A 60000-nucleotide genomic window follows, 5' to 3' on the forward strand; every position below is an offset into this window, starting at 1 on the left:
CACACACACACACACACACATACAAACACACAAAATCACACACACACACTCACACACAAACACACTCACACACACACATACAAACACACAAAATCACACACACACACACACACACACATACAAACACACAAAATCACACACACATACACACACACAAACACACACATACACACACACACACAAACACACATACACACATTAACACACACACACACACACACACACACGTGTTGTGTTCTTCCAGTTGATGTGGCAGCACACTGAGCAGTTTATTTCAGCTGTGCTGCAGAATTCTCTCCACAGGAGACTGACATCTGAACCTGAACACTCACTCACTCACTAGAGGAGGTTTGTTCTATCATAGTGGGGACTTTACATATACTTTTACTGTTTACTTATGTAGACATCTAAATGAAGACATACAACAGACTTTTCACATAATGACTAGACACTAACACAAACACAAACCCTACCTCTAAAAAAAAAACATAATTTACTCTTTATATATCATTTTTACCTTTGAAGATGCCCTTAAACTGAGTTTTGTCAGATTTAGACAAATTGCTCCCCAAGATAAAGCGAACAAAACACACAGCTTCTCAAGGCAAATAACAATGACTTTTACACACAAACTACAGTTCTTCTTGGATTATCACACATCCTTAAGGACACACTAGATCTGTCAGTGTTCTGATTCTGTGTTTGTTTAACCTGTCTGACATTTGCCTACAGTTAACCAGAAGCTTTTTACTATCACACACACCTTCACTCACGAGGACAGCGTTTCCTCCGTGAGACACACTGATCATTTGACTGAGAGAGAGGGTCATTATAAAAGATCAATATCTAATCCCATCTAACACAAGAAAACTCCTATTCAAACAAGATTAAGCCGAACACAAATGTAATTAATCATAAATCATAAAAGGTGCAACATCCCACAAGGAACGGGATTTAAAGTGTGTTTGTGATATTTGAGATTGTTTGAAGGTAAACGGTTGACAGCAGGTCACCAGCGCATGAGTGGACGTGATTCACAGCTGTTAATAGAGCCGAGAGCCATTCACACCCCTGTTCAACTGATGTTTACAACATGAGAGAGTGTGTGAAAGAGACAGACAGATAGAGAGAGAGAGAGAGCTATTAATGTTGCTTCCTTCTTTGACTGAATTGTGTCTGTAGCTTCAGATAAAAAGCCTTTCGATGGGGATTATCTGTGATCAGGAGCGAGTGGTATATGATAACAGTGTGTGTGTGTGTGTGTGTGTACTGTACACTTTGACACTCACACAAAGTGAGAGCAAAGGACTGAAGTCACGACAAAATTATCTCTCCGTTACTGCTACAGCAATACACAGACAATGCACCAGAGTAAGAAATTATAATACTGTCATTATTTACTCACCTTCATGTCGTTCCAAACCTGTATGACTGTCTTTCTTCTGTGAAACACAAAAGAAGATGTTTAGCAGAATTTTCATGCTGCTGTTTTTCCAAAAATGAAAGTGAATACAAGTGAATGGGGACAGATGCTATCACTTCTAAGTGATATTTCAGAAGTTATTAACTGAAAATCTTGCCCTCCACTGTCGCTTTCATATCTCATGCGCACTTGTACAAATTCAAACTTGGTACGTCGAGACGTGTCGCGCCGTTTTTGGCATCCATGACACTTAAGTGCCTTCAATTGTTGCATGTCTCGCATCCACTCGAGAGGCAAATTTGACAGCTGTTACGTCTCAGGATGTATTTTTGTTTTATTTTGTATTACATCTGTGGATGTATTGTCTATGTTTTTTGCTACTGTTTTGGTGTTTGTTGTTTTCTGTTTTCCACCTTTCCTGTTGCTCCTTCTGCTCTCCTCTAACAGGTACTGATGACTGTCACCTGTTTCTCATTAACATCTCAGAACCCTTAACTGTTGTGATTGGCCAGTGGGAGGAGGGTGCCAGGATAAAGGCCCAACAAACCTCATATTCAAGGAGAGAGACCAAGAGAGATTTGCCTCCAGAGGAGTGTTTCCTTTCTCCTGCTCCTGACGGTGTTGGTGTGTGCTGTCAATGTTGTGCTGTGTGCCTCACTGACTTGACCCTTTTAAGTTATAAGTTATGTGGGAACATTCATAGGAAGGTGGGTGCTAGTTTTTTTTGTGTAGAACTTTTTCTTTTTTTTTTTTCTTTTTTTTTTGGACAAAGGGAGGTAGGGAAGTTTTCTTTTTGTTTGTTTGTTTTGTTCTTTTCATTTACAGGTAATTAAAAGAGAAGTCTTCAAGAAGGCTGTTTTTATTTGTTATTTTGGCCTAGCCCTCTCCTGAAGACTCTCTATTACTCTCACTTTGTTATACAATAAAATACATTTTCTTTTAATTGGTGAATTTTGGTCTTTGTAGTGCTGGGGCTGGAGAAGGGAAGCCTTCTGGTCTCTCCACTTTTTTTCTTTTTCTCCACAATTTGGAATGCCCAATTCCCAATGCGCTCCAAGTCCTCATGGTGGTGTAGTGACTTGCCTCAACCCGGGTGGCGGAGGACGAATCTCGGTTACCTCCGCGTCTGAGACCGTCAATCCGCGCATCTTATCACATGGCTTGTTGAGCGCGTTACCGCGGAGACGTAGCACGTGAGTAGGCTTCACGCTATTCTCCGCAGCATCCACGCACAACTCACCACGCGCCCCACCGAGAGTGAAAACCACATTATAGCAACCACGAGGAGGTTACCCCATGTGACTCTACCCTCCCTAGCAACTGGGCCAATTTGGTTGCTTAGGAGACCTGGCTGGAGTCACTCAGCATGCCCTGGATTTGAACTCGCGACTCCAGGTGTAGTAGTCAGTGTCAATACTCGCTGATGTCTCTACTTTTAACCATTTTGATCCACAAATGTAATACAAAATAAAACTAAAATATGTCCTGGGACGTAACACAGCTGTAGTGGAGGGAAAGATTATCAGTGAATAATTGAAAATAGCTTAATTAACAGACCCAAACGGTGTTCTATATGTTTATATACACATTGTATAGTTATATTTAGAATAATATTATAATTGTAGCCAAGTGGAGAAATTTCATGTAATTTCATTAACCCTAGTCATAAATTGGACGTGGCCCTTTAAGACCGGAGATTTGCTCTCTACTGGAACTCTATTGTTACTGTTATATATGTCTTTAAAGCATGGTTAAAAATTTATAAAATGCTTTGAGTGATATTAGCATGTTTTAAGATGTATGCTGAAGCATGTGGGTAGGCTAATGCCCTGTTTGTATTTTCTTTTGACATTAACCTCTACCATATTTCATTTCCTTTTTTTTTTTTTTTAAATACAATACGGCCCCATCGACCACTGTTTTTTTTTTTTTTTTTTTAACAGCCGTCAGATAAAACCCCCTAAAAATAGTTTTGTGTCCTGTGTGGTTGTTTTCAACTCACCGGCTACATAATATTAATAGACTATTATCTATAAATACTGTTTATACAGCACACAAGTCATTGGGACTGTTTTTATGGTGCTAGTTGTTTGTCAGTCCCTGTATCCATCAAGTTTTACTGTAGACAATTTGGACATTTTTCGTTTTATGACATTGACAAATTATAACTAGTAAATTAACTAAGACCCAACTCATTTGATAATCCAAGTCAAAGATTCTCAACCTAAGGTGAGCCATAGCAAACTTCCAAGGGGGCCTCAAGATGACTTAAAATTATTAAAAATGTGTTATATTAAAATAACATGAGAACCTAATAACTAAATCCAGAACACAATGTGAACTGTCGTCATATTAGTCCCTCTGGTTCAAATGCACTGCTGATCGCTCACTCAAAGGATATTTGGAAGGAGGGGGACTGTGAATATTGTTTTGGTGGAAGCGGGGGTGGTTAGGAGTCAAAAAGGCGCAGAATCACTGAACAAAGGGACAATTAACATAATGCAAAAATATTTGAAATAATATTTTGTTACATATATGAAACACTACTTTCAGAAGCTGAACTGGTAAAGCATTTTCCCCCCACAGATGAGATGCAGTTTTTATGTAACCGAGTGTTTGATTGAGAGTCCTGTCCAAAATGTCAGATAAAAGCCCAAAGACAAATGGAGTATTTCAACAAACAAAATGAATTGTCTCTGATTTTATTCTCTCCCTGTGAGGACACGAGCTCATGGAACACATTAAACTCAAAGGCAATTCAACAGAAAATGTAAAAGTCTGTGTTTGCTTTGATGCAGTGATGCACATTTGTCGTTCCACAGTTAAAGGTGCATGCATTGTGTTACGCTGCATGCTTTATGATGGAGAAAGGACGTGTTTCAAAGAGGGGAATGACAGTGTTTGTTCTCTGGGCTGCTTTTTATATTCCTTTCTAAAGAAAGAACGCAGATAGATTTTCAGAAGAGTAAAATAACAAATTACATTATAACATTCAGCACAATAAAGAGCTCATGATATCATAACTCATAACCTGTTACACATGTCAGAACACATAAACCTGTTGTCTCACCCTCCATGCTGTCTTCTGGACGGGTCTGGTTTTAGGAAGATCTGACACACGCGACACACACTTGACCTCAGAGTGAGGCCTGTGAGAGGAAGCGGGTGTTTTAAAGGGCAGAGCGACTGTGGGGTGGAGACCCGATCAGCTACTTCCAAACACACTGAGAGAGCAGAGACGCACCACCTGCAGTGAGACGCCGTGCCTGCGTGCTTTTTCTCAGCTAAAGGGCTCATATCAGGAGTAATATCTTGTGCAATAAAATACTTCATTGTACTATGACAACATACTGTAACTTTCTCAAAACTTTTTCTCGAGTAAAAATAAAAAGCAGTTATTGAAACTAAATCAACATGAGCATCCACATTTGTTGTTGGACCATGCATTGTTCCTCACAGGCTACTCAGCCTTACAGTCTCCATGTGGTTAGGATTAGGTTGGGGACGGGGTTAGGACATCTGCTGCCTTCCAGGAACAATCCCAGGGACCTTTGTACAATGGGCTCCACATTTGCACATCAATTACATCTATTGGGTGGTCAGAAACTCCGCATTGATTTCATCTGGACCGCAAGACTTCATGACAGTAGTAGCACCCTCTCATCGTCTCTAGTGAGCAGCAAGACAAAACAACAGTGCTGTGTAAACCAGCTCTGATCTTTCTGCTCTGTATTCTTTCTTTTTCTCCCCAATCTGGAATGCCCAATTCCCAATGCGCTCTAAGTCCTCATGGTGGCGTAGTGACTCACCTCAATCCGGGTGGTGGAGGACGAATCTCAGTCGCCTCCACGTCTGAGACCGTCAATCCACGCATCTTATCACGTGACTTGTTGAGTGTGTTACCGCGGAGACCTAGTGCGTGTGGAGGCTTCACGCTATTCTCCGCGGCATCCACGCACAACTCACCACGCGCCCCACCGAGAGTGAGAACCACATTATAGTGACCACGAGGAGGTTACCCCATGTGACTCTACCCTCCCTAGCAACCGGGCCAATTTGGTTGCTTAGGAGACCTGGCTGGAGAAAAGACCTACAAAACCATTGTGTGAAAGCTTTGGTGTTTATTTGTGTATTTGCACGTTTATTTTGAACAAGATCCCTGATCATTTCAGTGTGATCTGAATAGTTTCAGCACAGATTGTTTTATGAATCTGTCTCAATGTAATGCAACTGCACAGAGAGGTTGTTATTGAAGGACGGGGCAGTTAAAAAAAAGTCTTAAAGACACAGCAGCAAAAATACATCCTGTTTAATGTAAGGGTTAGAGAGGGTGTAGAATTGTAAACAAAACAAATAAATAAATAATAATACACTTAAATAATTATTTTTACAATTATTACCAATGTTATGTTTTTACCAAGACAAAAAAAAAATCAATTAAAAATAAACAATAACAAAATGTAAATGACCCCTTTAAGTTTAGACATACAATGGGATAGCAAAATCACGCTTGCAGTCATCTAAACACAGGAAGAAATCTCACTTTCCTGTTGTTAATGGAAGTCTAAATAGCACTTAATGTAATGGCCAAGGTGTTCTAGTGGTTCACCACAAGATTCAGACTGTTATTGCTCTGAATTGTCTTGTTCACAGTTGGGTTTCTGCTCATGGGTGAAACGTGTCGCTCAGTCAATATGAAACAAAAGCAATCATGTGCAATCTCACAGTGACTGCTGCCTCGGGGCTCTGATCGAGTACAAGCACACACACACACACCCGTTGAGTCAAACACATGTGTGTGCTGTTTATTGATGGGTTATAAGGGGTACGTTTACAGATGCCCTGGGGTTTGCCCTGTATTGCCCTGTATAGGGCAAACACTGAAGTCACTGAAAGACCCCTGAGAAAACCATGAATAGACTTACTGCATTTCGGCACTGCCCGTGCTCCATGTTTATAAGAGTCATTGTGGAATTTCCTTTCGATTCTGTTAATGCTAAAATAAAAGATTAGGTCACTATGAGTTTCCTCAGTAATTACAATGTTGATCAGTCAAATGCTTTATTAGAATTAGGTCTTTCTACAACAGTAATACATGAGTGTCGAATTGAACATGAAAATATTCAATGTCATTATTATTGAGAATTTGTATAGGAGAAGTGACCCAGTTAAGCCCACATACCACATAAGCCCACTTACTGTTTTATTTTGAAATGTAAAAAAGACAGAAAGCAAGAGAAAAAAAAATTGGATGCAGAGGAAATGCACATATTTGTTGGTATCATTTAACATTTTATTTATTTATTTATTTTTTTTATCCCTTTTTCTCCCCAGTTTTCGAATGCCCGGTTCCCACTACTTAGTAGGTCCTCGTGGTGGCGCGGTTACTCACCTCAATCCGGGTGGCGGAGGACAAGTCTCAGTTGCCTCTGCTTCTGAGACCGTCAATCCGTGCATCTTATCACGTGACTCATTGTGCATGACACCGCAGAGACTCACAGCATGTGGAGGCTCATGCTACTCTCCACGATCCACACACAACTTACCACACGCCCCATTGAGAGCGAGAACCACAAATCACGACCACGAGGAGGTTACCCCATGTGACTCTACCCTCCCTAGCAACCGGGCCAATTTGGTTGCTTGGGAGACCTGACTGGAGTCACTCAGCACACCCTGGATTCAAACTCACGACTCCAGGTGTGATAGTCAGCGTCAGTACTCGCTGAGATACCCAGGCCCCCGGTATCATTTAACTTTTATTTGGAGCCAATCAAATGTTTCGTTCTTGAGTTATTTGGGATCATGTGCTGACACTGTCTGAAGGCCAGTTTGGAAGTTGCTCCAAAACTTCACTGTTTTTGATGATCTAAAAAAAGCCATTTTTCTGGAGTCAGATGAACAAACCGGGTGAGAAATTTTAAGAGATTAAAAATCAAATGATACATGAAATGATTTATTTGTTTTGTATTTAACAGCAATACTTTGTGTTTGAAAAGATGTATTTAATGAGTATCTGGTGCAGGACACTGTCTGAATGAATAAAGACCACTGATAACCACTTTACGGTAAATGGAAATATTTAAGAAGCTTCTTGAGCTCAAACTGATTATTATCCAGAAATATAACTTTCTTTTCATGTGGGCTAATAAGGGACAGTGCCTTTGAAAAGCCTGTTTGCTCAAAGCTTAAAAGCAGAATAATTATTTTATTTGTTTAAACAACATTAACAAACATGCTCTACACTGTAAAACATAGTGTTTTTATTCATGAAAAAAATATTGTGTTTACCTTGACTCTACTTCAAGGTAGAACCAGGTGTGTAAATAAAGAAACCAACTAAAATAAGTGAAATCTGAAAAAGTAAATCACACTGAATATGCATAATATTAATTTATAATGTTCTATTATAACATGTAAAAACACAAGGGCAAAAATGTTTTTAGAAGTGCAAAATAACCTTTTTTTTCCCACACATCAATTGTCATGTTATCTCATTTTTTAAATATTTGTTATCTTGTATTTATCTTTCATTGTGGCTCTCTTAAAATTGTGGCCTGATATGAGTTCAGTAGGTCCAGTGCTCAATTGAAATTATTCCTTATTAGCTTGTGTACTTCATTTTTAAAGCATAACTCAAAACAAAATAAAATAAGGTGACTACGTGGCAAAATATTGGTAATGGTATCAGCCTATAGTTTGTATAGTATTGGCCAGAAATCGGTGCATGATAATACTCCAGTGGACAAACTGTTCAAATACATTTCAACCATTCAGGGTGTGACGTTACATCCAAACCACAATGTGAATGTTGACCTTTGACCTTTATGCATTTCCATATGTTATCGTATTTTTATTTATGAGGACATAAATTCAACATGTCGGATGAAAGTGATGCACCAAGAACCCCTAGAACAGTTTGGCTACAACTATTTTCTAATGCATATGTAACTTTCTCAAAATGCATAATTTTAGGGGGGAAAAAATAACAATGTTAATGATTATATTCTTATTTTTGAATAAAACAAAACATAAAGATTTTTATTATTTTGTCATTTAATAATCCATGCATTAAAGGGTTGAAAAAAATTGTGCCAGGCATAAATTTACTAGCTGAAGAATATTGATGATTAAATACAATAACTGTGCATTATGAGGAATTAAAGACATTTATTTCTACAGAGAAAGACCCGAGCCACCTCTCCTCTCAGATCAATAGTGCTGTGATGTGGACTCATGAGCTGGTTTGATTGTGTAGCGTTAATGATGTCGAGCAGACACTCTATTCAAGAGGTCGGGTGTTTTTTTCTTGGTGTCTGCCCGGTTCTATAAACTGCCTATCACAAGAGATCCAATAAAAATCAAAGAAAGTGCCTCCGATTACGTCACAATGGCACGCCGCACACTTTTGAGCATGAGAGCTCTGAATACTAATGAGCCTCTAAGTGTACAAATGCAAAAGAGACGGGCACATTTATGCAAAATACAGCTTTTGTTGAGATTTTCTTTATCTTAATATTTTGTTCCTCCATACCGATGCGAACAACAGTTATGGCTGAGGGTTTAGCTAATGAAAACTCTCATTTCCATCTCATTTAAATGTGCAGTGGATGTGAACTGTTATTAGAAACAGGTGGTCTACATCTTTGTAATGATTGTATTTATTGCTGTTTGAATTAGCTCAGGGGTAGTGTATGCTTCAATGCATTTATTCCACGAGCAAAATAGAAGAAATCTAAGAACAAATGGACAAAACCAACTGTTCTTATGCACTCAGTCACTTGGTTTTTTTAATTAATAAAATTCCAGAGGCATTTGGTGCATCACCACTTTCATTAGCCATTCTGAACTTATTTTAGCATAAATACAAAAACACAATGACATATAAAGAGGACAGACATATAGAATTATGGGCAGTGGTTAAATGTGATCACCCCATTGTGGTTTGGATGTAACATCTCACACAGAATGATTAAAATAGTTTTTAAAGATGCATCAAAGGGTTAATTTGCTAAAGAATATCACACAGATGAATTCTACCCTCAGATATGTGCAGACAGGTGTAGAACTAGTGTAGCATTGATTTATCGAACTGTGTTATTCTGTTTAACAGGATATAAAACTGTCCCTTGTGAGCGCTGAGCTGGTTTTCTTCATTTATTCATGAGTTCTGAGACTGAACCGATGATTACACTGATGCACGCACACAGCCAGTGTGAACACACAAGAGCGTGAGAGTCGAGATTTACCACTTTATACATTTCACATTTAAACATTTCATTTTTCACATGGTGACCATTTAAAGTTCACATTTATTCTGTTTCAATACAAGTTAAGCTCAATCGACAGCATTTGTGGCAAAAAATTATTTCGACTCGTTCCACCTTTTCTTTTAAGAAAGCAGACATCGAGGTTCCAGTGAGGCACTTACAATGGAAGTCAATGGGGTCAATTTTTGGAGGGTTTCATTGCAGAAATGTGAAGCTTATTGTTTTAAATAAAACTTGTGCATTATTTGAGCTTTAAAGTTGTTTACACTGTCGTTTTACTGTCATTAACAAGTGATTTTATGACAGTAAAATCATGTTAACACACATATTGTTTACATCTTGTGTCTATACTTTTGAAACAGTGAGTATTTTAATGTTTACAGATTGACCCCATTGACTTCCATTGTAAGTGTCTCACTGGAACACACATTTGTGCTTTTTCTTTAAAGAAAAGGTGGAATATTCCTTTACTTTGAACACACCAAACATTTCCTGAGCTAATAATCTATTCACCATTAATAATAATCATAACCTATTACAATACAAAGTATACACTATTAATGAAATATACTGTATGTTCATTAATATATTGTATTTACCAACGCCATGAGAATCCCCCTCCACACACTCACACACAGAGTGTATGTATGAGTCTATAATGTCTGATCGCTGTGGCTGTAAGCAGCATATAATGGAAACAGATTGCTGTGTTGATTGTGTAGGCCTCAGGCTCTCAGTCCCACAGGAGCAACGCCAGTTTACAGTGTGTTCAAAGGAGAGGACTAAAAGGCAATTACAATGTTAATGTGTCCTGGCGGGGGGGAACAGAGACCGAATGAACAAGAGGAAAAAACACAAGGTGATGGAGTGAGTCGGGACTGCTGGAAATAATGCTGTCTGGAAAGCAAAATGGCAGCAATCAACAAGAAAAGGCACAAGTATGAATATATACAGGTCACTTCGGGAAAGAGAGGGGCTCTTTGACACAGAGAGAGAGAGAGAGAGAGAAAGAGAGAGAGAGAGAGAGAGAGAGAGAAGGGTTGGGTGTGTGCGAGTGTGAGCACTAGCAGGGTTAATATAACCCACCGCTCTCCCGGGAACTCATAATAGCCCATTAAACAGGCGCATTAGGATAAATGAAAAGGCTTTTAAGTGGTTACCACAAGACCACCTGGATTTCACTCTCATGAGTCTCTCTGCATGTGTGTTTATTTGAGTGCCAGTGTGTGTGTTTGTGTGTCAAAAGGTTTTATGGCTAAAAGGGAAGAATATATTTTACAGTAAATGGATTTGATTTTTCTATTTTGGTTCCTTGAATTCTCAACACATCTCTGTCTCACTGAATTATTGTGATCATCTCCACAGTTATTTCAAAGTTTTCAACATGCAGTTGGCCAAAAGTAGATAATGCCATTTGTCAGCTTTGCGTGCACGTGTGCTTTTACTTTGGAGACTACATTTTCCACTTTTAGCAAAATCTGACATTTGGGATGTCATGAAAGCTTAAAAGATTCACTAATTAGGTTGCGTTGTTATTTACATTGTATGGAATGGCTTTGTCTGTAGTCTTGCATCAGTTTTAATTAGTTAGGTTTAGGTTTGTATATCAACACAATAAATCTGAATGCTGAAAGTGTTTTTGGGAATGCAGCATCTACTCATGACTTCACTTATAAAAGCAGCAGATATTTGTTCCGATAGAGGTTAATCAGTGCAATAATGTATTTGGAATTGTGATGCTAATCATAATGGATTCGGAGAGGGGCCAATGTGCGCGATTGGCTGATTCCACTGCGCCGGGGTCCCCAGAGACCCCCGTGTCTTTTCAGTTTGGCTCTTTAATGGAAGTGTGTTATGTGTTATTTTCTGCCTCGCTGAGCCACAGAAGAGGCTGCCAGTGGTGACGGCTGTAGGTTTCATATGGGAGGAGAAGATGCCATGACTAATGTAAGGAAAATTTACATGGAAAGATGAAAAATAAATAAATAAATAGAATTTTAGCATGTGAAGTGCAATGCATGGGGACAGTTCACCCAAAAATGAAAATTCTGTCCTCATTTACCCACTCTTATGTTGTTTCAAATCTGTATGACTTTGTTACTCTTGTGGAACACAAAAGGAGATGTTTGGCAGAATGTTAACCTCAGTCACCATTCACTTGTATTGCATCTTTTTTCATACAATAAACATTAACGGTGACTGCTGATCAGTCCATCTATGGAAAGCAACAAAAGATGTAGTTTATATGTAAAGGAAAATGTACAGTCAGCCTGCATCGGGTCAGGCTTCTTGCCCTGTCAGGGGTTTATTTTGCAATGAGGACTTGCTGACTGTACATTATCCTGCTTATTACATAGATAACAAACAAAAAAATGGACATGAAAGTAATCGCGTTGTCGCGAGAAACAGCTGAAATCCACCTCTGGTTTGGGTCGGAGTTCTGTTGCCGTTTAGATTGCTCATTATCTTGCTTATTACAAGACTACTTGCCAAATAAATAAATGGACATAAAACACTGATTTGAGTTGCAACTATTTTATCAGCTTACTTGTAGAAATCACTGAGTGATATGAGAAGACTCCCAATGGATAACCCATCACGGATGTGTGGTTGTTATTCCGAAAAATCAGACAGCAGGATACTCCTTATTCAAAGAAGTGCCATCTTTACATTTTTTTTTACCTCCTTGTAGAAGAAGGATATAGCTGCAGAGCTCCACAAAAGGGCAGGAACTCCAGCCCGCTGGGCCAACCCCCTTATAGAGTAACTCCACCCTCTTTTTGGAGATTCTGCCCCCATTTGGAGATTTCCAGTTGCAGCTATACCTACTTGGGTTGTCAGGAATGAAAACCAGGCTGAGGAATAGATGCACAGTCTCTTCAACTGGTTGTACCATTGTTTAAAATATTTTCCGCTGATGAAAAATTACTAAAATTTCCAAAAATGTTATAGCTTTATACAGCTTCATACTGTGCATGCCACTAAAGAGATTGTAAGTCTATCCCTCACAGTCTTGTTTTCATTAACATCAAAAATTTAAATATGGCGCTATATCAATAAAGTCTATAGGAACAAACTTGCCATTCAAGCATTTTTTTATTTTATTTTTTCCATCTGTCTCATGCAAGCATTTGGGGAAATGATCAGATCAGATGACATTTGTTTTTTTAGCTCATGCTCACAGATGTGAGTTTGTCTGCAGTGTACAATGAGCTTCATTACACGTGTCCCTTCTGCAGCATCATAGTTTTCAGTATAAAGCTAATTAATGATCTGTCTCTGTATAGAATGAAGAAGAAGAGGGAATCGCTCCGCTACACTAGCTCAGCTCAGTGGAGTGTGTAATGGGAAAAAGGACAGAACAGAGAGAGAGAGAGAGAGAGAGAGAGAGAGAGAGAGAGAGAGAGAGAGAGAGAGACTGGCCTAGATTTCCAACTGATAATTTTGTCTGACAAAATCCTTATTTTGTTTCGGGAAGTGCGGGGGTCCACCATGAGAAGACAAAAGGGCACCTCCAACACACACAAAAGCCAGATTCATGGCACTGCTATTTCTTGACCAATGACATGAGATCACCTTGTGCAGCAAGATAACATTGAACCAGAGATGAGCAGAGTGACCTGACTGGAGAAAGACTGATCCTGAGTCAGTGTCCCTGGAGAGAGATTTAGTATTATGTGTTGAGGGGGCTCCTGGGAGGAGCTCTCTGACCTCTTATTGCCCTCTATGATTTTTCTGAAGGGTAATAAACTGAATGAGAGAAATGAAGGCGACATCAGATCTACATCAGTGAACTGACCACATATACACTCACATGTCCTCACTCATAACATTCACTATGGCTAAATATTATGATTTGTGTACTTGAAAATAAAGTATGATAATCAGATGTTGCAACACACTCTCACGGCGAAATCGTCAGGATTCGTACGACTTTTCTAAATGTGGCTAATTCGTATGATATCATGCGATAGAATGCAAGTGATAGGAAAACAGGTTTACAAAATACGGGCTCCTTACGAATGATGTCTATAGATCATAATTAATCAAATTAGTAAATCATTTAGATTGCTTCATAATGCTCAGCAAGCAGAGGTGTGCACGTGCATGAGTGTGGGGTGAACAGGAGTGTAAATATTCAAATATAATACACTGTTTGTATTATCACAAAATTAGATCACAAAAAAAAAAAGGATATCATTGAAAAATATAGTAATTAATATAAGAACAATTAAATAGTTTGTACATTTAAATAACTGGCCAAGGCAAGTTAGTAACACATTATTAATTATAATAATTAATAGCATTAATAAGCATTAACCTTAGTAGGCTACCGCCATCGTCTCTCGTTATAATAATTTATCAACAACATTTAAATAAGCAACATCCCCCCCCCCCCCCCCATTTGTATTTGTATTTGTATTTGTATTATTTTTTTAATGTTGCCTTGCAGTTTCCGTGCACAACGTGATATGAAATGCCTTGTAAGGTGCCAAATAAATCCGGTGTGTGCGCTGTTTTTCTCGTGATTGTAGCGTTGTTAATCGCAGTGACGCGCGCTGATATCAGAGGAGGTCTGGACGCGGCAGATAATGCCACCGCGATTAACCCGTTCCGCTCCCACCGGGGAACAGAGGCCACGAGGCCGCGCACCGCCTGAGGGAGAATAAAAGACAATCTCCCGGGAGAAGACGATCACAGATAGACACGATTAGATATGACGCGTACAGCAGCACAACACAGAACAGAGTTATATATAGCCATATACACCAATATAAGGCGTCATGTATGAATGAATGAATATATTTGTGAGTGAATATGAAATGAGTAAATGCATTTCGGTGAAGTTCAGTGCAAGCCCCTGAACAAAATAACTCTACGTTTTGAAGGACCCGTGAAACACGGCATAACAAAATCCAATCACATTAATAGAATTTATTCATTTGATTTTATCTGCTAAACAGCTAAGCCTAGATTCACTTTTAATATAGAGGCCTCCTGCGATGTAGAACTTCAGCACGCATACGGTCGCTGTCCGGTCTCCGGTGCTGAAATAAAATCAGTTCGTCAAGGTTCTGAAAATAAATGTTCTCTTTACTACTGCTCTCGCCCTTAATCATGAGGACATTTACCTACAGTTCCCTTTTAAAAAATAATCTTGTCATTACACTACCATCACATGTAATATCAGCCTAATAATAATAATTCGCTTAAAATTATTATTATTATTATTTTGCAATTATTTGTTTCAAGGGTTTAAGGAAGAGAATTGTAATTTTTGACGATTCGTTTAGGTTTAAGCTTATTAGAGTTCCACAATACGTCTACAATATTTCTGTAATAATGTCAACATTTATTAAAATGAATAAAACCAAATTAGGCTCCTAAATTCTTTCGAGAAAAGCTGATAATGGATTTAACGGAATATAAGACTAAACGAAAGGTCAATATTGCAAGAGCCTGCAGCACATCTATTTTGAAAAACTGACGATTCTCTGTATAGAATTGTGAGTCAGTTCGATGCAAAAGCTCTTATGGGCCTGAGAAAAAACGCATTCATATACGCCGGGATATTATAGCCACATGGCAACTGAAAATGAATGGAAACTCTTTGAGAAAAAAAAGACTTTGTTGCGACTCCTTTGTAACTTTATACTCCTTTATAATCAAAAACATCTTCATTTACTTGAATGTGTCCGACAACGAAATTCAGATGATAAACCCAAACACAGACAATGCACGATATTTCTGCACCGTGACAAAACGATCCATGAAAAATGTCCTTTGCCAATTTGCCTTTTCTGACTTTGCAAACTCACAAAACACACCACCTGAGAAGATTGTGCACCTGATCTATTAAAACTAATTCATATCTGCGACGTATTTCAATTCTAGTTAATTTCCTTGACGAATAAAAGAAGGTTTTAAATCCGATTAAATGCGTATTCCAAAAACCAATTCAACGCGTCGTCGGGTAGCTTATTTCCTCTTGTTGAAGAAAAAAAAGTCAAAATTGACTCCTGTCTTTTAAACCTTCATCTGAAGCAATAAAAACTGGAGGGTGCAAGATGCGAAAGGAAAAGACAACAATATTTCAAGACAACTTTTAGTGTCCATGTGAGTGCTAGTCAGATGCGTGGAGATGGTTTATATATACGTGAAGTTATGCAACACTAGAGACCCCGGATGCCATTGGGTGTTGTAACAAGTGTATTTGGGCAGAATGAAAGTGGAGAGGAGGATGGGGTACTGCAAGCCCCTCCCTCAGAAATGCAGCAAATCTTTACCCCGTGTTTTTTTTTTTTTCGGTGCGGAGTAGCGGCGCGCACTGGGGACCGGAGACGCGCTTTGCGCGCGCAAGTCTTGGCATTGGCAGGCTGACGGTGACACGTGCCTCTCTCTCGACACCCCCGAGCTCCCGTGTACCGCATTGGCATCAGCGACGGCCACTGAAACACAGTCGAAGCTGTGCCACGGATACTGATAACGGAAAGACCGCTCAAAATTACGCTCATTCTCCTTTTACGCACTGGACATTAAACCTGTCTCCACACTTAGGAAGCGCGCCTCGGTGTTTGGAGCCGAAACAAAAGAGAGGAGCGGACGAACAGGATGCAGGCGCCAGGTATCATCTACGCCTGAAAGTGACATGATCCACGAAATTCGCCAAAACACCAGGCGTGATTTCAGTCAGAACTGGAGATAACGAATACGCGTCACCACGAGAGTCCGTCCTCTTCTCGCTCCGTTGATGCGCAGAAAAAGAACTCTGGTCGCACACTAAATGCGTTCAATCTAAAATATATCTGCAGAGGTATTTGAACATTGATCTAATTGAGGAAATCAATCATGGCCACTTTAATTAGAAGCAAGATCTCAAACAAGCTGTCTGATGCGGCCACCACCGTCACCAATAAGTCGCAGGCGAAGGTGAGTGGGATGTTTGCCAAATTGGGCTTCCAGGCCGCCACGGATGAGGAGGGTTTGGGCTTCGCCGCCTGTGATGATCTGGACTATGACCACCGGCAGGGGCTTCAGTTGGACATCCTTAAAAACGATGAAATGGTGGGAGAGAGCGGTGGGGACATGGGGGGAGAGGGCACTTTCCAAGGGGACAGCCATTACCAGAGGGATGGAACGGGTCCACCGCCCTCAGCGCCCAAAGACGGCAGCTTTTGCTCCGAAATTGGCAATCCGGATAAGCCAAAAATTACTGCTTGGGAGGCAGGATGGAACGTGACCAATGCGATCCAGGTAAGAACGCACCATTAGTCATTGCGCGTAGTGGAGAATGGATAAATGTCAAACTGTGCACATAAACTGCCTTGAGACATTCCGCAGATTTTTGATAAGAATTAATGCTGAATAGTTTTATGGTGTGTAGGTAGAAAAATTGCAAGGAAATACATTTTTTTGGCGTGATTTTTTCTTGAGCTGATGTCGTGTCCATAGATCTGAATGGATCATAAAGCGGGTTTAGCAACGAGTTAAGCGATTAAAGACAGCATTAATTATTATATTTATATATTGGTCTCACCCTTTATGTTCACTGTTGAAGATTTGTGAGGTTTGCGTGAGTTTTTCAGTCTTATTTTCGACATGCGTAATTTGGAGAGCATAATGTCCCCTTATAGGCTATGTCATGAAAATGCCTCTTCCTCTTTTATTCAACACGAAGCGTGGTTTAAAAACGAACACTTAAAAATATATATATTCTTGACAATGGCCAAAACATGTGTTTTAGCAATGAAATCCACACACATTTAATCATGCGCAGCTAAACCTCTTAACATCAAAATGACATCCGTGACGTGACTCCCTGCCTATTTGATACATCCTGATGACGACACAATGAGGTGAGCGTGACTTTGCTCACAGCAAATGGAATGTCCTAACTGAAATAAACTGCATTCCTAATGCTCCATCACAAGCACCTGCAGTGAATTTAGACACTGAATGGCGCAATCCCTAAACAGAAAACTGCACTTTAAGTTCTGCTTTAAACACTGAAGTTAATAAAATAAATGAACAAATAAATGTGCACATTTTAGTGTGGCATGTGACACAAATATAGGCCAATATGGGTATGATTTTTACAGATCAAAAAGCGAATTGTGCTGTAAACAGAATAGAATTAGAATAGAATTGTAAAATAATAAAATCAAAGAGAATTATTATTACATTGTGTATTCAGTATGCAAAAGTAGAATACAAAATAGAGTAGAATAAAATAAAATAGAAGGGGTATTATTACATTTTGTATTTATTAGACATGCAAAATAATAAAAATAGAATAGAATAGAATAGAATAGAAGGGGTGTTAATACATTGTGTATTCATTAGACATGTAATAGAACAGAATGGGGTATTATTACGATGTATGTCCATTTGACATGCAATAGATTAGAATAGAATAGAATAGAATAGAATAGAATAGAATAGAATAGAATAGAATGGGGTATTATTACATAGTGTATTCAGTAGACATGTAATAGTATAGAATGGGGTATTATTATGTTGTATGTTCAATTGACATGCAGTGGAATAGAATAGAATTGGGTATTATTACATAGTGTATTCAGGAGTCATATAACAGAACTGAACAGAATAGAATAAAATAGAATAGAATGGGGTATTATTACAGTGTATTTTGGAGTCAGAATAGAATAGAATAGAAGGGGTGTTATTACGTTGTGTATTCAGTAGACATAGAATAGAATAGAATAGAATGGGGTATTATTACATAGTGTATTCAGGAGTCATATAACAGAACTGAACAGAATAGAATAGAATAAAATAGAATAGAATGGGGTATTGTTACATAGTGTATTCAGGAGTCATATAACAGAACTGAACAGAATAGAATAGAAGGGGTGTTATTACATTGTATGTTCAATTGACATGTAATAGAATAGCATAGAATAGAATAGAATATAAATGGTATTATTATATTGTATGTTCAATTGACATGTAATGGAATAGTATAGAATAGAATAGAATAGAATAGAATAGTAGGGGTGTTATTACATTGTGTATTCAGTAGGCATGTAATAGAATAGAATAGAATAGAATAGAATAGGGTATTATTAGTGTATTCAGGAGTCATATAACAGAACAGAGAATAGAATAGAATAGAATAGAAGGGGTGTTATTACATTGTGTATTCAGTAGGCATGTAATGGAATAGAATAGAATAGAATAGAATAGAATAGAATAGAATAGAAAAGGGTATTATCAGTGTATTCAGGAGTCATATTACAGAACAGAGAATAGAATAGAATAGAATAGAATAGAATAGTAGGGGTGTTATTACATTGTGTATTCAGTAGGTATGTAATGGAATAGAATAGAATAGAATAGAATAGAATAGAATAGGGTATTATTAGTGTATTCAGGAGTCATATAACAAAACAGAGAATAGAATAGAATAGAATAGAATAGAAAAGGGTATTATTAATGTTTTCAGGAGTCATATAACAGAACAGAGAATAGAATAGAATAGAATAGAATAGGGTATTATTAGTGTATTCAGGAGTCATATAACAAAACAGAGAATAGAATAGAATAGAATAGAATAGAATAGAATAGGGTATTATTAGTGTATTCAGGAGTCATATTACAGAACATAGAATAGAATAGAATAGAATAGAAAAGGGTATTATTAATGTTTTCAGGAGTCATATAACAGAACAGAGAATAGAATAGAATAGAATAGAATAGAATAGAAGGGGGTATTATGATATTGTATGTTCAGTGGACATGTGTTCTGTTGTGTAATGTCGTTCCTGTGCTTGTTCTCTTCTCAGGGGATGTTCGTTCTCGGGTTACCGTACGCCATTCTCCACGGCGGATATCTCGGACTGTTCCTCATTATATTTGCTGCGGTCGTGTGCTGCTACACGGGAAAAATCCTCATCGCCTGCCTCTACGAAGAAAACGAAGACGGGCAGCTGGTACGAGTGAGAGACTCGTATGTGGATATTGCCAACGCCTGCTGCGCGCCGCGCTTTCCCGCGCTGGGAGGCCACATCGTCAATGTAGCCCAAATCATTGAGCTCGTGATGACCTGCATTTTGTACGTCGTAGTGAGCGGGAACCTGATGTACAACAGCTTTCCACATTTTCCGGTGTCGCAGAGGTCTTGGGCCATCATCGCCACCGTCGCTCTCCTGCCTTGCGCCTTCCTCAAGAACCTCAAAGCCGTGTCCAAGTTCAGCTTGCTCTGCACCCTCGCGCACTTTGTCATCAACATCCTCGTGATCGCCTACTGTCTGTCCCGGGCACGAGACTGGGCGTGGGACAAGGTGAAGTTTTACATCGACGTCAAGAAGTTCCCCATCTCCATCGGCATCATCGTGTTCAGCTACACCTCGCAGATCTTCCTGCCCTCGCTGGAGGGCAACATGCAGAAACCCAGCGAGTTCCACTGCATGATGAACTGGACTCACATCGCTGCCTGCATCCTCAAAGGCCTCTTCGCCCTGGTGGCCTACCTGACGTGGGCGGACGCGACCAAGGAAGTCATCACGGACAACCTGCCGTCAGGCATCCGGGCCGTCGTCAACCTCTTCTTGGTGGCCAAAGCGCTGCTCTCGTACCCGCTGCCGTTCTTCGCCGCGGTCGAGGTGCTGGAAAAGACTTTCTTCCAGGACGGAGGGCGCGCGTTCTTCCCGGACTGCTACGGGGGCGACGGGCGCCTCAAATCGTGGGGTCTCTCTCTCCGGTGCGCCCTGGTTGTGTTAACGATGCTCATGGCCATTTACGTGCCGCACTTCGCGCTTCTCATGGGTTTAACGGGCAGCTTGACGGGCGCCGGCCTGTGCTTTCTTCTGCCCAGTCTCTTTCATCTCAAGTTGCTCTGGAGAAAGCTCTTATGGCACCAGGTGTTCTTCGATGTCGCGATATTTGTGATCGGGGGTATATGCAGTATTTCTGGCTTTATTCATTCCGTTGAGGGGCTCATCGAGGCATACAAATACAATCTCCCGGATTAGTTGGGGAAATGATCGTTTGCTGATAAGTGTTACAACACATCCCACATATTATTGATAACCAAACCGATAAGTTTAACCACCCCCCCCAAAAAAACACCAGACCTCGGCTTTAACAAAAAGTGTCTGCAAAACAGACTTCAGCATAGAACAATAAACGAATTAAAAATCAATAAGAGGAATGCCTTGGACAACAACACGTGTTATTAGAAATACAACAAAACAACATCTGTTTTTAAGTGAGTTAACTGTTGGTTTACATGAGAATTTATCGAATTAGAAAAGAACTGCAGGAAGAAATCATTCATTTCACATTTACAAAATAAAATAAAATCTGCATGAATGTGAGTGCAAAGTAAGTGGAATTCTCAATACACAGTAAAACAGCTGATTATTTACAGGGGATCAACATCATGGCAATAAAAGATGAGTAGAATAAATTGATGGATATTCCGAAATTCTATTGGAGGACACATACAAGTCTTATTTCTTATATTTTGCATTAACCAAAATGACACGGAGAGGGCAATATAGAAATAGATATTCAAGGCAGCCTGTACTGGATGATGAATAGAAATATTTTAACTATGCATTCTGAACGTATGATGTCCATGCAGTATTAGAAATATTCTGTTTTGAGCTGCATTTCAACCGAATTTACCGGAAAACACACAAAGACACTCATATTTATACACAAGACATCGAATATGATCATGCTAAAACGATGAAGATGAAAAAGAAAAAAAAAGATATATTAATCAGAATTTCCAGCAGAAAGAAATGATGTCTGAAAATGGAAAATATACATTATCCCACGAACTCAAAATCACTAAAGTTGAATTTCGAGCATTGCGTTGTTTATTGGGTATTAATATATATATATATATATATATATATATATATATATATATATATATATATATATATATATATATAAATCAATAATAATTATCTTCATTTTCCCCTCAGTGAAATTTATTTAGAACGTGTTCGGATCGAAATCAAGCTGTCTGATTCAATATTCGAAATAAAGAGACTTGCATAAGACATTTTTCATTTTGTGCAATCCAATGGGTGCTGTGGAAATGTTATAAAACCGTGTGTGTTGTGTTATTGTGGTTTAAAAGATGGAATGTATATCACAAAATCGTTATCATATATTGTGAAAATTAATATACTGAACAATAAAGAAACGCGTGAAATTATATTGTACAACTGTTTTTTTTTTTTTGGGGGGGGGGGGGGGGGGGGGTATGTGACATAAAAGACAAAAACACACGTGTATTTTACCTCCAAAACAATAAAAGCAATCCGAGTCACCCTATCTGAGCTTTATTCCACATGAGACCATATTTAAATTGCGAATAGTCCTTGCTTTAACATGATTATTTTTGGTTGCTTGTTGATGAATTGGCAAGATATGTAACTCAGAGTAAATGTAAATTAATTTTTACGAGTACTGGTGTATTTGTCAAAGCGAGAAATAAAAGGCATATTTAATATATACATCACACATTCATTAGGTGCAGTGATTATGCACATATTTATTAGTTCCATGTGAAATGTATAAAAAGCAGCTTTAATGCAATAAAAGACACCTCCTTGGCTGATAAATGACATATCAAACATATCAAACAATAACCTATAAAATTAATGTCATCTTTTAAAACAGATATAGCGCACATTTTATAGTGCAAATGCTTAATGCAACCTGTCATTGGTGTTTCAGAGGGAGCAACAGCCATCAGGCTCATGAACAGATGATGCTCAACAGATTTTTGCTCTCGGTAAAACATCTACAGACAGTCAAACATCTGGACGATTGTTTCCGAGTACGTGCGGATAATAATGGAAAAATGCAGAGATGAGGACAATCATGGTCAGTGTGCCTGCATGAACAATCAAAAAGGGACAAAAGTTTTAGAGATTAGACTTACATTTCACTAACATAACGAGATATTGACACATATAAGAGTATTGATGTTTTAATGATGTAACTACACAATTAAATTACCTCCAGAAATTGCGCATTAATGAGCAAGGAACAGCGTCATAGTAATCAGCAGAATGTTTAAAGGTTGAAGAATACATTCAAGACCATCTAAAACATACAGCTCACAGCAGCGAGCGCGTGCGGAGAACCTGCCGAATGTTGGATTGTGGGAATTTGAGTTCCACTGGAGGAGTCATTTCCTCATGACCGATAAACGTCTGAGAATGTGACTACAGCGGCATCTAGTGGCGAGATGAGATATAGCAAGACAATGTGACTACAGCGGCATCTAGTGGCGAGATGAGATATAGCAAGACAATGTGACTACAGCGGCATCTAGTGGCGAGATGAGATATAGCAAGAGAATGTGACTACAGCGGCATCTAGTGGCGACCAGGAAATAACGGAATATTCCAGGTACAATAGGACAGCATGTGGCATAATGTTGATTACAAAAATTAATTTTGACTCCTCCCTCTAATAAAAAATAAATAAAGCACGAACATTTATGTTCCAGTGAGACACTTACAATGGAAGTCAATGGTGTCAGTTTTTGGAGAGTTTAAAGGCAGAAATGTTATTATAATTGTATTAATGCACATCAATTCCTCTGTTTGAACTTGTGCATTATTTGAGCTGTAAAGTTGTTAAAATCGTAATTTAACAACTTTACAGCACATTTTTAGACCATTATTATCGATGGGCACTTGCACCATCTTCATCAGAACTTTGCGATTGGCCCAAAGCAGACTTACAAGGGTGCATCCTGACCTCACATGTCCTCAAACCGTTAATCTTACGGAATATTTCATGCAATGTTACAACTTCTCATTTAGCGAAATTAACAATGACCTCTTCACGTAAAACTGTAGTTAATTTTCTGGAAAAGGTTGTAGGCATTAGAGCAACACCATGACAAGAGTTTCCAGAAAACATAATTTATTCCAAGCACAATCAGTTGGCGATATACATCAAAATTTCAAGATTGAAACCCCTTATAACTAACTAAAACATTTATTGTTTCAAGTAATGGTTAAAACTTTACAATGTGTCTTATTAACAATTACATATTTAAACAGCATATAAATGGTAGGACATGTACACAGCACAACACATTACATACAAACTTTAAAGTTATTCCAAAGAGGCAGCAAAGCGATTGCTGCAGCATCAGTCTTTGTTCCAATAGTTCAAGCCAAACAGCTAAACCAGCACAGTCGTTAATCGGCGGCAGAGTGAGTGGTTGGCTTCTTAGTGGAGTTCTCCACGACCCAAGGGTGCACCATGACCCCCTGTATGGGAAGTCTGTGCATGGGGTTGTGCTTCAGTAGTCTATTGATCAAATCTCTGCTGCCTTCACTCACATGTGCTGGATAAGTAAATTCAACCTAGAGAGAAAGGAGAGGTGTTAAACATGAATTTATGAATCAACTGGATGACTGGGAAGTGCCAGATTTCCAGAATCACCTAAAAGAACATTAGTGGTATTTCATGCACCTCTAATAATCATTGTTATTCAAGTGCCACATAAAAACTTAGCCTAGGACCACTGATAAATCCATTACGTTATTTCTTCCCCAGTTTAGATCATTTAAATTCATTTGGGTTATTGCAAAGCCAATTTACAAAACAGAATGTTAGTTCGTTGGTGATTTAACACCATGCCAGCTTTGATGGCCATTTTAATGCAGAAAAAGTTAAATAAAAAAAAGGTATGGCAATTAAAAACCTATATAAAAAAAGGTTTTTAAAATCTATTTTTGATAAATAAATAAAAACCACTGATTTAAGACCAACTGTTAAATCTTAAGTGTCACAAAACATATCAAAACATTTTTAAGGGATAGTTCACCCAAAAATGAAAATTCTCTCATCATTTACTCACCCTCATGCCATCCCAGATGTGTATGACTTTCTTTCTTCTGCAGAACACAAATGAAGATGTTTAGAAGAATATTTCAGCTCTGTAGGTCCATACAATGCAAGTGAATGGTGATCAGAACTTTGAAGCTCCAAAAAGCACATAAAGGCAGCATACAATCCATAAGACTCCAGTGGTTTAATCCATGTCTTCAGAAGTGATATGATAGGTGTGGGTGACAAACAGATCAATATTTGAGTACTTATTTTACTCCAAATCTACTTTCAAACAGCCCTCCTAAACATACTCACGAGAGTTGTTCTGTTTTTTTGTTTTTTGGTAATTCGCCACATTTGTGTATATCGCCACCTACTGGGCTGTGTTGCAAATTTGATTTATTTATTCTTTATTCCTCCCGTTTTTCCTTTCTCCTCCTTGCCCAGCAGGAGGCAACATGCACAAATGCAACTTGCCAAAACAACAGAAGAACTCTTTTGGATTACTTTTATGCTGCCTTTATGTGCTTTTGGAGCTTCAAAGTTCTGGTCACCATTCAGTTGCATTGTATGGACCTACAGAGCTGAAATATTCATTTGTGTTCTGCAGAAGAAAGTAAGTCACATCTAGGATGGCATGAGGGTGAATTAATGAGTTCTTTTTTCATTTGTGGGTGAACTGTCCCTTTAAACATTATTCCATTCAGAGCACGCCATGTAAAAAGTCTGAATTTAAATGACAATAAGTCATTTTTAATAACCGGTGCGATATAACATTTCCACAGTAGTTTGGTTGACAAACTCCTAGAGATACTGGAAAGGTTTGTCCTGCATTCACCGTTGGACCCGATAGCTCCTGTAATGATCCACTTCTACTCGATACCAAGTGATCTACGTGTGCACTATTAGAGAGAGGTAGCATGAGACTTACTCTGGAAATCTTGCGGTAAGTCTCTTCATGGCTCTTGGTTTCAAAAGGTGGACGGCCAACCAGAAACTCGTAGCAGAGCACTCCAAGACTCCACAGATCCACCTTTTCATCATGAGTTTTGCCTTCAATCATCTCTGGAGGGAGATAGTCCAGCGTGCCACACAGTGTTGATCTCCTGTCGGTCAGTTAGCGACATACGCATGATAAATTAAAATAAGAACACTTCAGAGGAATGAGCTGTATAAAACACAACTTCGAACAAACAAAAAAATCCAAGGCAACTCGCTGAGAAAAAACAAAAACATGTCAGATTTGTAATTCAAATTTTTTTTTTTTTTTTTTACAAGCGCAGATATCCCACATTGCCATTTTCACAATTTTGATTAGAGCAGAAATTAAGACATGAATCAGCAGTATGATTCTCTGTTCCCTCACCTGGATGAGGGAGTGTGCACAGACCACCCAAAGTCTGCGATCTTCAGCTCTCCATTGGCACCCAGCAGCAGGTTCTCTGGCTTAATGTCTCTGTGAATCACGTTCTTTGAGTGACAGTAGCTCAAAGCATCTGCAAGCTCCATTATATACTGCACACAGATTAAGCAAAATAATGCACAACTAATTATTCATGCCAATTCTAATAATGTTAAAATAGGGGACATCTAGTTTGGCAATGTGTCTTACTGTGGCACTTCTTTGGTCATCAAACGTTCCGCAGCGCTTCAGTTCTCCATACAGTTCTCCTTTAGGAGCAAACTCCAGGATGAGATAAACACGGGCCGTGTCGTGGAAGTAACCATAGAGACGCAGGATGTTTGGATGTCTGAAATGATGGGAACACCATGGAATCAATTCACTTCAAAATATACAAACCTCAAGACATTTTCCTACCATATTACATTAATGTAAGACTACAGATACTGCAGTTTCAGTGTTTAATCCGGGTTGAAGTTCTGGGAGTGTATTCAGAAAACTTCCCATCTCAAAAGGAATATTCTGGATTCAGTACAAGTTCAGTTCAATCGACAGCATTTATGGCATATTGTTGATTACCACAAAAATAAATTGACTCGTCCCTTTTCTTTAAATGTGTGTTCCAGTGAGACACTTACAATGGAAGTCAATGGGGTCAATAATCTGTAAACATTAAAATACTGACTGTTTCAAAAGTATAGACACAAGACATAAACAATATGTGTGTTAACATGATTTTACTGTCATTAAATCACTTACTAACCACATCTGTGGAGAGTTCGAGACAATTTTACATCTTCGTTGCCATGACGATGTAATATACATGAATTTTAACAGAAGAATTAAAGTGCTTTTATAAAAGGATAAGCTTAATTTCTGCTTTCAAACCCTCAAAAATTGACCCCATTGACTTCCATTGTAAGTAGGGATGCACCGATACCACTTTTTCTCTTCCGATTCCGGAAATCTCAGTATCAGCCGATCCCGATCCCAAGCCGATACCAGTGTTTTTGTTTTTTTTGCATAATCAGTTTAGAATATCTTTATTGTGAGATACTAATTGTGAGTACTCTTTAATATGTAAAGAAACTCAAACCTCTAACTACACATTATTTCAATATAAATGTATAGCTTATTAAGAAACACTTGATTATTAACTAGTATACTGGATAATGTAGCAGCACAATTAACAGTAATTCCAGTATAAGTCTTCAGTAGAAAAGAAACCAGTTTTCTTTGCAAAAATGTTTCAACTTGTATCTGGACTTTAAAGGATTCAGATCTCTCTTTTGTTCAGTTTAGTTGTAAGACATCAGTCCACTTTTCATTCACACACTTATTTTCTGGAACACATTCAACTTAAATATTGTTATAAATTGTAAACAAATACTAATGATGACAATAATAATAATAATAATAGTTATTAATAATATTATTATTGACTTTTAATTTGAATTACAACAGTAATATATTTAAATCGTGCACTTTTTAAACCCTCACGCTTTTATTTTGACACTCTGAACTCTCCAGGAAGTCCTGTATGTGTCTGTTTATAGGCAAGTTCACAGTAGTTTAATTCACTTCTTATTCATATTCTGGTAAAATGCTCCTCCGGTGTCGTTCTAAATGCATATTATAAGTGAACTGAACTATTGAGCATCTACATCTGAGATGCTGTTCTTGAGTAGCGCTCAAATATTGCACACGCGTGAAGGATAAAAATATCCGCGAGTGCATCACCAGCCTGTGTGTGAGTTTGTGTCAACAGAGCAGCAGCATTCACTAACACGCTGGCGCTGCACATACTATATATTTACTTATTAAACACAGTCTTTTGTGATTCACAGAGCTATCACACATCTTCAAGTGGCTTTGAATAAAATGCACAGAGTCATATGAACTGCTTTAATGCTGTTTTTAAGGGTCTTTTATGTTATTTTTGGAGCTTGACAGTAATGAACATGACACACAGTATTGGATTTGGATCGGGCTCATCGGACCAAAACCCCATCCGTCTAAAAGCTTCAGTATCGGAGCCGATACTGATCCAGGTATCAGATCGGTGCATCCCTAATTATAAGTGTCTCACTGGAACACCGATTTGTGCTTTTTTTAATAAAGAAGAGGAGGAACAAGTCGAAATGTATTTTTGTGGAAATCAACATTGACAAAAATACTGTCAGTTGAGCTGAACTTGTACAACCGGAATATTAATTTACATCTTAAGATCTGATCAGTTAAGATATTCACAAATTAATATTACAGAAGTAAATCCTAACTGTAGTTAAAATAAGGCGTTTAGGAAATGTTATTCTGTAAAAGCTTTTGTCCTAAATGAGATCCTAACCGAAATATGCCATGGTTACCAAACAGGTATTGATGACATTCAAGATACATCTCTATAATTATGTATTTGCTCTGAAAGATATTTTGTTTTTTAATTGAGGAACCATCACTCCATCCACACAGACACTGTAGCAAAGTAGATTCAAAATGTTTCATATGCTCTCGTGTACAATGATACATAGTTGCCAAATTATTTATCTACATATATTTACTGAAACATTTTTGTAAATGAACACAAGTTCAATCATTTTTTGGAAACCAGCTGAATATTATATTACTGAATTATTGTGGGACCTAGTCAAGTTTATTGTTATCATATAATACTGAACTATTATTAATTTGCAGATTATATTTGTTATATACACAATAGTAGCATTTCTGTCATTTCATCAGGAGCTTTTATTTTGGCGGCACACTGAAAGTGCAGTATGTATTTGAGAGTTTACAATGTTCCTCAAACATCTGGAGAAACATCATTTCTGTGATCCTGTCTTGCATACTTAGATTTGTATAATAACGTGTATCAGTTATAAGTGTGTAAACATGCGGCACTTGCTTTCACAACGTGCACGAACAGCTCTGAATGCGTTTAGAAAATAAAATAAAGTCTCATGAGCGCTCGAGCGCTCATGAGGGGTGGGAAAAAATACTGTTTTTCCCCAATTAATTGTGATCTTCGTTTGAATGATCTCGATAATTAAATCCCAAGATCGACGTTTCCCTCAATGCTCAACCCTCGACTACAACGAGAGGAAATCACTCGCATTTGCAACCAAATTTCACACTACACAACTAAAGTGAATATTTTTGGCAACTAGCTGGTAAATGTTTCTATTTCTCTCAGCAGTGATTGTGTAGTTTAGTCGTGAAGTGTTCATCAGCGAGATCTTTTCACAGCGTGTTGAGAGTAAAAGTTGTTCCGTGTAATGTGTGTTCAAGATGAGATTCACACAACACATTTGTCATTGAATAATGTGTCTTTTAATATCCTTTCTGTTCTTTACAGTCAGTTGATGATCAAAAACAACTACAAAAAACATTTAATTCTAATCATGTGTCACACAGATGAGATAAAGCCATTTGAGTCCTCTCTTGTTAATATACGCTCATTTAAAGACGCGGTTTACAGAAATGCTGTTTTTTCTTAAAGAGACAGTACCGGTTTTAGCACGTGTTCAACAAATCAATGCAGATACTTACTTGCAATTTAACAAAATATATAACATGAATACATTTGAAATATATAAAATATAATTAGTAAAGTGAATATTTTCCTAATGAACCTAGTTAAAGGTCCCCTGTATAATTCACAGCATTATCTGGTAGAGACTTTCTTTTATATGTAAGCAAAATGGACATTATAACTGAAATAATCCCATAAGAATCAGAATAGAATTGAATCAGGAAATCCGTATCAATACCCAGCCCAAGCGCACAGAATAGCACATCAACCGTTCACTTTTTTTTCCATTATTAAAATCACAGCATTTTGCGGTTTAATCATCACATACGATAATATCGCAATATTGATATTTTTAACTGTGCAGCCCTGAAGGACCGTGAAAATAATGTCAAGCTGTGACGAGGAGGAGGGCGGGGCCAGGCCGTGACTACACACGCCCAGCCCCCAATCGGGCTAATCAGCCAAGGAGAGCGAAAAGTGCAGCGGGATGTGGCAGTTAGAGAGAGAGAGCCACACGCAGCTGCCGTTTTGTGTCTTTGTTTAAATTAAAATATTACTTTGACTGTTCAGCCGGTTTCGCCACCTTTCCCATTTTAACCTTGTTACACAAGCTCTTTAGGAAACAGAGTGGACGAATAAGTGCAAACCACTACGATACCATATTGCTTCATTTTTTATCACCTGCCAAAAATCGTGATTATATCGTGAATGCTCAATTTATCATCCAGCCTTACACCCTAGATTTCATGAGTTACTAGAAGATTCAAGCTAACCTTTGAATAGGTATAAGTGAAACTCTACTCTTCAAGTCCCAAGAACCGCCTTATGAAGATGTGACGAGTACCTGAGATGGGACTGGATCTCCACCTCTCTCCTCAGCTGATGCTCCACACCGGCTTTCTCCAGCTGCTTTTTAAACAGAACCTTGAGCGCCAGAATGAATTTCGTCTGACGTTCTCTGGCCAGATACACGCTACCAAACTTCCCTTTGCCCAGAGCTCGGCCGATGTCAAAGTTCTCTAAACTCCACGCTTTCCTAAAGAACACAAAATGCAAGAGGATCTTATTAACCTTCCTCATTACAGTATGACTGACATTAAGACCGTACAGTAGTGTTGTCACGGTACCAAACTTTTAGTCGATACCGATACCAGTGAAATTTCACAGTTCTCGATACCAATTTCGGTACCACAGAAAAAATATGCTAATATGATAATGTGCTATGGATCACACCCATTTATTCCATTTAAAAAGTTACATTTCAATGTCAATAATAAAGTAAATGAACTGCACGTTTCCTTCATGTGTTTCTTATCAAGGATGCATTGCTTAAGTAGCGTCCTGAAATCTGTTTTATTACTTATCAAATCATGTTTTCCTTTATTATTTTCAAGAACTCCATGTTTTAAAGTTGAATTTAATTTCAGCATCAAAATGGTGTTTAATCAATTAATTCTTAAAACTTTTAACAGTCTTGCTTTATTAATATTACAGTGAATATTACATTTCACTATACAGTTGTAATATATTTCAGTCACAATTTCAGGGCTCTAGCTTATATTTTCAAACATGCTTTTATGACGTGTGTTTTTTTGCAGGAAACTTCACTTTTCCGGATAAACAGTTTGCAGCCAAATCATCCACTAAATTTAGCTAACAGCTATTGATAAAGCTGGCTAGCTATCTAACGCCGACATAGGCTATCGTATAAATGCAGTCAATGTATCATGCAAAGAAAAGTGATTACTTCAAACTACAGTCTCGCATAGTCAGACCTATATCCACACTTTGTTTTAGCCCTGTTCCAGCACTGAAGACTCAAATATAATATACAGTCTCAAAGTTTGTAGTAAAACAATCATAACTGTGTCATTTTAATTATGTTACCTCATCTGTCAGCATGATGTCGGTGAATCACGTTCAGTCTCTTTGTACGTTACGTCATTGTTTTGGTCGATGCTCGCTCACGTCCCTATGGAGTGTGTGCACGAGCAACAGGTAGCTGCTGCAGTTCACATAATGGCCACAGGTGTCACTAATAACAAGGGATTCTGAATCTTACATACTGCACTTTTTAAATGTCATGTTTTAAATTGTATTACTGTGAAGCACTTTGGTGAACTCTGTTGTTTTAAATGCTATATAAATAAAGTTTAGATTAAAGTGCAAATGCTGTGATCTAATTATATAAATATATAGTCTACATGTAATACACGCATTACAGTAGATTAGTGCTCTCCTCTCATCTCAAACAACATGAATGATTCTCAATGTCTGTGGAGTTTGAGCCGTCAGATTTATACATTCATTTAAAGTACGCAGCTCAGATTGCAGCCTTTAGCAGTTTAATAAATCACTAGGACATGGACAATTAATCAAATTAAAATCGTGACGTTTCAGTGTAAAAGGAGTAACAGAGCATGTGCTAAAAATGAGCATTTTAAAGCTGTCGTGTGTCAGTCATACTGCGGGCTGGTACCGGATTGAGTTGGTGTTCGGCATTACCTGTACTGCAGAAACACTGGAACGGTTACATCATTTTTTTTTAGTATTGGCTTGGTACCGAAGTATCGGTAATTGACAACACTACCGTACAGCATTAAACACAAGGACAGAAATTACAGGTTCTTTAAGTAGCACTACAAATAAAACCGGTAATCCATTAGTTTATTTGCAGTGTTTTTTTTTGTTTTTTTTAATTAAGGGAAAGTATGTATCTTAGGTGCTGTGGCAAGCCAACATTTAATTTAGGTCTTTTACAATTAACTTTTTTGCGTCACTAGTTCATTTAAAATGGTACAGCAGTGTTACCAATAAACCAGTGTAAATATTCCATAAAGTCTCTTAATACTAGCTCATATAAACTGCATGCATTACTAGAATTATTGAACAATTTTTATATGCAGTACAGCACATCGCAGGCCATATCAACTCCCTCAAGACAATATGTAAGGATACTGAAGTACAAAATGCTGCATAGTGTGCAATGTTACATCAAACAAAAATTGCTAGATATAGAAATGTCCAATGTGTGATTTCTTACTCAAAGTTTCCTAATGGTTCAAAGTTCTTGATTAAGGCATGTAAATAAACATGACTGCTAGGGGAAGGCAAAATGAAGAAAGAACTTACTTGGCACTATTGGACATTCCATTGACAGGCGTTTCTGGAAAGAAAACAAAGAATTTAGTTCTATGTCATGTCACAAACTCCAAATGATGGCTATGAGAACAGTCAGATCTGTGCGAATCTCACGGTGAGGTTTGTCCTGTTTGCTGGATTCAGCTGCAGTACCAGCGTTCTGGACATTTGGTTTTGGTTGGTTCTGCTGTGGTTTATTTTGCATCTGTGTTTTGGCTTGCTCAGGGTTGATGTTCTGGTCTCCAGGGCAGGAGGTTTTCACAGGAACTGTGTGTGTAACAGGTTTCTGCTGACTCGCTGGTCGCTGAACCCGCTGTGGCCCTTGTGCTGTGCCCAGAACACGAGTGTGAGGTGTCGTTACAGGCTTCTGAACGCCCTGCGCAACTGGAACTCTTTTGGGTCCACTGGCAGATATCTGCAGAACATAAAACTTTGATAAACCCCAAAATTCTTAAAGAATTAGTTCACCCAAAACTAAAAATTCTCATCATTTACTCACCCTCATGCCATCCTAGATGTGTGCGACTTCCTTTCTTCTGCAGAACATAAATGAAGATTTTTAGAAGAATATTTCAGCTCTGTAGGTCCATACAATGCAAGTGAATGGTGACCAGAACTTTGAAATATTCTTCTGAAAATCTTAATTTGTGCTCTGCAGAAGAAAGAAAGTCATACACATCTGGGATGGCATGAGGGTGAATAAATGAGGGAATTTTCATTTTTGGATGAACTAATTCTTTAAATGTCTTAACTCCTAGATTGCATATGTGGGTCAAAAAGGGATACAGTTAAAATGCATCAGACTAATCATTATACAGTCTGCTTAACCCTTGTGCGTCAATTTAAAAAAGTTAGAGGTCCTTAGAGGACAAAAATGTCTGCGTCAAACTGCCATAATAATATATTATTATTTTCCACTTTCAATGAGTTAATTTTTTAACCAGCATCAGTCCTGATCATAACTTCCAAATATTCATTTTCAGGATTTTAACCCTTTAAATGCCAGTTTGTTTACAAAATGTGTTTTTTTTTTTTTTTTTTTTTTTTTTACACACACAAATTTCTCAATACACACAAACACACTCTGACATCCATACCAACATACACACACAATTTTATCTGCATCATTTATTCAATTGTCCTGCAGTGCTCTATAATACAGCAAACAGAGAATAGGGAAAAAGCATGTATTTGCTCCATAGGCTAAACATGAGAAAAATGGCGACATCTGGTGTAAAATATAAAAAATGTAAATTTTGAAGCCAGGGCTCCAGAATGAAAGTATAATATCATAGAACTCATGATTTTATGCTTTAATGGCACTGGGATCAAATAGTGCAGTTTTAATGGGTTTCAATGGGGACATTTTTGTCCTGAAGGTCCTGAGTGTAACTATTTTGTGTACACAGTGTATTATAGATGTATTATAGGAACTGAGGTTCAAAAATCAAAATTAAATAAAAAAATACACACCTTTGGAAAAATGTATGCCGTTGGCAAAAATGTCCCGAATTTCCCAAATAATTTTCCATATACTAAATGCTAAGGGGATTTTTTTTTATTTTTTTATCATCACAGTCTGGGATATGTCAATGATTGCATCAAAATCAATGTTGTTGCTATTCTTTTTTGAGCAGTGTCAGATTAAAAAAAACAACAAAAAAAAAAACACACTCGGGACCTTAGAGGACAAATGTCTGCATAAAAATTATATATTAATATTAGTTTCCACTTTCACTGACTTAGATTTACCAACATCAGTCCTGATCATAACTACCAAATATTCATTCATTTTCAGGATTTTTACCATTTAAATCCCAGTTTACATAATGCCACGTTTTTTTTTTTAACACACACACACTTCTCAATACACACATACAAAACACACTCTGACATCCATTTCAACACACACACAATTTTATCTGCATCATTTATTCTATTGTCCTGCAGTGCTCTATAATACAGCAAACAGAGAATAGGGGAAAAGCATGTATTTGCTCCATAGGCTAAACATGAGAAAAATATTGCTGTTTTAATGGGTTTCAATGGGGACATTTTTGTCCTGAAGGTCCTGAGTGTAACTATTTTGTGTACACAGTGTATTATAGATGTATTATAGGAACTGAGGTTGAAATATCAAAATTACCCAAAAATACACACACACAGAGAAAAAGAAAAAATATCCCAAAGGTCGCACAAGGGTTAATGACATTTTCCACTTAACATCTTAAAACTGAGCATTATATATTTTTTTTTATCAACAATATGCAATTGCATAACAGTAACAGATGGGAAATAATGCTGACACATGTAAATGTAGGGTATTACCAAAATGAAATGAATTAAGTAAAATATGAAGACAATTAGTTAAGATAATTAAAGAAATTCCTTTAAATGTCAGATTCCAGATTTTAAAAATGACGCCTGACTTTATGCATTATTGGTAAAGAACATTTAAATAAAGCTGTGATGATTTTGGCTCAGTTTATCAATACGTGTGTACACATTACATATATACAACATTAAAGACAGAGATATTATAACAATGCATGTTTCTCTTAAATACCTTCTCATTTTCAGGTCGCTGAATCTTCAAGTCTTTGCTCGATTTAGTTCTTGCAGCAGAATCCATATCCTGAAATTAAAACAACACAAACACATAAAAAACAAGTCAAATCACAAGCACATCAAATACTGTACACATGCTGACAGAATAAAACAAATTAAATGTTAACATACAAATATAATGAAAGAGTTAAACTCAACACTATTTCATGCTCTTGATAACCGTGTAATAATGAATCGGTCAGTGCCTCAAGTCAGCCGTTTCCACACGACAAATCCTCCTCAAAACACGATTATAGACACGATGATTTCCCCCACGCCGTGTTAATAAAGCTTAATAATCACCATTCACTAAATCGATCGTGTGTGATGATTAATATAGAAAGGATTCATCGAATAATAGATTGATTTGCTCGAGCGCAAGCGTTTGTCGTCAGCGACGCTCGAGATTCTGGCCTGTTTAATTTCAAATGTCCCCGTATATATACCTTTAAACATGATCTGATCGCTGATTGGTCAGATGGCACTGAGCGAGAGAATCTTATTGGATGTTGGAGAAGCCGGCTCTTGACGTCATAGACCCGTAAGGGACGCTGGGAAAATGTCACATGTACACGCAATTCAAAATAATAAACTAAAAGGAATCGTTACATTGCATTTAATTTAATAATTTTATTGATATAAAAAAATGTAAACTGTTTATGTTTCACTATTTCATATTTCCCGTTTCTTATGCGAGGTGAGCCGAATCCACCGTTGAACTGCTTTTAAATCTCACGACACTTTTCGTCTTATTAGAGACATTTGTGCACTATTAAATAATTTATTTAAAATACGTTAATTCTAAGTATTCTTACCTGAGATACAAATGAAAATCCGTCCCTGCAAAGTCAATAAAAAGAGTTTTTAAAAGTCCTTATCTAGTCATCACAAACGGTCGTGATTGGTCCATACCGAGCAGCGCTGAGAAAAGGAACAAGTATCATATGACAATAATGTATATATGAATAATAACATGAATCATATTTAACAGATATTGAACTGAAAATACAGTTTAATTTTAAATATTAAAGTTAAAATTTTCAAACCCCTTCCCTATCCTATTTCTGTATTTTCAATTTAATCGGCATTCAAATGAACCCTTGTGCGACCTTCGGGACATTTTTGTCTTTTTAATTTTTGTTTTTTCGATCATTTTGGCTGTGTTAATGCCAACGGTATACATCTTTCCAAAGGTGTGTATTTTTGGGTAATTCTGATATTTCAACATCAGTTCCTATAATACATCTATAATACACTGTGTACACAAAATAGTTACACTCAGGACCTTCAGGACAAAAATGTCCCCATTGAAACCCATTAAAACTGCAATATTTGAGCCCAGTGCCATTAAAGCATAAAATCATGAATTCTATGATATTATGCTTTCATTCCGCAGCCCTGGCTTCAAAATGTAATTTTTTTTATATTTTCCAAAAGATGGCGCCATCATGTTTAGCCTATGGAGCAAATACATGCTTTTCCCCTATTTTCTGTTTGCTGTATTATAGAGCACTGCAGGACAATTGAATAAATGATGCAGCTAAAATTGTGTGTGTGTGTTGGTATGGATGTCAGAGTGTTTTGTATGTGTGTACTGAGAAATTTGTGTGTGTGTGTGTGTGTGTGTAAAAAAACAACAGTGGCATTATGTAAACAAACTGGCATTTAAAGGGTTAAAATTCAGAAAATGAATATTTGGTAGTTATGATCAGGACTGATGTTGGTTAAAAAAATTAACTCATTGAAAGTGGAAACTAATATTAATATACAACATTATTATGGCAGTTTTTTGACGTGGACATTTTTGTCCCCCAATGATCTCCGAGTAACTTTTTTGAAGTGACGCACAAGGGATAAGTTATACGCAAGTTATTTCAATCATTCATTTAATTGGCTTCATATGTTTGTATAATTTCTCTGAGGTTTTCAGATATATCCACAGATTTATGATTTGTTCATGCTGTTAATATATTATAATATTGCATAGTTTATCTACACAATTTTCCATTGGTGGTTTATATATTCACACAAAATTTATTAGACACATTTTAAGTTTTAAAGTAATATCATAGTAATTTGATAATAGACCCGCATGAGAATAGTACAACCATGGTCGAAAAATATGGCAGTACCAATGAACTTTTGAACTGTTCACTAGAATATATAAGTTCACTATACAAAAAAAAAAAAAAAGACAAAACAGACATATTACTATGAACGTTAGTTTATTTCAGTATCTTTAAGCAGCTTTGATTGGCTGTGCTTTAGGATACAGCACAGATGATTGACAGGTGTCACTCACCATTTCTGCTGTTTCAGTGGCCTTTTATTAGAACTAGTACCAAACAACTCTAAATGGACAACAGAAGTTTAAATAATTCCTAATATCTCAGCTTTTCCACCAATTTTCTTTTTTCGCATTGCAATTGAAAACAAAAGAAACCTGTAATAAACCATTTAAAATCTGCATAAATGTTGTTTAAATGCATTAGTTTTATTTTACAGTTAGTCAAAATGTTCCAGAGAAGTAAACTCCGCCAAACATTCAGTGGGTCTTCAATGCAATTTCAATTAAGAAAAAAAAAAAATACACAACTATCCGTAAAAGTTTTCGTTGTTTGATAGCATTTATGCAGAAGCAATATATCCACAAACAGAACTTGAACATCTTCATGCGTTTCAAACAGTTTCAATCCATTCCATTCAGTTAATATATCCCATCCAACATGAGGGTCTCACTTGATATTTATTTCCATAATGAAGTTTTCACCATCACTGACCATGAAGATGCTGAAGTTGTGATTTGTGGATGCACGTCACCATGGCATGAAACAACATAAACTTACAAAATATAAATAAATAAATAGAATGTATTTCTCCTTCTCAAATCTAACACTGCAGACTGCTAGTTGCACCTGTGCATTTGACAAAATCACCTCTCATTTTGACCTCTTAAAGTAAACAATGCCTTGGGTTTAGATTCAGCATCACAACTGGCCTGTCATTCATTAAAATCAAGGCAAGTGCCCTAATTAGAGAGTGATCATTAGCAGTATATGGAACAAAGTCAAGACAATAACATCCTGCTTGACATGCAACACATTGTTATTCTTTTAGCAAGCCTCTTGAAAATGTGTGGTGCAACAAGAGCATGTTGTAGTTTAGTACATAGTGCTCAGTGTCGTAGTTCCTCTAAATATGTTTGTTTTCTAAGCAGGCGCTGTTTTATCATGTTGCATGTTTCTGAAGAATCCAATGACAGTGGTCTACTGAGCCGCTCCATATCAGCCCGTTATGCGTCAGTGTTCTCTGAACCAAACACACACACGCACACGCACGCACGCACACACATAGAGATACACACAAATAGAGATACACACACATTTCAAAGAACTGAGATACTTCTGAGATGGTCCTCTACAATCTTTCAGATTAAATCTACTAGTCTGGATTACTGTGTTCCCTTCCTTGATGCTTAAGTATTCTGAATGATACTAAAAATAAATATTATAATAATATTAATAATGTTTCAAGTGTATAAGTGCTGGTGAAGCAACTCTGCCCAGCGTAGCCTGTGTTGAAGAGTTGCGAGCGCACTTTTTGCCCTCTGATGGCAAGAGTGGCATGTAACAGAGCTAAAGTTGGTGGCGTTTGGCAAATGGGTCCAACTAGTCATGCTGCATTGTATATGGCCTGTGCGTACCCAATCAACACTCTTATACACTTATTAACTCTAAGAAGAATCCGACACAGAAAACTGATATTCTTGAAGTTGAACTGTGCAACTGTCCTGTTATACCGATTCATTAAAACTACAAACTGTTTGAAAGTTTATCATATTTTGTTGACCGAATGCTCGACCCTTCCCCTTCGTGTTGTTGTTAGTCCCAGAGTTCTCTTGCCTCTCTCTGTCACGTAACGGCCACATTAGCCTCTAATGTAGACGCTTGAATGTGAGGGGGACACAGAGGATGAACTTCCGTGATCGGAAAAAGACGCAGTTAAGTGCACCGACAGAGAGGAAGGCCGAGTGATGTCACAGAAGGGTTTATTTCTCCGTGACCGCAGCAGCCATGGGCGTTCTCATGGTTCCTCTCGCTGTGAGGGCCAACTCTTCAATCTCAGTGTTCAAACGTCTGATCACCCACTCCATCGCCTCACGACCCTGCACACAGAGAATGCACAAATACACTGATTAACAGCACTGTACAAGAAACACATCGTTAGCTCCCTTTTGATCATGAACATTACCATTGGTTTGTTTTTCACACTAAACATAAGATTTGTAAAATAGCATTATTGTGTGTATACATCAGTGGTGGTACTTTAAAAAAATTTTTTTTTTTTTTTTTGACAGTAGACAGATATACAATGATATGATGAGATACAAATACAGAATCATGGTTTTCATTCAAAAACATTTGTAATTTTAGAATATAATATCCTATGGCATAAAATTGGTCTCGTATTAAATTTAGTATATTTAGAGTGCATGACCTTCCTCACTGTTTGGTTGAATATCTCGACTTCTTAGTTGACTAGAAGCTCAGTCTGGGTGTCGTTGGAAAGCTTTACGCTGACGTATAACATTTCATCATCAACAGTTGAGAACATATTCTGCAGATAATTTGTTTCTCATGCTTTTTCTGCCGGACTGCAAATTTTGTTCTGAACTTCCAAGACACAACATTGGATTATTTACCCAAACAAGCTCACAGACATGTAAACAATGGCTCATTTTAAAGAAAACAAACCCAAGGTAAGAGTTGATATACAGTTTGTAGCTATTTCTGACTAACAGACGCAGTGATTAGCACAGAAATGACACATACAGAAAACATATTTCACTTTGGGATGTTTTTGATAAACAATCAAACTGTGGTGTTACGACAACAAAATGAATGAGAGCTTTTATTTGACATATTTGTCTTTTTAAGTGCTATGTAAAATACTTTTATATCCATATGAATACTTCTACATCACCTCTAGGTGGCGCTCATATGCAACAGATGTTTTCAGGCCTTGTTATTTTGTGTGATGTATTCCCTTCAACATTCAGATTTTAAGCTTTCAAATGATACCACATATGCCTGACTTACATATCTGGTGACAAACATTTTAAGAATAAACTTTTTTCGCAATACACGCGGACCCTCCGGTTGAACAAGTAAAATAACTACAATAAAAATATATTTTTTTAGAATAAAGTTTATATTATATAGATTATAATGAAAAGTTTGCGACAAATGGCAGATGATAGATTTCCCATAGACTTCCATTGAAAATGTTTCCACACATATCTAGGGATCACGTTGTCATGGGGATGGTCTTTTGACTAGTAGTACAGACCAGAAAGCGATTGCCTAGCAACCATTTAATAACACCCTATCAACCACCTAGCAACACCCCCAAACACCCTTACATTGCATATACATACAAGTATCATAAAATATATATATTTTTTTTACTTGTTCGTTTATTCATTGTTGTCGAGAATCTGATTGCATTTTGACCACAAACAAGATTTAAGAAATACTCCGGATTCAATACAAGTTAAGCTCAATCGACACCACAAAAATTAATTTCAACTCGTTCCTCCTATTCTTTAAAAAATAAATTATATATATATATATATATATGACCATACAATATATTTCATTAATAGTGTATACTTTGTATTGTAATAGATTATGATTATTATTAATGATGAATAGATTATTAGCTCAGGAAATGTTTGGTGTGTTCAAAGTAAAGGAATATTCCACCTTTTCTTTAAAGAAAAAGCACAAATGTGTGTTCCAGTGAGACACTTACAATGGAAGTCAATGGGGTCAATCTGTAAACATTAAAATACTCACTGTTTCAAAAGTATAGACACAAGACATAAACAATATGTGTGTTAACATGATTTTACTGTGATTAAATCACTTACTAACCACATCTGTGGATAGTTAGAGACAATTTTATAACTTTGTTGCCATGACGACATAATGGCACACTAAAACCCTAAAATGAAGTTTTAAACAACTTTACAGTTCAAATAATACACAAGTTTTAACAGAAGAATTAATGTAAGTGCTTTTATAAAATTATGATCTTCACATTTCTGCCTTTAAACCCTCCAAAAATTGACCCCATTGACTTCCATTGTAATTGTCTCACTGGAACACAGATTTGTGCTTTTTTTAAAGAAAAGGAGGAATGAGTCGAAATTCATTTTTGTGGTGTCGATTGAGCTTAACTTGTATTGAACCCGGAACATTCCTTTAAGATTCATTTTTCACTGTTGTTTTACTCTTGAAAAGGTCAAAAATCACCCAAACATTAAAGGAGGGTTAAATGAGGGCCTGGGTAGCTCAGTGGTAAAGATGCTGGCTACCACCCCTGGAGTTCGCTAGTTTGAATCCCAGGGTGTGCTGAGTGACTCCAGCCAGGTCTCCTTAGCAACCAAATTGACCCGGTTGCTAGGGAGGGTAGAGTCACATGGGGTAACCTCCTCGTGGTTGCTATAATGTGGTTCTTGCTCTCGGTGGGGCACGTGGTGAGTTGAGTGTGGATGCCGTGAAGCCTCCACACGCGCTATGTATGTAAGACACGTGATAAGATGCGCGGATTGACGGTCTCAGACGCGGAGGCAACTGAGATTCATCCTCCGCCACCTGGATTGAGGCGAATCACTACGCCACCACGAGGACTTAAAAGCGCATTGGGAATTGGGCATTCCAAATTGGGTGGAAAAAATAAAAAATAAAAGGAGGGTTAAATTTGGGCTTCACTTTAAAGGTTGGTGCATTCTAGGCTTAGAGAAGATACCTGAACATAATCATATCAAATCCCAATTTTAAGATTCTGTCATCTTTTACCCTCATATGAAAGTCATACTCATTCCAAACCTGCTTGACTTTCTTACATGAAACATGAAGACGTTGTGCAGAATGTACCATAAGTCCTTATTTAAATCATTAAGTACTTAAAATCATCCCCTCCACGTTAGCTCTTAAACACTTTAATGTTTGTCTGTTCCTCACACAAAGCTATCCGTATGACTTCAGAAGACTTGGAGTATAGTCTACTACTCTAATACTTTTACGGTGCATTTGTGTAATTTTTGGAGCTTCACAGCCCCTGTTAAGAACAAGAACACTGCTAAAAATCTGTGTTCCTCAGAAGAAAGTAATGAAGTCAGTGATATGGGTTTTGAGTTTGGGGTTGAGTATTGTTTGCTCACCTTTCCTGCATTGGCTGAGATGGTGGAGGCCATTAATCCCTCCAAATAGCTGCTCAGACTGACACCCTTCACAGATATAATGGCCTCCTGAGTGAGCATAGTCCTGAAAGACAGTCAAGAGCTTCATCAGACACTCAAACGCCTCCACCGATATCACAAACACGTGAAGATCTCAATGACAGGAGTCCAACACATAAACAGATGTTTCAGAGGAACAGGGGCCACATAATTCATGTTATCATTGCTGTAAGCACTTCAGATTCGTCTCACTGTATGTGATGTGTTCAGATAGCTCGTGTGAAAGACATTTACACCAGACAACAGGGTAAAACCTTACTTCTCTGGGTCGTCCGGGTGTGGTCTGTATGTCAGCCGTTCGTCCACAGACACCATGTTAGTGAAGGTGATCTAACGTGAGAAGAATGCAGAGGGTTATGAGTGTGACACACTGTATGAGAATGTAATGCAACACACACAACACAACTCTGTTATACACAGACTGGAACAATCTCATTCCAGAACACATTCACACAAACTCAACACTCTGGATTCATGAAGAATGATTATAGAAAGAGCTTCAGAATGAAGAACATGAAGACTGAAGGATGTGCTGTAATTACTGTCAAAGCAATGAAACCTGCTCTCGGGCAACAACTGATTTTGATTTCAATGATAATTAAAAAAAACAGTCAGGTGGCTGCACGTAGAATGAATGAATGCATGTTTACTTTTAAATAAGTGCTGCTTACATTAGTGGACTGAAGTTCAAAGGTCTTCTCTTTAGGGTCTACTATGGAGTGCTCCTGAATGTATGTACATGTCCGTGAATTACCAATTATCTGCGGAAAAACAACAGAACAGGTTGATCAATAATTACATTCAATAGTCATTGAATAATTACTGTGAACAGTAGGGCTGTGCAATTAATCGCAATAAAACTGCGACATGAGTATGTGCATCAATGCATCGATCAGACAAAGAAATTTCCACATTTTCAGATTTACAATTATATAATCAGATTTATAACTACATATTTGGATTTACAATCCAAACATCTGGGATGGCGCCCTCATGAAGAACACAAATTAAGATTTTTAGAAGAATATTTCAGCTCTGTAGGTCCATACAATGCAAGTGAATGAGGGCCAAAATTTTGATGCTCCAAAATAAGGGCAAAATAAAAGTACTCCAGATGACTCTGGTGGATATGATAGGTGTGGGTGACAAACAGATAGATATTTAAGTCATTTTTTTACTATAAATTCTCCTCCCTCCTCAGTCAATCTCCACTTTAACTTTCACTTTCTTCTGTTTTTGGTGATTCCCATTTTTCGTGCATATCGCCCCCTAATGGGCAGAGAGGAGAATTTATGACAAAAAACAAAATGAGTGTGCAGTTTAATCTTGTGTTGGTCTTTCTATCACTGTTCTTTTAAAGGGACAGTTCACCCAAAACTGAAAATTCTGTCATCATTTACTCACTCTCATGCCATCCCAGATGTGTTTAACTTTCTTTCTTCTGCAGAACACAAATGAAGATTTTTAGAAGAATATTTCAGCTCTGTAGGTCCATACAATGCAAGTGAATGGTGACCAGAACTTTGAAGCTCCAAAAAGCTCATAAAGGCAGCATCAAAGTAATCCATACAACTCCAGTGGTTTAATCCATGTCTTCAGAAGTTATCCAATCATTTTTGGGTGAGAACAGACCAAAATATAACTCCTTTTTCACTATAAATCTTGACATCTGTAGTCTTCTTGGCGATCATGATTTTAAGCTCAATAACACGTCCTAGTACTTGACGTGTGCACAGAATGCTAGATGACGCTAGGAAGTGTAATCTAGCTTGAAATGGTCTTTTCTCACCAAAAACTGATTGGATCAGAAGGCATGGATTAAACCACTGGAGTCTTATGGATTACTTTGATGCTGCCTTTGTGTGCTTTTTGGAGCTTCAAAGTTCTGGTCACCATTCACTTGCATTGTATGGACCTACAGAGCTGAAATATTCTTCTAATCTTCATTTGTATTCTGCAGAAGAAAGAAAGTCACATCTGGGAGGTCATTTTCTGGATGAACTGTCCCTTTAAAGCCTTTTCATCTGGTCGCTTAATATCTTCAAACAGACATCTGGACTCTTTGGGAGTTCATAAAGGTTTAGAATGAAACTCAAACGTATATGCTGGAAGGTGTCAATCAACTAGTTCCCCATAACCGCTGTAATCTTAAATCAAGACAATACCTTAAGAATAATAAACTGACAAGTTCTAGAAATAAAACCTTGAACGTTCTGAACTGTGGAAGGTCATAAACTTGAATGGTCCTCGAGTAGTTGTGCAAACAATGCGAAAGGTCACATTCTGACAGCTGTCTGAAGTCATGCGGCTGCAATAACGTCACAGCGGTCCAGTTTATTCAGCTCTCCGACTGCAGGAATACGACACCAGTCGTATGAACAGAACAACATGTGCTGAGAACTGACCAGACATATATAGACATTCAGTGAGGTCAACGATGGGGCAAGAACCACCACAATCGCAAGCTGTTTTTTGGCCAAACCAGCACAAAGGTTCTGATCTACTAAGAAGAACCAGGTCAGAAATACATGACCAACCTACTCCATCCCATAGTTGAGCAACTGTACTCTTTCAAAACAGTTATATAGGCTTGGGAATCATATTAGCTTTAGAACCTGCAGTTTAATATTGCTTAACAGTTATTTCATCAAAACGTGACAAGGACAATAAGACTTACAGCACGTGCCACTACAGTATTCAGACTGTTCTGAGATTATCGGCTACTTGAATTTTTATATCCAGTCTATTAACTCTTAAGTCTAAACATTCCATTCACATTCTCCTGCTGAAGATGAAAAACATAAAACTACCACATTCTGCTGCTCTCTTTTAAGTTAAAAAAAAATCAATCCAAAAGGAAACAGATTAGGTTATTTTGTAAAATAAGAGAAGTTCATACAGATCTGACGATGGACGGCAGCCCCCACTCAGTGCTGAGCAGACGTTTGCTGTGCAGACGCCCCTGTTGGTCCACGTTACGATCCAACACATCCACTCCAAACACACTGGTGTTCATGGGGTTTGGGTACTTCTGCATGGCAGCTTTGGTCACTGTTTCCCACGGGTGACTGTGAGAGACAAACAGAGAAATACATTTGATAACTACATGAGTTAATGTACACTTTGAGTCAATGGTTTGGACACATCTACTCTCTTTTCTCCCCAATTTGGAATGCCCAATTCTCACTACTTAGTAGGTCCTCGTGGTGGCACGTTTACTCGCCTCAATCCGAGTGGCGGAGGACAAGTCTCAGTTGCCTCCGCTTCTGAGACCGTCAATCCGTGCATCTTATCACGTGACTCGTTGTGCATGACACCGCGGAGACTCACAGCATGTGGAGGCTCATGCTACTCTCCGCGCTCCACACACAACTTACCACACGCCCCATTGAGAGCGAGAACCACTAATCACGACCACGAGGAGGTTACCCCATGTGACTCTACCCTCCCTAGCAACCGGGTCAATTTGGTTGCTTAGGAGACCTGGCTGGAGTCACTCAGCACACCCTGGATTCAAACTCGTGACTCCAGGTGTGATAGTCAGCATCAATACTCGCTGAGATACCCAGGCCCCCTTAAAATCAGCTTATTTAAAAAATCTGACAAAGCAAGAAATCCATGTTTACATGACATTTGAGATGATTGCGTTATTCTCTGCTTTTGTCATCAGTCTGTGAAGCATCACGTGAGCACATTGGATGAGCCGGTAAGTACACCGGTTAAGGAGTTCACATGCAACGCAAAATCGGCACAATAGGCATCGGTGTAAGAACGTGCATGTAAAAGTGCACAGTCTCATTAAAACTTAAAATTCTTGAGAAAAAATGTTGGCATAAGCAGTTTGGAATTACCATTGAGCACGTTTACATGCACATTCTTACATAGATTATGCTTAGTATGCATAAGCAGTGAAACAATTTTGTTTTAAAAAATTATTAATATTTAGAAGAATCCTGTCCATCAAATCAAAGAATGTGACAGCAAATAGGAGGCCTTTAGACCCTCATGAAAAATCATTTTTATGAAAAGGCACATTTTGTATAGGTCATGTGGAGTAACCCTGAAAAACTTCATGATGTTAGTAAAAATATTTGTATTTAATTTTTTTCAAAAACAAATTCACCATAAAAATATATTTTAAACCCGTTCTGAAATGAATGATTAAGTTATGCACACTCGCATATTCTAGAGGCAAGCAAAGTATTTTATTAGCTTGATGGTTACACCACATGACATTTCCTATATCATTTAAAAAAATTATTATGAAACCAACATGGACACGGATTACACTCCAAACTACAAATTTAAAAGAGTTCTAATTTTTATAACCTTGGACAACATTATTTGTCAATCATCCAAAATGTTTCGATAATGCGAATATAAATTAAAATGTTGACTGTTAGTGTAAGTAGGGGTGGGTGATATACCGGTAGACATGATAAACTGGTAGAAATTGCCAACCGGTGTTCATTTTGGATTATTGTCTCCATCACGGTAACGCAAAATTACCACACGAGAAATGTGTACAGCACATAACGTACGCATTACACACACTGCTGTATAAATTGAAGGCGGAGCTACTGCTCGTTCCTCAAATTCATTTGAATGAGAAGAGGAGATTACGAAGGAGAAAGTGCATCATCCGGGGTGTGAAATTGGTCTGGCTTTAGAAACCGCGACACCTAACAGAAAACAGCAATTTGCGAAGTTTGTACATTGTGCACGTATATATCAGTAGTCAGGACTTCACGTGAGACTGAGAGAAATAATGAAACGCAGTTTTTCACTAACAGATGCACGTGTCATTAGATGAAAAGCATGTCTAGAACGTGAGAAAAAAAATGGCACCGAATCCACTTCTGCGGCATGAAATTTCACTTGAGCCACCGTCAAAGCAAATTCAATGACATTCATCCCACGCTGCAAACATGCCTCCCATCCAAACACACGCAGCTGTGTCTCGTGCAAGTCTGAAACACGCAAGTGTGCATGAGTGTTGAAGTCGTCCCGGTCCCTTCATTTGTGCTCCTGTGACAGAAAAAGCGCAGATCACACCCGTTACTCATTCTGGTGGGTTTTTAAAACACACATCAAAACCCTTTCTAAAATTCATTTCGAATGATGTTTGATATCAGGAAACAAACCAGACATATTTTCCTTCAGATAGTTTATCATTTCCTTATAGAGATGACCAAAAACACAAAGAGCCTAATTAAGTGTTTTATTTATGTTATTTTACTTTTTGCATTGCTTTGAGAAGATGTTAAGTTTCTTGAGGAAAGTTAATAATCATAATAATAAAAAGAAAAAAATTGGTGACATCATCAGAGTGAAATGTGGCATTTATTTTGTATTTTATTTTACTTTGACCATGTTTGTCAAGTTCAAAATAAAGAGAAAATTATATAAGTTTTCATTTATAAAGTATTTAATTCACTGACTGGATTACTCAATTACACAATGCGACATGGCTTAATATATAATACAATTTTATTGATTTTCAGAAAAATGTAACTATATTGTGATATATACAATTATCATGATATCAGATTACTCGTATCGTGATATAGGATTTTGGTCATATTGCCGGTATAGAAACATTAAATGACTTTAGTTTCATTTGTCAACCAGCAAACACATCTGAAGAGTTTTATTAGAGCTGTTAAACAACGCAACAGACAAATATGATACTGTCTGTCTGTAATTACATAATGTGTCTGAATCTGTGAATTACTGTAACATGATCATAGAGGAACTGCAGTTAAACACATCAGAACTTCACATGATGTGACTGCAGACAGCTTTCTGATGCAACTCAAAACCAAGAATTCATTATGAAACACAAACAGTACAAATCAGCCAAACAAACAACATTATGTTCATTACTGCATACAGCACATTCAGTCCTATGGACTGTCAGCAGTCACGTGACTCATGACATCAGGTGGGAAGTCCATGTAGGGGAAAGGTCGCCTGTATGCTGTCAAGGAGAGTTGTGCAATATATATCTGCACAAGCCTGCCAGCTGATATCAGATATTATTACTCATTCAATCATTATCTCATCTGAGCATCTGCAATTCATTCATTTCACCAGCGTGAGATTCAAAGTCCACGGCAGATGAGATGCATTACAAATAATGTGAATGGCAATCAAGAAGCCAGTCTGGTTATAATTCAATCGACTAGTTATAAAGTTAGTTCCGAGTCCTGCTGACCCACTGACACTTGATTCACATCATTATACAACACAGACCAAATAAAATATACTATATCTCACATGATGATGTCTAATACATTAATAACTCATTCTTAACCAGTCTGTCTGTGTTAGTCAAGGACATGCCGGTTAACTTGTTAAACTACCAGTGGAGTCTAGTTAGTGGATCAGAACTACCAGAAGTCATTTTCTAGCATTCATGTATTCTTCAGTTTTAGATACTATTATTTCATGGTATAGGGAGTCATTTTATTTGACTACAAAACCACTCCAAGATACTGAGCTTCATTTTTACATTACAAAACACTATTAATTTAACCCTTGTGCGACCTTCGGGACATTTTTGTCTTTTCGATCATTTTGGCTGTGTTAATGCCAATGGCATACATTTTGCTGAAGGTGTGTATTTTGAGGGAATTTTGATATTTCAAGCTCAGTTCCTATAATACATCTATAATACACTGTGTACACAAAATAGTTACACTCAGGACCTTCAGGACAAAAATGTCCCCATTGAAACCCATTAAAACTGCAATATTTGATCCCAGTGCCATTAAAGCATAAAATCAGGAATTCTATGATATTAAGCTTTCATTCCAGAGCCCTGGCTTCAAAATTTACATTTTTAATATTTTCCACCAGATGTCGCCATTTTCTCATGTTTAGCCTATGGAGCAAATACATGCTTTTTCCCTATTCTCTGTTTGCTATATTATAGAGCACTGAGAGAGAGAGTGTGTGTATTTGAGAGAATGTGAGAGATAGTGTGTGTCTGTGTGAGTGTGAGAGAGAGTGAGAGAGTGTGTATGAGAGAGAGTGTATGAGAGAGAGAGAGAGAGAGAGAGAGAGAGTATGAGAGAGAGAGATAGAAAGTGTATGAGAGAGTGAGAGAGAGAGTGTATGAGAGAGTGAGAGAGAGAGAGAGTGAGTGTATGAGAGAGAGTGTGTATGTGTGTATGAGAGAGAGAGTGTGTGTGTAAAAAAAAAAAAACATTTAAAGGGTTAAAATCCTGAAAATGAATGAATATTTGGTAGTTATAATCAGGACTGATGCTGGTTAAAAAATCGAAGTCAGTGAAAGTGGAAAATAATATTAATATATAATATATTTATGGCAGTTTTTTGACGCAGACATTTTTGTCCTCTAAGGACCTATGAGTAACATTTTTAAATTGCCACACAAGGGTTAAATCCCAATTGGGTCATATTAAAGATGTAATTAAAAACATAACTTTGTTAAAACTTCTCTTAAAGGTTTGACAGGAAACTAAAGCCGCCTCGTGCACCGTTCAGCTAATCGCGGCATATCTCACTCAATTGTGTCATAAAAACGCTGCCAGCAGTCAAATTATCACAGTATCGCAATAAAAATAAACATAAGACATTCACTAACTTGAAAATGTGCTCTGACGTCCAGATCTTCATGGTTCTTGCTGTATTTTAGGTGTTTAGTGAGTGAGGGCTGCGGCTCACTGTGAATGCGCCGCTTCCGCCGTTTGTTCGAGAAAACTAACGCTGTAGCTCCGCCCACCTGTGACGCATGTACATGCGCAGAACCTGATTCCGCCAATCAGAGGCGAGAGGTCTGAATGGAATTCTCCCGCCCAGAGAATGTACGCATGTGTGGAACAGAAGGGAACGTCACATGAGTGCGAGTTACATCACATGTATGTCTTCTGCACATACTGTACAGGTAATTTTGAGAAAGGTTACAAGGCCTAATCTTTCCTAAGGACCTCAAGTTTTTATGGACATGTACCACCGTGGTTTTGAGGTCATGGTAGCACTATTGTATTCTTTAAAGGACCTTATGTAAATACCATTGTCATGTAAATATGATAATCATTCAGTACCAGATCGTTACCATGGCACCGCCATCAGATACCATCATGGTACCGATGTGTGTTTTATTATTTTTAATAATAAAAACAGTTGTCAATTAATCCTTAAATGCATGGGTGTTTCACCAAACATTATTACATACTAGTGATGTGAAGATCGGATCATTTTAGTGACTTGAATCTTTGAGTCTTGTTCAGCAAAATGAACGAATCTTTATTCAAGTCATTTCGTTCATTTGAGCAGAATTAAATTATAATGTTACATTTTCAATAGCCAAACACGTCTGCTTTGATTATAGTCCCAATAAGGAAAAATTGATTATGCAGCCAAGGACAAATTATGAGAAACAGAGAGATTAATTCACCTCTGGAATATTCTTGACTGAATCGTTCATTGTTTTGTCACTGCATAGTGTATACGGCTGTCACGTGACAAAAGAACGAACGACTCGGATCAAAATACTCGAGAGGTGATCTTAATCATTTCTGTTTCCTGTACAACGCCTATGCGGTTTTCACGTAACAAATGAACGGAGGTTGCGCAATGCACATGCGCGGCCAACACAAAATGATCGAATCACTCTCTGAGACTACTTGTTCTTCTGAGTCACATTTTATTCACCAAAGTGGCATTCAACTGTTCACAATGTTTAGTTAGGACATTAATAACGTGAAAAATTACTATTACAATTTTATTTATTTTTTTTAAAACTTCTTAAACTACTTCAAAGAGTTCTCATCAAAAAATCCTCTAAGGGGGTAGCCTGGGTAGCTCAGTGAGTAAAGACTCTATCACACCTGTAGTCACGAGTTTGAATTCAGGGTGTGCTGAGTGACTCCAGCCAGGTCTCCTAAGCAACCAAATTGGCCCAATTGCTAGGGAGGGTAGAGTCACATGGGGTAACCTCCTCATGGTCGCTATAACATGGTTCTCACTCTCGGTGGGGCATGTGGTGAGTTGTGCATGGATGTTGTGGAGAATAGCGTGAAGCCTCCACACGCGCTATGTCTCTGCGGTATCGTGCTCAACAGGCCACGTGATAAGATACGCAGATTGACGTCACAGAGGCAAATGAGATTCATCCTCCACCACCCGGATTGAGGCAAGTCACTACCACGAGGACTTAAAGTGCATTGGGAATTGGGCATTCCAAATTGGCTAGAAAAAGGGGAGAAAATCTAAAGAAAAAAAAAAAGATTCAAGGAATCTGGTCAAATCTCGGTGCGTAAAGGGCAAGACAAGAAACCACTTCTGAATGCGCATGATCTCTGATCCCTCAGACGTCACTGTCTTAAAAAACATCATTCATCGGTAATGGATATCATGAACGTGAACATGGGCTTGGGATTACTTTAGTAAACCTTTGTTAGTCAACACCACTCGCTGCTGCATCCACAGATGCAAGTTAAGACTTTACTATGTAAAGGAGAAGCCATACATCAACACTGTCCAGAAGTGCTGCCGACTTCTCTGGGCTCGTTCTCATCTTAGATGGAAAGTAGAACAGTGGAACTGTGTTCTTTGGTCCGATGAGTCCACATTTCAAAAAGTTTTTGAAAAACACAGACGTCGTGTTCTCCGGGCCAAAGAGGAAAAGGACCATCCATTTTATCAGCGTCAGGTCTAAAAGCCAGTGTATGTATAGGCCAGGGGTGTGTCAGTGCCCATGGCATGGGTAACTCACACATCTGTGAGGGCAACATTAATGTAGATAGATAAGTAAAAATTTTGGAGCAACATATCCTGCCATCCAGCACCGTCTTTTCCAGGGACGTCCCTGCATTTTCCAGCAGGACAACTTCAAACCACATACTGCCCGGATTTCAAGTGCATGGCTGTGTAAGCAGAGAGTGCGGGTGCTAGATTGGCCTGCCTGCAGTCCTGACCATCTCCAATTGAGAATGTGCGGTGCATTATTAAGCACACCATCCGGCAACAAAGACCCCGTACAATTGTGCAGCTGAAGACCTACATAACGGATGAATGGGGGAAATTCCACTTTCTAAACTTAACAATCTTGTGTCTTCTGTGCCTAAATGCTTAATAAGTGTTATTAGAAGAAATGGTGAGGTTTCACAGTGGTAAACACTCGACTGTCAAACTTTTTTAGAGCGTTTTGCAATCATCTGATTTGAAATTACTGTACATAAAAAAAAAACTATAAAATTAAAAGGGTAAAACATCAAATAATGTGTAGTTGTAGAGCTTTCAATATAGCAAAGGGTGATTATAATTTACAAATCACTCCTTTTTGTTTTTATTAGCATTTTTCATACTGTCCCAACTGTCATATCTGTCATATTCTCAAAACATTTTCAAGACAATTCGAAAATAATTGCATAGAATATACTCTTGATATATTTTGATGTTTTCTTTTTCATTTATCAAAGAGATGATGCAACAAAGGCAAGGCAAGTTTATTTATATAGCACATTTCATACACAATGGCAATTCAAAGTGCTTTACATAAAAAGGATAAAGAAAATAGAAAATACATTTTAAAACCAGTTAAGAACGAGAAAAAGTAAAAATGATTAAAAATGAATAAAACAGAAAAAGAATACAGAAATACAATTATGCAGTGCAGACAGTGACTGCAGCAAATATAGAACAGGATTCATAACTCCACACTGATATTTCATGAGACACAACTGTCTGTCAAACTCATATTGAGCGACCCATAACACATAAACTACACATAAGATACACGTATGTATTTTATCAGGTGCTTATTGAGTCTAAATAGACACACAACTCACATAATTTCAGTAGTACACCCAAATGACAATAATCACATCATACTGTTCATGTGTTAAACCTGCTATAGTTTACTTCCTCGTTGCTTCTTCATCAAATATTAATGTCAAATGTAAATCAAGTCAATCACTGAAACAACAGCGCCACCTTGAGGAACAAATAACATGTATAATATGAACATGTACATGCATATAAGATACTGATAATTCACCACTGTCAGAAAATCAACATGATATAGTTGTAATTTGTATGAATAGTACCCATTTGTCTTGTAATAAACAAATATCTATATCATGTGATAGTAAACCTTTATAGAAAGATTGTTTATTTAAGTGTGAAAAAGTGACACTATTACATACCTAGGGTCTCTAATGATATAATTTTGGCAATTAACGGTGCACTCAGTAATTTTTGTTTTTGTGTCATTATTTTTTTACACTATTCATAAGAGAAAGGTTGAGGAATACTAAAGAGGTGTGGGCATAACTCCAAAACATGGATGAGGCACAGGGGGTCAGGGCTGTAGCATGGTATTCTGGGGCCCGTCTGGAACTGTGGGCCCCTAGAATCATTACCACCTTTCACCCCATTAGCTATGGCCCTGCAGGGGGTGGAATGAGGTTCCGAGTCACTAAAGACCCGAGGTATGCATTAATGGGTTTAAAAGTGTCTAGGAATCTATAGATATACTAGGGATGTACACAAGTAATCTATTAATCAAGTACTTGTTCAGCATTTCATATTTGACTAGTATAAACACTACACAATTATTGCAATTTGATTTTCTGTTGTACCTATTCCTGAAGTAGGCAACAATGAAACCGCTTCTCTCACCTAAATCCTGCCATTACAACTCAATGCATTGGTGGACGCTGTGGATGCATGACATTGTTAAAGGAACAGTACACCCAAAAATAAAATTTTATCATTATTTATTTATTTATTTCCCTTTTTTCACCCAATTTGGAATGCCCAATTCCTAATGCGCTTTTAAGTCCTCATGGTCACGTAGTGATTCGCCTCAATCTGGGTGGTGGAGGACAAATCCCAGCTGTCTCTGTGACTGCCAACCCATGCATCTTATCACGTGGCTTGTTGAGCACGTTGCCATGGAGACATAGTGTGTATGGAGGCTTCACGCCATCCACTGCAGCATCCATGCTCAACTCACCACACGCCCCACTGAGAACGAACCACATTATAGCGACCACGAGGAGGTTACCCCATGTGACTCTACCCTCCCTAGCAACCAGGCCAATTTGGTTGCTTAGGAGACCTGGCTGGAGTCACTCAGCACACCCTGCGATTTGAACTTGCGAACTCCAGGGGTGATAGCCAGCGTCTTTTACCACTGAGCTACCCAGGCCCCCAAATCTGTCATTATTTAAAGTGATTTAAATTCACTTAAGAAAACTTGGAATGGTTGTTTGTGTGAATGCAAATTTATTTTTCTGTCTTTTTTTTTTTAAATCTAGATGTTGTCTATGTTGAAAGTTGAACTTAAATTTTAAAAAGTAATTGATTGCTTGTATTTTTAATGTGTTAAGAGTACTCGAATACAAAATCATTCTAAATGCCCATCCCTAAGTTGTACAGTGCCAGTCAAAAATTTGGACACACCCACTTATTCTTTATTAAAACTATTTTACACATTTTAGAATAATAGAAAATACATGAAAACCATTAAATAACACATGGGACTGATGCAGTGACCAAAAATGTTGCACATATCCAAATTCTTTGATTTGAGATTGTTTGTGTTGATTTCTGCTCTGCACATTTCATCCTGAGATGCTTTTTAAACAATATAGAAGGAGTTCACATGTATGATGGACACTTGATCACTGCTGTTTAAAAAAATAAAATGTAACATTGAAAACAAAACATTTTAGTCTATTTTTATTATACTGGAACAATTTATTTTTGTTGACAAAAATCATTTCAAGCATTTAAGCCGTTAGTTCAAAAATATTTGAAGATCTCCAGTTAGGTCTCCTAAGCGACCAAATTGGCCCGGTTGCTAGGGAGGGTAGAGTCACATGGGGTAACCTCCTCGTGGTCACTATAATGTGGTTCTCGCTCTCGGTGGGGTGTGTGGTGAGTTGTGCGTGGATGCCGCGGAGCATAGCGTGAAGCCTCCACACGCGCTACGTCTCCGTGGTAACGCGCTCAACAAGCCACGTGATAAGATGCGCGGATTGACGGTCTCAGACGCGGAGGCAACTGAGATTCGTCCTCCACCACCCGGATTGAGGAGCGCATTGGGAATTGGGCATTCCACATTGGGGAGAAAAATTGCAAACTTTACTGCTTGCATCATGTCAGACATGGTATTATCCTTTATTTATATTGGCTCATATTCTTCTTCTTTTTTATTATGAAAGAAATTGATGCAATGGTTGTTAATGGTCATTTTATTATATTTCACTTAATTGTGCTTTAGTTCTTGCACACCCAGTTTTCTCTTGGCACACCCAAAGTCTTGTTTTTGGCTATGCCACTACTGTAGACATCTAGAACAGTTTCTGTGCCAAGCTCTGGAAAGTTTTGCACCTTTTGAAGTGAGCTTTTTATGAAAAAGATACAGAGTTATGATAGATGTGCACATGGACTTTATTCAGAGTAGTTTGAATGGGAATGAAAACGAGGCTGTGAGCGATAGATGTACAACACTTGTACTGTACTTGCTGTTGTTGAAAGTGTTTTGGACATTGAGAAAAAAAAATATTTCCAAAACATTTCAATACACACACTCAAAAAAACCCTCAGCTCCAGAAAACGAGAGTTGTAAAAAATGAAATGTGAGGAGCTTCATCTTTTATACAGTGCGTGTCATTGAAGATACTGTAAGTCTATCCTCACAGCCTCATTTTCATTCATGTCAAAAATAATACAGCAGCCTCAAAAGGGGGTCAAAATATCTGACAAAAGACATTTGTTAGGTTTGAGATAATAAAAGAAAACATCAAGTGTTGAAAAGGAAGATAAAGGTATTGTGTTTCATGTTGTTACCGGTGGTTCCTCTGTAGGACACCTGTGTCAGCTTGAGGGGACCCGACTTCATACATCCACTAAAAATCACCAACACACCAACTCAAAGTCATTAAATTCTGAAAAAAGCTCCAGCAGCATTTGAGACACAGTTCACACTTGATTTCACACACAATATTAAGAGTGATGCAAGTGACTAAATACTTTTTAACCTAACACTCAAAAAATTATTTTAGCCTATTTTTAAGATTTGCTAAAGTCTATTTCATAAGAAAATTCATTAAATTCAACTGTGACAACATTTAATTTATAAAATGTTAAATATTTATTTAATGTTAATACCCCCAACGGGGCTAAAGGCACAACTTAAGGAAAATTAGCTTTTTTCTGATACAAAGTGTATCAAGATTCGAGAAATACATTTCTTTTTATTGACTAATGAAACAACATCATTTATGTGAAAACAAATGACAACAGAAGTTTTGAATGCAATTATTTTTTTTAAATAAGGTGTCGAGGGCAACTGGGGTAAAATGCTTTCTCACTTGGGGTAAAAGTCCCCTAGGGGGGTTATATTGATATAGTGTAGATAGTTTTAGGCCACAATTTGCCAACTTATGCAAATACTTTTAAGACAGCAAGATGCTTTTTTGAGTAACAAATTAAGAAGATGTTTATTCAAAATAACCACATCAGAAAAGGGAAAATAATATCTTGTTCATTTTAATCACATTTTACGTTACATCAGTCAATGTGAGCCCACTTTGAACATTCTTCATGTTAAATCTATTCCCCCCACTTAAATGTGCAGTATGTAACAATTTTTCATGTAATATTCGCCTTTTTTTTGCCAATGTGTGAACGGCTTGTAACACAACTTAAAAAATGAGCCCTTCCCGGACTTCCTAGGTTGCCTATTAAAGCCTGTAGACTGATTTTCATGCGAAGGGAGCGGGTCGGTTTTGCCGGGAAAATCCAAAAGATGTGATGTTTATGCGTTCTCCCGAGAGCCTCAGTGCGTCTCTTCCGCTATTCAACAGCGACAACAAACTGCAACACTAGGTAACGTTATCTTAGAGATGAAATCCAGCAAACGTCCGGCTCCCAGCACAACACCGACTCCGACACAAACTCAGAGTAAACCAAAAAAACATTTATCTACTGAATCCCGTCCGGCTAAGTGGGAATGTGATCGTGGTCGACATTTGATTCCTGGAGGGAACTTCGTTCAGTTTTGGGGATCAAAACCGACCCTGAATTGGCGTTCTTGAAGTAACTTACATAACTACAAAGCATGTGAAATATAGTGCCATAAGGATTGATCTGTGTCATTACAGCTAACTTGATCTTGTCTGTACTGTAACTGTCATAAACAATGTTAATCTGTAATTATTCAGCAAGGTAAACTACAATAACACATGAAATGAATGCTAGACAATGTTCAAGATAATGCAAAAAGCTCCATTCATTAGTGTAACGTAACTTGGTTATACAGAAAATATATACAATCTATTATTATAAAACAATAGCGCATCGATATATTGATATATGTGATGGAATCACATCAATACTGAATTGTCAACATATTTATAATGTACAGTCTATTTTATAAACAGCTACTGTCATCATCCACCAAATATAGCTAACAGCTATTGATAAAGCTGGCTAGCTAGCTAACGCCGACATAGCCTATCGTATAAATGCAGTCAATGTATCATGCAAAGAAAAGTGATTACTTCAAACTACAGTCTCACATAGTCAGACCTATATCCACACTTTGTTTTAGCCCTGTTCCAGCACTGGAGACTCAAATATAATATACAGTCTCAAAGTTTGTAGTAAAACAATCATAACTGTGTCATTTTAATTATGCTGCCTCATCTGTCAGCATGATGTCGGTGAATCACGTTCAGTCTCTTTGTACGTTACGTCATTGTTTTGGTCGATGCTCGCTCACGTCCCTATGGAGTGTGTGCACGAGCAACAGGTAGCTGCTGCAGTTCACATAACGGCCACAGGTGTCACTAATAACAAGGGATTCTGAATCTTACATACTGCACCTTTAAGAAAAAAAAAATGTGTTTAATGGGAGATTTTTACCCCAAATACTCTCCTTTCACTTATTGGATACTCATTGCAATTTTTGGATATAATCACCTTGAACAAAACTGAGAATGACAAGTAAGTATTTTGTCTAAAAATAAATGTGATAATTTCCACGACTTTCATTAGCTACATTCATTTGCAACATAAAAAAAATAAATAAAAAATATTCAAACAAATGACCTCACAATCAAACTTTAGATATTACATGCAATGATCTCATGGATCAGGAAAATGTTTGCAGTGCATAGTGTTAAACAGGTGTTCAGGGAAGTGCTGTGGTAGTTTTGTGATACTATTTAGTGTTTTGGGAGAAAATAAAATTAAAGGAGCCTTTAGCCCCTTTGTATGCCACTCCCAGGGCCATTTCTGAGCATTTGGGGGCCCTAAGCTAAATACTTGGAGGCCTAAATCCTAATTCAAACAGACAGGTTTATAATTTTAGTCATTGCTCATGTATGCAAGAAGATCAAATCTTTGCACCAAAGAGGGGAAAATGATCATTTCAGACTGTGAATTTGATGTTGATTTGACACAGGCGCACTCTTCTGATGATGAAATATAATGCACAACATTTCAGGATTGAGGTCTGCTTTTGAGATATATCAATATCTGCACTTTCCCTTATCTACACAGTGAGTAATTACAAAATGTAAAAAGGTGAATAGGCTTAACTGTACTAATAAACTTGAAGTTTGTCAATGAAGTGGTCTAAGAGTATGTCAGGAAAATGATGCAGACATTGCCCTGAAATCATATTACTCAAGATATAAATCCACTTAGATTAAGATCAGTGAAATGTAATAATGCTCCCGATGCTGAGCTGAGATTATTAATGTTTCAAAGACACAATGTAAAGGAAGTTGCACAACAATCAGGCAGTTATCTGGATAACAGTGCTATTGTAAGTTAAGGAATAAGGTTACAAAGTTAATTTACTAGGGGTGAAACTTAATTTGTTGTGTTGGTCTGATCATATAGATCACAGTGTATGCATGATGGGAAAAGGCATTGCTGTCTCTAGGAAGTGTTTTCTGTTTGTTTCATCTTCTGTTTTAAAAGTAGTGCAGTCACTAGTTTTATCACACCTTGAGTGCTGCCCAATACTGTGGTCAAGTGCATCTGAGAAACATCTTTAAAACTTCAGATTGTACAGAATAGAGCAGAAAGACCAATATTTGTGAAATGCACAGAAAATTAACATGTCTCTCTGTTGGATCTAAGAATCATGGTATACTTTTATAAAGTCATCAGGTATCACATATCATGTTTCTTCTTTGAAAAGCTTGAAGTTGTGAGTTGTGGTTACGAGTATAAAACTCGTCAAGTGAGCTCAACTTCAATGATGACTCGATGAAGAGGACTGCTTTGTATCGGAGTTCAGATTTTTTTTTTTTCTCTTTTTATATGTGTAATGTTATGTTTTTTTTAATTTGCATAAGTTGTTTGGAGAATTTGAATATTTCTTAAACTTCCTCTTTTGACCTTTATGTAAAATGCAGGTTTGCGCAGGTGTTTGCTCACTTTTCACAGTCACTTTATAAAATGATAAAACTGTTCTGACAGTGA

General features: G+C 37.6%; 3 protein-coding genes across 5 annotated transcripts; 1 reads left to right on the forward strand and 2 right to left on the reverse strand.

Moving 5' to 3' along the window:
- The first annotated feature begins 16065 nt into the window (after positions 1-16065).
- Positions 16066-21606, forward strand: LOC127449567 (vesicular inhibitory amino acid transporter-like). The gene is made up of 2 exons (XM_051713090.1): positions 16066-16947; positions 19500-21606. The coding sequence occupies exons 1-2, from the start codon at positions 16543-16545 to the stop codon at positions 20685-20687; spliced, it is 1593 nt and encodes a 530-aa protein (XP_051569050.1). The 5' UTR covers positions 16066-16542; the 3' UTR covers positions 20688-21606.
- Positions 21607-23576: 1970 nt separating this feature from the next.
- On the reverse strand, positions 23577-35640 carry LOC127449581 (aurora kinase B-like). Of its 3 annotated transcripts, none has more exons than XM_051713115.1 (9): positions 35373-35640; positions 35173-35241; positions 32721-33021; positions 32598-32631; positions 30310-30501; positions 26147-26285; positions 25901-26049; positions 25466-25640; positions 23577-24065 (listed from the first exon to the last, which is right to left on the reverse strand). In XM_051713115.1, the coding sequence occupies exons 2-9, from the start codon at positions 35236-35238 to the stop codon at positions 23898-23900; spliced, it is 1224 nt and encodes a 407-aa protein (XP_051569075.1). In that variant the 5' UTR covers positions 35239-35241; positions 35373-35640; the 3' UTR covers positions 23577-23897. The 3 variants fall into 3 exon arrangements, with proteins under 3 accessions (XP_051569075.1, XP_051569074.1, XP_051569073.1); XM_051713114.1 differs by having other exon boundaries at positions 35346-35640; XM_051713113.1 differs by having other exon boundaries at positions 23578-24065; positions 35420-35640.
- A 1781-nt stretch (positions 35641-37421) lies between these two features.
- Positions 37422-50246, reverse strand: LOC127449598 (PRELI domain containing protein 3B-like). The gene is made up of 6 exons (XM_051713133.1): positions 50132-50246; positions 45419-45587; positions 43191-43280; positions 42779-42849; positions 42442-42544; positions 37422-39378 (listed from the first exon to the last, which is right to left on the reverse strand). The coding sequence occupies exons 1-6, from the start codon at positions 50161-50163 to the stop codon at positions 39262-39264; spliced, it is 582 nt and encodes a 193-aa protein (XP_051569093.1). The 5' UTR covers positions 50164-50246; the 3' UTR covers positions 37422-39261.
- Positions 50247-60000: the final 9754 nt, after the last annotated feature.

Source organism: Myxocyprinus asiaticus, chromosome 12, assembly GCF_019703515.2.
Source record: "Myxocyprinus asiaticus isolate MX2 ecotype Aquarium Trade chromosome 12, UBuf_Myxa_2, whole genome shotgun sequence".
Classification (NCBI taxonomy): Eukaryota; Metazoa; Chordata; class Actinopteri; order Cypriniformes; family Catostomidae; genus Myxocyprinus; species Myxocyprinus asiaticus.

Bases quoted from the DNA above. Each gene is read 5' to 3' on its own strand.
- LOC127449581 (XM_051713115.1), bottom strand. From the start codon at position 35,238: ATGGATTCTGCTGCAAGAACTAAATCGAGCAAAGACTTGAAGATTCAG. The intron at 26,286-30,309 runs GTACTCGTCACA...CCATCATTTCAG, and splicing joins GAGATCCAGTCCCATCTCAG to ACATCCAAACATCCTGCGTC. The intron at 26,050-26,146 runs GTAAGACACATT...ATCTGTGTGCAG, and splicing joins ATGACCAAAGAAGTGCCACA to TATATAATGGAGCTTGCAGA.
- LOC127449598 (XM_051713133.1), bottom strand. From the start codon at position 50,163: ATGAAGATCTGGACGTCAGAGCACATTTTCAA. The intron at 43,281-45,418 runs GTATGAACTTCT...GTTTTTCCGCAG, and splicing joins TGCCGTCCATCGTCAGATCT to ATAATTGGTAATTCACGGAC. The intron at 39,379-42,441 runs GTGAGCAAACAA...CTCTGTGTGCAG, and splicing joins TCTCAGCCAATGCAGGAAAG to GGTCGTGAGGCGATGGAGTG.
- LOC127449567 (XM_051713090.1), top strand. From the start codon at position 16,543: ATGGCCACTTTAATTAGAAGCAAGATCTCAAACAAGCTGTCTGATGCG. The intron at 16,948-19,499 runs GTAAGAACGCAC...TTCTCTTCTCAG, and splicing joins ACGTGACCAATGCGATCCAG to GGGATGTTCGTTCTCGGGTT.